We start from the raw sequence: 72,089 nt of genomic DNA on the forward strand, positions 1-72,089 counted from the left end.
ATTTTTATGGATTGCACATGCCTTCTACCTACTATTACACTGAGAAGGACTGCAGAAGAAAATTTGAGGTATAGTACATTTTATGCCTGATTGGGGCACTTCCTGAAAAATATACTGAAAGATGTGTTGTTGTTGCTTTTTAAAAAAAATGGGGGAGGGGAGATGGTGGAGGGGCTTCAGGAGATACAACAGTGAGGTCCAGGGCCTTCATGTAGACCATGCACTCTGACCACATGAAATTAAAAACAGTGCACTTGTTTGCACTGTTATGAAGGGGGACTCTATGAACATAATAAAAGTGAAAAATGTATATGTGTATATGTGGCAGAGAAATCCACTTACACAGACAGACTCCCGCCTCCACAAACAGGCTATAATTCCAAGTGCTGAGAAGCCTCCAAAGGCATTCCCTCATCTGACATAGCGAACACCATTAACATGTAGCACAAACACTGTCAATGTCTTCCCCAAACACTACAGCCCACCACCCGAGTAATGCTTTCATTCGGGAAGGATTTCATCCCAGATTTGATATGTTTCCTCCACCACAGGCAGGCATCCCAGGGTTCCTTCTGTGGAATTTGCATGACACCGCCCACTGCCTTTCCCTTAACCCTTTCCTACAGAGGAATGGAGGAGCAACTGAACAGACTGGAGGGCTTTGGTGGCCTGACTCAACATGGTGGAAGCTGTAGTTCTGCATCAAGGCAGAGCACTGTGACCCTCTTCGATAATGAACCTGGAACACATTTGGCAAGCAAAACCCCCATGACCAGGTTTGGAGGAATTGACCCAGATTTATAGGAGCTGTAGTTCACCTACAACCAGAGAGCACTGTGAACCCAGTCAACAATGGATGTAGACCTAGTTTGCCGTGAATGATGGGACTTGTAGTACCTTTACTCACTTCCAGAGACCACTGCAACCATTACACATTACCAAACTGATATTACCAAACTTCTCAAAACAAACAATGCCTTTTTCAAACAACCCAGGCACCACTGTCCCTAAGCTAGTATGGATATAAAATTCAGTGGTTATTTCCAAGCAGAAGGTATCACATAGTCTTTTATCAGTGACAACCATAGAGGTTCTGCTTCAGATGGAATATCCAAATGAGCTTTTTTCAAAATTATAATAATTGATGTGGTACTGAGCTGGTTCCGTATATCAAAGTTCCATCAAACAACAACAAAAGCCTTTGAGAGATAGATAGTTAGTGATACCTATCAGGAATTCAGCAAGAATTCTGCTTAGTCACTTTTTGCTTGCTGTGCACACATGAATGTGTGCGTCACTGAGTAGAACTAAAGAAAAAGCTTGGTAAGATTATCTAAATCAATTTGATTCATTTCCATAACCTTATTCATAATCTCTTTGCCATTTTTCAAGCCTCGAGGCAAAATTAGTCCTGTATTAGGAATGCATGCCATGAGCACTTCTGCAGAACACAAAGGCCTGATCTTCTCCCAAAGGCACTATTTCAGATTTCTTTAACAGATTGGAAATCAAAGACATTTCAGTAAAGATTTTATTGTTGTTCTGTGCACCTTCAAGCTATTTCCAGTGTATAGTGGATCTAAGGTGAACCTCTCACAAGCAAGTTTTGTTTGGAGAGAGTTTTGCCATTGTTTCTCTCTGACAATGAGAAAGTGTGATTTGCCCAAGTCACCCAAAGGGTTTCCATGGCTGAACAGGGATTGGAACCCTGGTCTCTACAGACCCAATCCAATGTTCAAACCATTACATCTCACTGGCTGTGGATAGTGGATACCTATTCCAAATCAAAACTTAAAAAGTAGTGACATCATGCCAGATAAAACTTCTACCCTTTAAAAAGAAATATGGGGATAGAAACAGAATCTGTTCTTATATGATAAGAATAGAAATTACTGACCCTTTAGCAGCCCAAAACAGTATAGCAAACAGTGAAAAATACTAGGCATTGTACACACTTCAGCTTTTTATCAAAAACAGTCCTGATTAGTCCTACATTTTCCTCCTTTCTCTTCTGCTTTAAAATATACCAGTTTTTGTCTTCTCTCACTTTCTCCTTTGGTCTCCAGCTAACCTCAATCGCTGCAAACCAACTCCACATTGCTAATGTGGTCTACACTCATTTAAGTCAGAAGAAGAGGAGCCATCAGAGACTAAGGACCTCATTAGAAGAGGCTGGTTTCAGCAGCATATGCCAGTTCCTCTCTAGTTTTGTGACAAAGTCCGCAAGCTCCCATTCCTTGATGTTGAACTACTTCTGGTGGGGCTCTGGCTCTTTTAGACTTATGAAGGGAATTGGTTCAATTTCACAGGTCCTCAAGGTTAGTAGAGAAAGAAGCTATCAATAGGCAACATTTGAGAAGTTAGCATAAAAGGTGCTCACAAATGCCACCTTGTTGTTAGCAGCAATTTCAATGTCTGGAGCTGTGTCCTCGGGCTGTTGGTGATCTCTGGTTTTGTGATCTTTGTGCTATTTCTTAGATTCTGGCATTCAACTTTTTGACTTAGGCTTGAACTCTAGACTCTGTCAGAATCGACTTGGATCTTGGAATGGACTATCGGCTTCCCTGGTGTTGTTCCCTACAGTTGGTGCCTCTAGGCTGAATTCTGTAGTTAGGACTTGGACTGGGCTGTTGTAGGTTTTTTCGGGCTATATGGCCATGTTCTAGAGGCATTCTCTCCTGACGTTTCGCCTGCATCTATGGCAAGCATCCTCAGAGGTAGTGAGGTCAGGACTTGGACTGTTGGCTAACCTCCTTTGGAAAAGGGGTCTTGGTTTTATGACAGCCATGCAGGAACAAAGGATCAAAGAATCCCAACAGATGCTCCTGGCTTGTCTGCTCTTCTAACTTAATAACTTGCCATCTTGGCTATACTCTGATGCCGCTTGTTGACATGTATCCTGGTTTTCCTCTGTGAAGTGTTGGAGGGTATAGAATTTTATACATGATTTCAATCCCTGCTTGTACAGATTTGTATCACGAGACATATCTAGGACACAGTCCATTTAAATGTGTTCCATCCAATGCTACACAAGTGGATTTTCTCTTTCCGTATTATACATGCCTCATGTCTCTGGAGGTCTCCACAGCAAATTTGTGGGATTTATAAGGGTGAAGAAAATACTGTTTCAAGAGACCCTATTGATTCATTTCACTTGCATTTGTGTTTTTCCCAAGGTCGCACAGTAGTTTCAAAGGAAGACAGAACAAACCTGCTGGTTGTGGACAAACTATTTGTCTAATATTGTTGTTGTTTATTCGTTCAGTTGCTTCCAACTTTTCGTGACCTCATGGACCAACCCATGCCAGAGCTCCCTGTCAGCCGTGACCACCCCCAGCTCCTTCAGAGTCAAGCCAGTCACTTCAAGGATGCCGTCCATCTATCTTGCCCTTGGTCGGCCCCTCTTTCTTTTTCCTTCCATTTTCCCCAGCATCATTGTCAAATATTACCATTCCCTTTTAATCATTTTACTTCTGTTTTATTTTTTGTAAAAAAAAAAAAAACCCAAGGACTTGAGCATGCTGTCTTCAGAGCAGTATTAAGACAACACTGTTTCTTAAGCAACCATGTTGCTCCAAGAGGTAATTGAAACAAAAGTCTTGGAGGCAGTCTGGAGCAGAACATTCCAGATAGTAGCATGCAAGCCATGGTTATCTGACATAATTAGATTTTGCATCCCGTATGCCTTCTGTACTAATTGGATTAATAGGAGTTGCTCTCACCCAAAAATGCAAAGCATGGGAATTGAGGATCTATGCAGCTGTCTAAGTCACCACACCAGTTCGTCTACTCAAAGGGCAATCTAAAGTGGTTGGTGGAAAGCCTTAGCAGGAAATAAGCTCCACTTCTGAAGCTTCCCATCTCCAAAGAAGTAATTAAGAGATGCTGACATGCCCACTTGACTTGGGGCATCCCTACCCATTAATTTCTGCCTACAGCAAGACCACTTGTGAACAAAGATCTCAGAAAATGAAATACCTTCAGGCTGATAGTTGCTCTTTTTGTTTTAGGGCATTTCTACCCATTACAAAGTGGAATTATTAAAAGTTTTTTTCTCCAGATGACCATTTTGCTCAGTTTCCTTCTTTCAATACAGCTTGCCCAATGTTTGTTGTTTTCTTTATATTTATTAGACTCTCAAGCAAACTTTTGCTTTATGCTACCTTACAATAAGTTGAAATGACACTATGTCATTGATTCTGAAGTTCCTAATCACATCCTAACCTTCCCTTGGTCTTTTATGGTAATCTTTTAATATCTTTTTTCAATATTTTTTTCATCAAGGAGTACTCCATTGTCTATAAGACTGCCTTGGTTATCTCACAATTAATTTATAACCACAAACTTGTAGGAACCATTGTTCCTCGTTATCCTTTCAATAACAGTGACTGTCCCTGAAGTAAAGTGGGGTACATGGAAAAGTAATTTTCTTCTAATATCACTGATATTTTTCTGATCTGGATGCTTTGCATTGCCAGAGCTGTGCTATGAAAATGTTTTCCACATTGTGAACAGGAATCCATGGTAGACCTTGGGAAGCTACTTTTAATGTAACAGTGAAATTAGAAGAACATCCCACTCCTATAACTACCTTTGTTTATAAGTATGTTTCACTTTTACTTTCCAGTTTTTGGCAACCTCTTCACATGGGCCACTGGAATTGCCACGTGTCATGGTGTATCTGGCAACTGCCACTGGGGTGTGTGGGGAACCCATTGCCCCATGCCTTGCATTAATAGCTAGCCTTTAAGCTGATTCCACGGGGGAAGCGTTGACAGCAGGGCTTCCCCCCATTCCTTCTGATGCAACATGGGAAACCTCCTATGTTGCTGCGATGGCAGCATAGGCTGATTCCATGCTAGTTGACCCACATAGCACCACGGGAAGTTCCTTTGCATTGTGAGATAGTAGCCAGTGGGCTCCATGAGTCAACTAGGGCTGAACCAGTGTATGTCACTGAAGTAATTTTTTCTGATGAAAATGGTCCATAGAGAACCATTAAATGCAGACTAGATCTAATGGGCCTTACTTGTTTTGTCAGCAAGCATGCTTTCACTCTCAAAGCAATCTCAAAGCAGACTTGCAGATGAAGGCCACCAGGTACTGGTAGACTGTTGAAGACAACCATATGCTACAAGAGATATATTTCATTATTTGAAAAAGGGCCCTTCCACACAGCCATATAATCCAGCATATCAAGACAGATAATCCATATTTGCTTTAAACTGGGTTATCTGAGTCTACACAGCTGTATGGAAGCGGCCCAAGATCCTCTAAATACATACTCTCTATATTATACAATTTGATGACTAATGTATACCTTCATTATTTGAAAAAAACCTCATGATAAGTACATTCTAATTTGTAACAATATTTTTCCTCGGTGTGCTCTGAGAGATGTACATGCTTTTCTGTTTTGTTTCTGCATGCAGTAAGGGCTATGTTACCTCACAAATCCTTTTTCATTCTGCTTTGGGTAATATAAATATGTTTTTATTATTAAGATATGTCCAAACCTTTGAGGATCCCTCTTCCATTTTAGTCTACCATAATCCTTGCCTGTTCTCATTGTCCAATTACATGTGTTATGGTAATGCTTCCCTGGACTTCAGTAATGTAGAGAAAATCTGTAGCGGAGAAATACTGAAGACTGTTTCTAATGTTGAGCACAGGCGACACTGACAAGAAAACCCTGTGATAGTTTCACCTTATGATCACCATGAGTCAGAAACAACTTAAAGGCAAACAACAACTTTGTAGATGTAGGGGAATGCATAACTCTAAACACACCTTGTTGTTATGTGTCTTCAAGTTGTTCCCAATTTATGGCAACCTTAAGGTCAACCTATTACATGGTTTTCTGGGGCTGAGAGTATATGATTTCCAGACTCTGGTTGAGCATGATTCAAATCCTGGTCTCCAAGGCATAAGCCCTTTTCACACCGCTGAATAAAATCCCATATTATCTGCTTTGAACTGGAATATATGGCAGTGTGGACTCAGATAGCCCAGTTCAAATCAGATTTTCTGGGTTATATGGCTGTGTGGTTGGGTCCATAGCCCAACACTCAAACCACTAAAGCATACTGGTTCTCAGACTTACTTCTGCTAAATAGAATGTAATTTATATCTGAACAAAAATATGTCACACTAGTTCACACATCTTCTACCCATTTTATACAGTGAAATTCATATCTCAACAAACATGAGCACCAAAATACAACCTAATGTTGTTGTACTACTGTGAGTAACTTGCATTGAAGATCTTAGTTGAAATGAACAAATATTACTTTTCATAATATGAAAGAAACAGCAGTGGAAATGTCTAACTAAAATCTGAATGTACAGGTGAACTGCCAAATGAAACTTACCAGGACTAAGGAAGAAAAATGTGAAAAATGAATTACTCCCAAAGCTGGTATGTGTAACTTGTGATCCAACAAGCCAAACAAAGCCTCCAGCAGCAAACTGCAGCTTCTGAGTGCTTCAGCTTAAGTAGTCTCCCTGCCTCAAGCAGGCAACAAAACATTTGATCATACTCCTTGTCGCAATGATGTCCATATAGCATTCAGTTTGCTGAGCCCTATATTGTGCAGGTACATCTGGCAGGCTTTACACAGCATACTTATGCCATATGTTTAGGATGCGGATGCGAATGTATTCTCCACAGGGTACAAAATTGTTTGTACCCTGTGGTTGTACAAAATGGCAGCTGGAGACTCCAGTGTTGATAGAGCAGTGAACTGAGTCTTCTACAATACCCTTCAAGATGATGTCTGTGTTGTAATACTATTTAGTTCAGGTTTGTCTAGCCTGTGGCCCACTGCCCATATGTGGCCCAGAATTGCTATTAATGCAGCCCAACACAAAGTTGTAAACTTATTTAAAACATTAGGAGAATTTTGGTGAATTTTCTTGGTGACCTGATTGCACAGTGCTTAAGTGCAAACTTCATAGATGCCAAGGGAATGGAATGAAATAATAAGAGTATGTTACATCCACAAATATCAGAGTATTATCCATAATTCACATTATAATTGCAATAATTTTGGACAGAAGATTGATTTGACAATTATAAAAGACTTTCCAAACTGGGCAGAGAATTTTTTTTTTGCTCAACTGTGATGGTGGGCGTTACCAAAATTATGTGCAAATCTTTTTTTTAAAAAAAAAATTGCTCATCAGCTATTGTTAGTATTTGTGTGTTGTATTTATGGCCCAAGACAAGTATTCTTTCAATATGGCTCAAGGAAGCTAAAACTTATATATCCTTGATTCGGCATAGGTTCAGCACCCTGAACAACTCCGACAGCATTCAGACTAACATCCAAGGCAGATCAGAGCCATCAGCTGCCACTTTTCATTCATGTTTGTATGCATCAAGCAGAGCTATTTCCTTCCATTTCTCTTCAGTTGCTTTGAAGACAAAATCTGAGAAGGACCGGTCAGGTGGGAATGCAGGAAGGGAGGTTGCTGCCTTTCCTGTTTTTCGGTTTATCCCCTCTTTTGTATCTAGAAACAGATCTTCCAGAAGGTGGAAATTGGTGTTGCTCTGCTCATTTGCCAGTTGCATGAGCAAGTCTAAAAGGAGTGGGTTTTAACATAAAATAATAAAGTTGCAGTCTTAATTCACATTTTCCTCCAATGTGTTTGGGGGACAATATAAACAAACATTAGTCTGGGCGGATCCAGACAGCCTTTTATCCCACAAGCATCCACATTAAAAAATGTGAATGTTTGCAAGAGGCTGTCGACACCCATCCCAGAAAGCACGGGTGTCCAGGACTGACCTGGCAGACCATCTGGGGAGCCTACCTCCTTCCCCCTAAGCTCCCAAACTGCTTTAAAAAGTGAAATAAACTTACCCAGCCTTCGTTAGAGTCTTTCTGGAGCTCTCCCAGCGCATAAAAATGATGCACCAGAAGAGGGGGGGGGGGAGTGATCATTTTTATGCTCCGGGACAGTGAGACACCTTTCAGGGTTTTCCTGGTTTGTGCCAAATTAATTGTGAGTTGGCCAGAACGTTGTCTGGACAGGCCCCTTTCCACAATAAAGGGGCTGTCTGAATGGTTCCTCAATATGAAGATAACTTAAAACACATTCATAGGAATATGCACATTTTTATGCAGGAGGAAAAACAAAATACCTTATAACCTCATATGGTCTGACAGAATGAGAATAGTGATGCAATTCTAATTAAATGCAAAGAAAAGCAAATTGCCAGATTTGTTTAGATCCCTAACTATTAACATGTGTTTTGTATGTCTTTAATACCAGGAGATAAGTAGTGAATTAATTAATGAAGGTACGTATCAGCTCATGCATAGTTTCTAGTGCTATTATTTATTTATTTATTTATTTATTTATTTATTTATTTATTTATTTGTGATATTTGTATATCACCCTTCTTAACCCCCAAGGGACTCAAAGTAGATCACAGTGCCATTGATAAAAACTGTATAAAATATTAAAATTGACCCCCCCCCACTAATAAAACATTAAACATTATTAAACATATCACATATGATCAGACTCAGTAACTTGCCTGATTAATGCCAGTGATAACCCCACATTTAGTCAGTGATCTGATTTATTATAATGCAATTGAATTATCTTCTTGAACTTTCAGGAAGTCAGGACATACTTCAGATAAGAATGATTTAGGCTGAAAGAAATGTATGATGTGACTCACTTAGTAGGCAGCAGAATTTAACAGAAGAAAAAGCAATTTAAAGAGCTGGATTTGGGGAGTGGTCAGAGAAGACTGGACTTGACTTCCCCTCTAGCTCTTCTACCCCAGTCGGTCATTTATCCACCATCCAATTCAGTGGGTCATCATCAGCTACAGAAATGATAGGAAAACATTGCACTGTGGTAACATTTGGTTGGATGCTGACAAGCAGAAAGACTGATAGAGAGAACAGTAAGGTAACACAAAGAGAATAGGATCCAGTGCTGCTTCTTTGCTTATTAAAAACATTTATCTGATATTTATTGTCTGTTGCTCCCAGCAGAAGACATAAACAGCTATGAAGAGCAATATTGATTTGCAGTGAGAGCTAACTGGCTTTGTGGTTTGAGCATTGGACTAGGGCTCTGGAGACCAGGGTTAGAAACCTTGCTCAGCTTTGGAATCCCACTGGATGCCTTTGGCAAGTCATACTCTCTCAGCCTCAGAGAAAACAAAATGCATGGCACAAATAGCCCCTGAGATGGCATTGGAACTTTTCCTCCTCTGTGGAATGATCCTTGGAATCCAGAGATCATTTCAAAATGCATAATTTTGATCCTCAGTTCTTCTCTCGACTAATACATGAGGCCAACACATATGTAAGTATATATAAATCACCTATGACTTCCAAGATAGCAAAAGGTGACTCAAACTTGTGGCTTCTTTGTCCTTGAAATGGAGATGGTGACCTGCGACAGGAAAAATGCTCCATGTGATGAGGTCATAAGATGTTTCTATTCAAATAATCCTGTTTCTTGACACTTTCCAACAGTGATTGGGAGGAGAACCCTTTGAACCCGATACTAATAACTGATAAATTCAATGCAGGAGTTTTATTCTAATATGTAGATACATTTCAATCAACAACTCCTTGGCACCCATGGAGGATTGTCAACAAAATACAGGAGACACACAAAAGTCCCCATATTCCCAAAATTCTGTTGACATTAGGAAGTACATTGATGAAATGTGGACTTTAGCAATCCGATGGAAGTAAGAATTGAACACCCGCAGTCTTATATATTAGTAAATGGCAAATTCCAAAAGACACATCTTTTCCCTTGTTAATTAATTTTTGTAAATTTTTGTAAATTTGGTTCAAATCAGAACTAAAAACATTCTTATCCTATCGTATCCTAGTCAAAAAGGTCCCAGACAATTCCAAAACTAGTGACAACTGAACTTAGGTTGGTATGGAACAACGTCTAAGGATACTGCTCTACTGACCAAACCAGAGTGCAAGCAGATGATCCTAGTACTTATCCTGCCAATTAGAGGGCCGGATATTGGAAATCACAAGACCTGTTGAAGTTCTCTCCCTTGATGCTGATCAGGCAACTTTTAAAGTAAAAGACCTGAGATCAGGTTGTCCATAAAAACAACAAAATAACTCCAGAAAACCAAAAAGATCACATCAATCTGTTGTTTACTATCATTGTATTTGTCATCTACTGCAATGTTTGACAGATAAATATAGAAAAGTGTGTACTATATTTGTAATATGGGTCAGGCCTCATTGTTTAGTTGCAAGAGTGCATGCCCTCTGTAGTAAATGGCATGTCGTAGCAGGCTAAGCAAGTATGTGTTCACATTTCATGTTGTGGGTTCCAACAGAATAATCAGAAAAATAGCACAAGACAGAAAGGGTCTATGGGTTCATCTACAACATAGAATGAATGCAGTTTGACACCATGCTATGGCCCAATGCTATGAAATCATTTAGAGTTACAGTTTAAAAGTATTTAGCCCAATTTTCCAAAGAGTGCTGGTGTCTTACAAAACCACAAATCCCAAGATTGTACAGCACTGAGTCATGGCAGTTAAAATGGTGTCAAACTTCATTCATCCTACAATGCAGATGCACTCAATAGTTGACCTTTTGTAGTACCTGTTTCTGTGTAATGAAGGAGATAAGTTCTCTTTTCCTTATCATTGCTTCTTCCAAACTCCCACCTCTCTGTTGCATTTTCCATCTTAAATGTTGCTTTAGGTTGCCTCTCAGTGTCCCCTCAGACACACAGCGGTACATAATTCCAATGACTGCAAGAACAATACCAGCTCTGAGGATTATCATGCTAATGCAGTTTACTATTATCAAGGGAGAAGCTCTACAAAAACTGCAAATTATAAACTGATTTACAGTAACTGGTACCACTACATTTAGGACAAAGTTGAGAGAAGCCTTCCACAAGGACGGTAAAACATCAAAAAACATCCAGGTGTCCCCTGCACAATGTCCTTGCAGATGGCCAATTCTCTCACACCAGAAGTGACATGCAGTTTCTTACGTCGCTCCTCACATGAAAAAAAGGACAAACTTTACTTGAAAGGAAGCCGATTCATCACCTGCAAAATATTAATGAACATAAATTCTGCTCTCGACCTATAGTGAAGGAAAGCAATTGATCTCAGGTCATTTGGTAAGAAATGGAAGAAAGGATGTAAACAGAACCCAGATCTTCTGGTTTATCACATTCCAGAGCCTCTCCCTCTGGACCACACACTGAGCTTGCTGTCATTACAAGGCTCAGGAAAATAACTTGAGGTCCAAACATCCCTGCATCCACCCATTTGCACAGGCAAATCAAAATACAAACTTGCCGCAACCAAGAGCATGTGTTTCTAGAGCCAAGGAAAAGCATACTGTGGGACATGGATCAAGCATACTCCCTCAACACAACGTCAAAGCTAACATTGGGTCAAAAAGAGCAGTACAGGGGGAAAGGCTGGGTTGCAATATTCTCATATGCAGAATAAAAGAGCACTGAACATTTTTATATTGGCTGGGGATCTGGAAGGGAAGCATTAGCTCTGTTTTCCAGGTCACTGGGTACTTCTTTGGCATCCTTCCCCAACCAGGTAATATTACATTTTGTCCAGACAGAAGGTACACTGCAATATAATCAATTTGCATGATGTACCAGTAACCTGTAAGGAAGAGAAAATTTAAACTGCAGTTTAAACAATGAAAATAATTTTTAAAATTGTAAATAAGGTAGCATGGATCTCAAACCTATGAAAAAAAATGAAACAAGGTGCATCTTTCCACCTTTGGGTTTCTGGGCTTGGTTTTATTTGCATGGATTTCCTTTTTACATGAGCTGATTTTAATGCACTTGTCATGTTTGTTATTTTAAAGCTTTTCTTGCTACTTTTATGTTCAGCTGAGAGAAGTAAGTCAGCCCTCCACATTTGCTAGGGTTAGGGACACAAGATCCCTGTGAAAGTGAAAAAAATCTAAATAAAGAAAATCCAAACAGAGTAGGAGGTATCTGCAGACTCAGAGCTAAATCAAAGTTTCCAGTAGAACAAAAAACTTAAAAACAATGATCACCTATAATGCGCCACATGACTTTGGAGGTGTCTATGGACAATGCCAGCTCTCCGGGAGATGAGCACCACCTCCAAGAGTCGGGCACAACTCAAGGTAGGGTGGGTAACCTGAAACAGTCATCTGCACTGCAGCATTTTTGGTGCATTTCTTAAAAGATTTAGCTCCCCTCACATGAATTGTTTTTGTATGCTTTTGTATTCTAATGATCATCTGATCATTTTTTACAGGTGAAGATTAATCATGCTATTGACATTAGAGACTATTATTTCCTTCTCCTGCATTAGAGATGGAGAAATGTGTTTGTCGATGTCAAAAACAAAATGACGACACATATTCTTGTCTAACCAGATTCCTCCTTGATCCAATTCATGTGGTCTGCTTCCAGCAAGGAAGACTCCATTTTGCTGTTTATTGTAAATCAACATTGCTGGGAGGGGAGTTTCTTCTGAGGGTGTCATTAGCTCTGGTTTTCATGAAGGCTTCTGTATTGTTAGGATATCTAAAAGGCCTCAGGCCTGGGTGTCCATATAATAAAATCAATTATCTGCTATTATTGCCTTTCAGATGATCATTAGAATACAAAAGCATACAAAAACAATTTTATACCCTGTCATCCCACACCCACTTTCCTGGGATTAAATGACATTGCCATAAAGGGATGAAAGGATCTTCCCGTGGGCACTCACAAATTGCCTAAGATGATACCAGACCAGATTGACCGCATGGCACCTAATTTAACTTGTATAATTTATGGCAACTCAGCTATGGTGGTAACTATAATCTTGGGCTTCATCTATGTGGGCTGCTTAAAATGGAGACAATCTGAAGAAGAAATTCTTTGGACTGGCCCTGCAGAGTCCAGCCAGGGCAACATTACTTTGACTCCCATGGACCCTCACCTTACTGTCCATGAGAGTTCCTGACTATCTTGAATGTCTCATGTTAACACCATCAGGGGCTCCCATGCAACCAGGGATCATCCCTTGACTTTTCTTATAGCAGGGCTAAACTGGGGCCCCTTCCACACAACTAAATAATATCCCACATTATCTGCTTTGAACTGGAATATATGGCAGTGTGGACTCAGATAACCCAGTTCAAAGGAGATGCTGAGGGATTTTCTGCCTTGATATTCTGGGTGATATGGCTGTGTGGAAGGGCCCTGGGATAAGCACCAGAACATGAAGAGAGCCAGGAGTGACTACAGATCTAGGACCTCATCACATTGAAGTCCAATTTGCGGGCAACAGCGGGGATTCACCGTGCGGCATGGTGAATCTGGTGAGTAGTGTGGGAACCTGTTGCCCAGCATTGCCCCCTTGCCATCCCACAGGTGGAAGTGTTGCTGCCTGGCTTCCCCTTGTGTTTACTTTGTTATTTCCTATGAAAACACAGAGATCCTCCTGTGTTCTCTGGGAAGTGTCCTAGGACACTTGGAGGACACTGGAAGGATGGATCCCTGCCAGAAGTAGCTGTGTGTCATCTGATGGCATCCAGGAGTCTCCATTCTTCCAGCATCCTCCAAGCATCCTAGGACTCTGACATTATCTAATGTGTTGAGGTCCTGAGTGTGGGCAATTCAACCTATGCCGTGGAACTCTCTGCCCCGGAGTGTGGTGGAGGCTCCTTCTTTGGAAGCTTTTAAATAGAGGCTGAATGGCCATCTGTCAGGGGTGATTTGAATGCAATATTCCTGCTTCTTGGCAGGGGGTTGGACTGGATGGCCCATGAGGTCTCTTCCAACTCTTTGATTCTATGATTCTATGATTCTATGCAGACAACCCTCAAATGGATAGGGTTATCTGCATAGGCCTTTCCAGATTAATTTGACTAACCACTAGGATAATCAAATTTTCATCTAAAGGAATTGAACATGATAATCTTGATATCTGCTAATTTGGGAAAGGAAAATAGGAGGGGGGGGAGATGTTGTTGGACTGATATTCTCAGCAGCCCTAGTTATTGTAGACACTGGGAAGATATTATGGAGGTTCCAGTTCAACAGCCTCTATCAGGCGACATATTTCTCCTTTCTGTTGCCATTTATTCCTATGCTATATATCCCAGCCCATCAGCACTTTTGACTTCTACTTTAAGGAAGAAAAGCATCATTGTTAAACTATTAAAGAAAAAAAATCTTCATTTTTCTAATGATGTGGGGGAAGTTTGTAATTAATTAGTTAGCTAAATGGTTAAACCTTTTTTTATTAAAATTATTTAAAAATCAGTAGATATGGCATGTAATGAAACAAATCGTAAATAGACTAGAATAATAAAGAAATAATGTGATATAATGCTTTTAAATGGATTTTTAAATAGATAACAACAACAACAACAACAACAACAACAACAACTTTATTTATAACCTGCCCTATCTCCCCAAGGGGACTCAGGGTGGTTTCCAAAACATGGCAAACATTCAATGCCATAAAACAATCCAAAATGAACAAATAGCCCCATGATTAAAACATCTATAACAAATTATAACAACTACTCACAAAGTTTTAATAATTAAATAAAACATATAAATCCATTAAACCTACAAAGTAACAAAACTAATAAGTTTGAAAATAATTAAAACTGTTAAAATAACATTTTTATATGATTTATTTGCTGCCAACAAGCCAGAGTAAGGTTCCATGTTCCAGTCAAGGTTGTAAAACATAATATTAATTGGCTATTTTATCAAATTAGTGGTAACAAATATAAATTTAAATGTATTATTTTCAATCATTTAATAAAATTTCTCTCACGATTTCGATTAGCAAACTGACTGAATGTAGATGGGAACACTGTCAGATGGATCAATAACTGTTCAGAAAACCCTGCTCAAAGAATCATCAATGGCTATGCTTTGAACTAGAAAGAAATTGCAAGTGGAATGCCTTGGGGTTTTGCCTTAGGGCCATTACTCCTCAACATCTTTAACAATAACTTAGATGGGATGAAGGGAATCCTTATCAGGTTTGCAGATAACTCCCAAACTGATAGGGGTGGCGAACACATTGGAAGATAGGAATAGGATTCAAAAGAATCTTGATTAACTGGAAAATTGAGCAGAAATTAATGAACCAGAGGTAAATGCATAATTCTACATTTAGACCACACAAAAAAACCCCAAATATAGGTAAAGGAATTGGGTACTTACTTCAGCGTGACAGCATGAAAAACAAACCTTTTGATTATTGTTGATCATAAATTAAACATAAGGCAGTGGCGTGAAAATGCCACAAAGAAGGTGAATGCTATTTTTTCATGCTTTGATAGAAATATATTTTCCAAGTTGATGGAAGCAATATCACATTATATTCTTAACTGTTCAGGCTGTATATGGAGTACAGTGATCAGTTCTGAATGCCTCATTTTAAGAAGGATAATAATATAGGTAAATTGGAGTAGATTCAGAAATGGGCAATGAGGACAAGAAGAGATATGGAGAACTAAAGAAATGAGGAAAGGTTGAAAGAGCTGAATCTTTTTTTTTCCTTCAGAAAGAGGCTGGGAAGCTTTAGCTGGAGGTCCTGGATTAAACAGGGGGTTGGACTTGATGATCCATGAGGCCCCGTCCAGCTCTATGATTCTATGGATATGACAAAGAGAAACCTCACTCATGGCCATAATAGGCGATGTGATGTGTCCTTGAGACCTTATTGTTATGTAAGGATTAAAATGATTAAGTATTTATTAAAATTATCAACAGGTTATGAATAACAAATTAATGATATGCTAATTATGTCTAGGCCGTGGTCCTGGTAATGGAAAGACCTTACTGAGACTCATAACTAAATAGTGTGACACTACTTTTGTATGATTTAAAATCTGCAAATTGATAAATATGCAAAATAGAAAAGATTGTTCCTTAAATATAAAATACGACTCTTTTCGTCCTTCAACATAAAGATCTCAAAGTGCATCTCACAATGGTTGAGATGTTTCTTACACAAAGTATAAATCAGGAGTTAGAACCACGGGGCCCTCTATGTGTTGCTTGACTGCAGCTTCCATCATTTGTTACCATTTGCTGTGCTGTGCTAGGGCCTGCAATTCAACATTTGGTGAACTGCACGTTTTCCCTCCCTGACCAGGATGAAGTCTCTCTTCATTTCCACTTTCGTCCTCTGACCCTTTCTCTTTAATGCCTATTTTCAAAACTCCTATTTTTTAAAAAAAGAAAATTATGTTGGAAATGATTGCAAGCATGATTAATCACAGCAAGAAAATAAATTATTGGACTTTTTTCAAATGTACTTATCCAACATTTACTTATGTTTCCACCTGCCTTCCAAAGAGCTGTGGGGTCACATATCAATTGGTTGTCTTTGGCGTTTCCATTCATGGCAGAATCTCAACATTTTTGGCTTTCATTTCAAAGGCAAGCATTTGTTTTTACTGGTGTGTAGAAAAGATTGAAAACAAAGATGTGGCTTGTTTTAGCACTTCTAGACATGTCTTTCTTGACCATTTCCAGTGTATCTTTTTCACTTTTTGTTCTTGGGTTTGAATAGATATTCAGCAGGGATATTTTTAAAGACTTTTTTTGTTTCTATTTTGAGCTGTTCCAGAGACTTGTACACAAACCTATAGGCTAAAAGTGCAAAGACAGTACGAAACATTAGGAAAAACTTCTCAACTGTAAGAGCTATCCAACAGTAGAACAGATTGCCTCAGAACATTATTATTATTATTATTATTATTATTATTATTATTATTATTATTTATACCCTGCCACCATCTCCCTGAATGGACTTGGGGCAACTCACAAAAAGCACACCTAGTGCCATGACAAACAGAATACATTTGCATAAACAATATACGTTTGTATAAAAACAACATGCATTTACGTAAAACAGCATGGTAATATAACCCTAGCAAGCTATAGATAAAAATAGTTCCTATGAAGATCTCGGTCAGGAAATCCAACAGTGTCTACCACCAATGCTGAATCAGTTGTACAAAGAAACTTGAGACACATTGCTTTTTTCATGCTGGGTGATGACCATATTTGTTGGACTTTACAAGACCCCAAATAGCATCCAGCCTGTCCTAATAAATCTCCACATTGTAGATGGAGATGAGTCATTTTGGTACACAAGAGTTGTTTGTCCAAAGAAACTTATATGCTATTACTGACCAAGAAACCCAGATAAGCTTTCAAGGCAAGGTGTGGCCTGGCAGGTTGGTGGAATTTCAGTAACAGGAGTGCCTCAGTGTTTACTCTTTTATGGTCAATTACAAGCCTTCAGTGACATTTTTTCTACAGGCAGCAACCATGTTGTAGGTTTGGTTTTACAAGCCTGTTCATTTTTAGCACTTTGAATGTTCATATCTAATTATTTAATTTTTATTTGACACTTTTTTCTTTGCTTTTCTCTGTTTCAATCTTTCTCTTCTTCCACTTTTTTTTAAAAAAATAAAGCCATACAAAAACAATACACAATGCAGGTGTGCAAAGGACCTTAAGATTTTGCACATGCCAGATGGTTGCACCTACCCAGATAATGCTGCCAGATACATTTCTTTTTGCAGCGAAGCATAGAAAACTTTGAGTTGTCTTGTGCTTACTAGATTCTTTATAAAGCTCTGCATGCATAAGGTATGCCTCAGTGTTTGCTTTACTACATTGCCTTGTTTGCTTCCATCCCCACCCCAAAAGCCCTTGTGTGCCAGAAAGAAACACAGCTACTACTCTTTAGTTAAGCATATCCTCATGTGCAAGAATGAACAACTTTGGCTGTTGCCTTACTTCTGCAGGAAAAAATGAACATTCCCCTGCAATATTCTCCATATGTTTAAATGTCCTGAATCGTGGAGAAATTTATCTCAAATTAAAACAAAAAAAGGGTTTGGGAGTGCAAAAATGAATTAGTAGTCAGTGGAGACAATAGATTTCATGCATATAAAAAGTATTTGTGTATGTACAAGAAACCCAGTATCTGTACTGAAAACAAATTTCCTCCCACACAAAAATGTATTGTTCTCCACAGAATAACTGCAAAATTCTCCCTGCACTGTTATCCTATCAAAGAAGTCTTGCAACTCTTGAGAAATCTGTTTTTGATTGGGGAACTTTTTTCTGTTCCTTCTGTTCTTAAGTACCAATTCACCTTATCAAAGTTACCTTTTTTGGATGATAACTCTCAGAATTCCCAGACAATCTCATTAGAAGGGGGATACTGGGGATTATAGTTGAAAACCTGGCTATATGTATGAGCACTCCATACATTTGGGAAAAGATAAGCTTTACAAAAGGTATCCAAGAAGCTCAGTGTCTGTGATGTCTTATCACAGGAAGTATTGTTTTAACTTCTTGCAGGAGGCAGGGCTGCCAAGGGTCAAATCTGTGGGCTTCAAGGTTGTCCGGTAATTGCTCAACTACACAACTGTTACCATGGCATCCAGAAAAACAGAGAACAACTTTGTTTCAGATAACGTACTTGACCGGAGACATCTCAGGGCAAATTCCTGTCTCTGAGAAATTCCTTTTCTCTACCTGACTAACATCACAGTACAATCGTGCTGTAAAGGTAGTAAAGCAAACACTGAGGCAAGCTCTGCATGCATAAGGTATGCCTCAGATTGCCTTTTTCTAAAGCTCGTATAGTGTGACTTGTTCAAGGTTAACTAGTGGGTTACCATGACTGAGTAGTTATTCAAATCCTGGTCTCCAGAGTCGTAGTACAAGTTCAATGCCCAAATCACTACACCACACTGGGTTTATGATGATTTCATTGGTTGTACTACTAGCTGTCGAAAGATTGGAAAACAAACTCACACAACACATGACTTTAACCCATTTGTTAGTCCAAACTTGAGTAAACCCATTGAACAAACTGTTGAATGAAGAATAAACAAGAATGTAGATCCCATTGATTCTACTCTATTTGAGACTAAGTATCCAGATCCAGGGGTACTTCCAGACAGTACCAAAATCCATGTCAAAGTGGGTTTTAAAAACCTGCTTTAGTGTGGATTCCCATCCTCACTCCCCCCAAAAACCCAGGCTTTCCCGGGGGGGAGCCCCCCAAATTTACCCCTAAAAATAAAGTAAAACTTAGCTGGCCACCATAAATTTGTTCCTCATGCCCTCCTGGCATGTCAGCAGATGGGGGAGAGGGCAAGGAAGAAAATCCCCCCTTCCCCAGTTTCCTGGCATGTCATGTCCTTACAAAGAGAAATGTTATAGCAGACAGGTAAGTTTTATCTTATTTTTAGGTGTAAATAGGAAAAAGCATGGCTCAAAAATTCAAAAGTTGGCAGTTGCTTTGAGTCTCTTTCAGGAGAGATAGGCATTGAACATTTGCCCTTTTTGTGTGTAAATCGCCCTGATTCCATTCGGGGAGATAGGGCAGTCTAAAAATAAAGCATTATATCATTTATAGATAAAACAGAGTATAAATGAATATAATGAATAATGAATAATGAATACATGCATGGCAATTGTCTTGAAACTTGTTCTATCATGGCCCCCCCATGGAGGTTACTTGTACGGTTGGTGGGGCCAGTGGTCTTGATGGGTCAAATTTCTGTTCAGCCTTGAACTGATAAAACAACGTAATCAGAAGTTTTCTTTCATCTAAAACATATGAAAGAGTTTTGTGAGATATCCAGGATATTTACTAAAATTTCAGAGCAGGAAAGTGTGTGGCAGGTACATTTCTGCCCTCTTAGTATATCAGGAGAAAAAGAAAACTGCTGCAGCCTCTCCTAGCTTGTCTGTTCTTCATTAATACGTTTTGCCATATTGCCAACACTCTACCATTGATTGGCCCCATATACCATGAGTTTCATCCACGAAATATTAGTGGATATGAGATGGCCCTCTGTATGTGTACAGAGAGAGGGGGGATTTCCAGAAGAGAACTGATAGGAGAGATAAAGACCAGCATTATCTCACTGCAAGTTATCTTATGTCCTACCCAAGTCATTAGCATTATAATGAAAGTCCCATATTTTCCTGATAACACATGCTTCTACCATAGTTATTTAACTGTGGCAGGTGATTATTAGGATCTTTATTTGCTTTTACTGGATTTTAAAAGGGCGCAGATTGAGATCTCCAATGCTTTTGCTCTCATAAGGATCCTCTGTTTAAAAATATAGCACACAAAATAGCATGTGTTAGTATTCTTATTTATAATGTGCAAATGGGGGGGGGGGTGGAATATCCCTCTGGGGATACTGAAAGCTCTGACAGGAAAAGAATCTTTGACTTTGAGTAGCTTGTCTAATGCTTTTGCTAATCTGAATCAAATACAAAGAATACCATTGTTCAACTTGGTTATGCCTGTCAACCAATGCTATTAGAGCTGGGAAAGCATTGCTATTGGAACCCCAGGTTCAAATTCTTTACAATGTAAGGGATAAAAAGAATGGTAAAAATATTCAAAAAATGATCAAAAGTGTGTCCTAAAGGTTGGAAAATCATGTCGAGGAGAAACCTGGACTGATAAGAATTTTTACAGTTTGGTATATATTCTAGGGAAAAACCACACAATTGCTCTCCTTTTTTGCATTCCTTTTTTAAAAATGAAAATTGTTTGCTGCATTCCTTAATGATATAGTCCATAATCTTATCATTTTTGTTTTATTTCCATCTTTTATATGAAGAGCACTAACATGAACTTTGCAAGGTAGATGAATCTGTCTTTTGGGGGTGACGGGAAAGAAAAACAGCAAATGGCAAGTCATTTGTGTGTGATGGCTGAGGGCCCTTCCAGAGAGTCATATAACCCAGAATATCAAGGCAGGAAAACCCACAATATCTACTTTGAATGGGATCATCTTAGTACAGTACACACTGTCATATATTCCAGTTCAAAGCAGATATTGTGGGATTTCCTGCCTTGATATTCTGGGTTATATGGCTGTGTGGAAGGACCCTGAGATTCAGTGTCCTTCCACCACATTCCTGCACTCTTTTCTCTCTTCCTTCTTCCTGAATCTTTTTTTAATACACCTGCTTTTTATTTGTTTTTTTTCTTCCTTTCCAAGAATTGGGGGAAAATGCCTTTTTGAATGCCAAAGCTCCAAAAGCCCCCAACCATCACGCTAATATTCAAAACAAGGTTTTCCAAACTCTGCACTATTCTTTTTTGTGTGCTCTCCATGGAAACCTGAAAGGTATGTGGTTGACTGATACCTTTTCTTAATTTAGCCAATATGTGCAAATGGAGAAATAAAAGGAGGGAAGGCTCTTAAATGCTCCAGGTGAGAGATGCCCAATTCAAAACTACAGAGGAAGAGTACAAGGTGCAGGGAGTGGAGCTGATAATATTCCCTTGTCTGTTTTTCTTTGCCGCTCCAGGCTCAGCAGGTTGAAGGCAAGTGGGAGGGCTGTTAGACACACCCATGTCCTTCCAGGCAGTAAAACGATCCTTTCGCTGCCCCCAACTCTTTCTAACGGATAAAAGGAGAGGAAGTGCCAGCTCGGAGGTTCAGAGGGACTCTTCTCTCTTTCATTCTACTGAAAGCCTCCCTTGCCATTTTTTTTAAAAGATCTCACTGCTTTTCTCTATAACTTTCTGAATATCCCAGCCTTGATCCTAAACTAGCCATGTCACAATTAAGTTACAGTTCTCGCTCATCTGCTGGGCCTGGTGGGTTTAGCCAGGTTCGAGTCAGCAGTGTATCTTCAACCCGTGGAGTTGGAGGGGGCAGCAGTTTTAGGAAACCAGGAGGCTTCGGCAGCAGCAGCCTCTACAACATGGGCTCTAGCAAGAGGATTTCCATGGGAGGTGGTGTTGGTGGTGGAGCCGGCTCCTTCAGTGTCCGGTCCTCATACGGATATGGTGGAGGCCTTGGAAGTGCCTACGGTGGAGGGTATGGTGGTCCGCTCCCATCACCAGGGATCCAAGAGGTTACCATCAATACGCAGCTCTTGTCCCCTCTCAACCTGGCAATTGACCCTACTATCCAGAGAGTACGCAAGGAGGAGAAGGAGCAGATCAAGACCCTCAACAACAAATTTGCATCCTTCATTGACAAGGTAGGATGTGCCACCTATTAACATCTTTAACATGAGTTTTTTTCCCTCTTTACTGGTCTCCACTTACACACATACAATTGCTATGAAGTTAGAGAGACATGGGGTGGGGGTAGGGGGAGACAGTGGTCTTTGCAGATCTTTCTTCTGAGGTTTTATATGAGTCAGCAGCTTTCCATTTCTGAATCCACCAACTCAAAGTTAGAACGCAGTGACTAAACCAAGCTGGCTATTTCCTGGTTACTTACCTCATTTATTGTGGGTATTGTGAGCATTTGCAGGTTCAGTACTTTTAAAAATTCAACTTTTGGATCAGTTTTACTTTTGGAGAAATGGAAGCTGTTTTCTTTCACATTACCAAAATGGTGTTCAGAGTCACAGGTGTATATATGTGTGTGCACACATGTTTGTGGCTGTGTTTTTGAAAATGGTACAGAATTACAGTAAGTTGTAATTTCTGAGCCCACATCTCTAAAAACAAGAAAGCCAAGGAAACAGATTTTGTAACATTAACATTTTTGTTCAACCCACTGTTTGGGCAAGGTTCCTGCTATAAAATCAATCAACTGTAATAGCACTTGTTTCACGTATTAATTCATCAGTTAATACAGCAACATTATGGCGCACAATGCCTTACAAGGTAAAAGGATACAGGTTCATAACCTAAGGCGATATAATCTGTTAAACCTGCTTCCTCTCCCTGAGTCATCTGTTTAAGTGTCTAAGATTACTATCCTATGCACATTTAACCCTATGCATATGCATATAACAAGCATGCATATAACTTGAGAGAGGGATACTTGAGAATAAGCCTATTTTTAAAAACTCATTTGTGTGTCACCTGCTATACCCTATTAAAGTTAGTCTGCATCTGCACTGAATAATGAATGTAATTTGACACCACTAACTGCAATAACTAAATGCAATAGAATTTGGGGATTTGTAGTTTGGTGAGGTACCATTGCATTGCACTATGGCAATTAAAGTGATTCTGAACTACATTAATTCTACAGTGCAGATGCACCTTTAGCGGGACATACTTCCAAGCAGACATACCTAGAATTGCATTGTCAGATATCCAGAGGTATCTCCCTTATAGTTCTGTATTATCACATAAGCATACTTGGCTCCTTCTACACTGCCATATAAAATGCAGATTATCTACTTTGAACTGGATTAAATGGCAGTGTAGATTTATATAATCCAGTTCAAATCAGATATTGTGGATTTTCTGCTTTGATAATCTGGATTATATGGCAGTGTAGAAGGGGTCTTTACTAGCCTTCTCCATGGTTTGATGTAATTAGATTTATCTGTACTTTCTCTATGATGTGCTAGGTTTCATAATAGTCCTCTGTGAGCATCTGAATTCAATATATATTCTCTAAAATGCTATACTCCAGCAAATCATTAACCATTCACATTCCCACTCATCTAATGAGGTCAATAGGCCACTAGTTTGGACAATGAGAGATCTGCTGAGGGGTGGGGTGTGCATGGCCATGGTCAGCCAGGAAGTTAGCTAGATGCTCTATGCTATTATCTTCCCACCTAACTCACTTCTTTATGGTGTTATGTGGTGGGTAGATGGGACACTGTCAATTTGAATGTAAGTCATCTTGACAATTTAGGATGTTAGTTAGGATGTTAGGATGTTACTCAGCTCAAATTTCTATCGATAGCAAAGGCCAAAAATTGTGCAAACATGAGCCTCAGCTCCCTACTACACAGCTGTATAAAATCCACAGTATCTGCTTTGAACTGGATTATATGACAGTTTACATTAGGGCCCCTTCCACCCAGTTGTAAAAGATCAACATTGAACTGGATTATATGGCAGTATGGATTCAGATACCCCAGTTTTAAGCAGATACTGTGGATTATCTGCCTTGATAGTCTGTGGAAGGGCCCTAAACTAATCCAGTTCCAATCAGATAATGTGGATTTTCTGCTTTGATAACCTGGATTATCTGAAGTGTAGACGGGGCCTCAATTTGAACTTGAGGACATTTCACAATTAGTTCTCTTTTTTGGGGCCCTTCCACACAGCCATATAACCCAGACTCTCAAGACAGATAATCCACAATATCTGCTTTGAAGTGGAATATCTGAATCCATATATTCCAGTTCAATGTGGATTTTATAAAGCTTGTGTGCAAGGGCTCTTGGAGACTCCAATTCCAGAATGTGACTTTCATGTGGACAAGATGATTCTGGAAAATATAATCCAAAATAAGTAATGTTTTCAAGCTCTGTCCTTATCCATTTGACAAATGAAAAACTTTTATAAAATCTAGTTTCTTTTTTGCATAATTTATTTAACCAGAAGGTTCCAGTTTGGCCTTTTCCCCTCTTCTGAGCAGTCAGTCTCCCTTCCTCCCACACCTTCATCTGACCAACATTCCTCAAGTGATTTATTATCATCCATCTAGCTAAGGGCCATACAGGCTCCTATTTTTCTCTTGCTTTTGTGGCATTTTAAGTCCTTGCCAGAAGAATGACAAACGTTTTGATATTCTGCCTGTGGCATCTTTCCAGGTCCGGTTCCTTGAGCAGCAAAACAAGATGCTGGAGACCAAATGGAGCCTCATGCAGGAGCAGAAGACCACAAGGAGCAACATGGTACCTCTCTTTGAGGGCTACATCAATAACCTGAGGAGACAGCTTGATGGCCTGATGAATGACAAGGGACGTCTGGAGGGGGAGCTGAGGAACATGCAGGATCTGGTTGAGGATTTCAAGAGCAAGTAATGTATCTTTGTAACAGTTTTGATGAGTGCCTGGGAGGCTCAAACAGCACCTCAAATTCTCCTTTAAGAGAAATATACACATAAAACAATTAAGTCTTTTGAACATCAACCCCATTAATGTTAAGGAAGCTGGGTGCATCTACAGTGCAGAATTGCTGCAGCTTGACATCAGCTTAATTTTCTTGGCTCAATGCTATGGAATCATAGGAATTGTAGTTTGGTGAGGTGCCAACACTCTTTTGCAGAGAATGCTGAAGATCTTATCAGATTACAACTCCAATGGATTCCTGAATAAGAGTACTGAAAATTACCAAGGCACAGTATCAGCTTACAAACAGGGGGCCTATGTTTTGCACAAACATTTGTGAAATTTTCACAAAACGTCCACTGACTGAGACAAAGTCATAAAAATTCATCAACCTTCTCATAAAATAGATTCAGTACTTATTCTGTGAAATGCTACACTTGTGAAAAGACTCTGTGGCACAATTCACTCACATTCCCACCCAACCACATCCAGTTCTCATAAGTGGGGGAATCTCCCACCCCATATCTTTCATCCCTGCATGCAAGAACAAAATAAATGGTGATTGCTGTCCTTGCTTGGCTTCACCCTTAGATTATTTGCATGATATGGAGGTATGATGGTTTGATCCCTCTTCCAGAACAGCATGGGGTAGCTTAGGCTGGATCTGCACTTTCATATAATCCAGTTTCAGAATGTAGATTAACTTCTTAATATGTGCCCCCTTCTACTCTGCCATATAAAATCCAGATTATCTGATTTGAATTGGATTATATGGAAGTGTGGACTCATATAATCCAGTTCAAAGCAGATAATGTGGATTATCTGATTTTATAAACTGGATTATATAGTGGTGTAGAAAGGTCATGAGTCTACACTACCATATAATCCAGTTCAATGCATTCAATCTGCATTCAGAAACTGGATTATATGGCAGTGTAGTTGGGACTTTAGCGTGGTAAATGAGGAACTCTACTGAAGGTTTTGGAGGATGATAGTAGACTTAAAATTCACAAATGCAACTATAATCTTACTTCAGGAGTGTTTTCTGCTGAGTGATTTTTCAAGGGTCTGGGGAGATTCATATAGTGTATACTGTCACAATATATGAATATCCCTATGTTGAACTCTTACCTGTTCCCATGAACATCTAAAGTCTGTCTGCATGCATGGCAGGGATCATTCAGAATAATGCATTGGATGGACTACTTTTATTCAATATTTTGGTAAGAAATCCCAAGAAAAGTAGTCTGTGCTGATGTGAAGTTATTGTAGCACCAGATTAAGAGAGAGGAATAAAGGGGCAAGGTTTTAGAAAAGAGGAAATGCTCTTATTGAACTATTACTAGACCATGGATGATGTCAATTTGTCATCTATGTGTGCTTGATTCCATCTTTAATTATTTCAAGGAGTTCTGAGCAGTGAACAAAGAGTAACATATCTATACAAACCCCCTTGGTTTGTCCTTTCAACAATCCTACAAGGCAGGGTTGTTGAAAGGGAAAAAAGTTGGCACAAAATCATCTTTTTGTAGCCTAATGAAGATCTGAACAAAAACCACCTCAGTTCAAATCCCATGCATTGTCAACTGAGCACTAATTGGAAACATTCCTATTTAGTGTAGAACTCCCAGAATCTCCAGCTGACATGACTAGGGGGAACTAGTATTCTGGAAGCTGCTGTTTAAAAAGAAGGAGTGTTCCCGATCTCTGCTGCTACTACCTCACCCCACTGATTCCAGATACCTTGAACTTGGGCTTGCAATTTTACATCTGTGTCATATAAAGCCATTGGTAATTATCCTTTTACTGCACACCCATATGTCGTTTTAATGTGTGCACTCAAAAAGGAAAGTTTACACATGCAGACCTCGACAACTGAGATCAGTTTCTTTGTGCAATCTGTTTAAAGAAATTGCATTCAGTCAGTGAAAGGTTATTATTTCCCTCTTTTTTCTTGGCAAAGGATTACTAAGGGTTACAGGATGGCAGTGGTGGAGAAATTAAACACTGTATCCATTGACAGCAGTGCATTAAACAAAGGACCCACCTGCTGTTATGAAAAAGAGCTCTATGGAGACAAGGGGAGGAAAGGTTGGCAGTTGCTCTGGATTAAGAGTTCCTTCTGCCTCCTGGGGGGAGTCCAACACGGGCCCGCTCTTCACTCATTCCCCTCCCCGCCACACCTGTAATTGTTTTAAAAAAATATAGCAGTTGGCTGGCAGGCAGGAACGAAAAGCAAACAACCTTGATAAACCCTCGGGGTGGGTCTCTATAGAGGAGAAAAGTCAATAACTAGTAATCCTTTTCCAGGTGCAGCCACAGTATTATAGCTGGTGTGACTTAGAGTGAATGGAAGTGGGGGGAATGTTGGGAAAGGCTTTGTTAATCGTTTTAATAAAAGTCCCACAACTTTCTAATCAAAGAGGCCTTTTATGTGTTACTAAATACACCTCTTTGTAGCACATTGAAACTACTCCTTCTTTGCTATCACCTTCTCAGAAAAACCTGGGATTAGGTTTGTGAGCATTCTCACCAAATGACTGTGTGTCCTATAACTCTATGGACTAAGCCTTACTCACATCATCACTATCATCATCATTTTATGTAGACCAGACATGTGGAAGGGCTCAGGCAGCCAAGGGCTGAACATAGCTGGGTCAAGCCTTAAGTATATCAAAACCATATAGGGTAGGGGGATCTGGAGTAGTAAAGCAAAAATAATAACTTCCCCAAACCCTACCTATATGTGAAGCAACAATCTCTGTATCAAGAGGATGCTGTTCTAGTGTGCAAGTGGCTCTCTGAATGAAGTAGCTATAAAGTGTGTTGTTTGCACTGTGTCCCAGGTCCTTTCCACACAACTGAATAAAATTCCACATTGTCTGCTTTGAACTGGGGTATATGGCAGTGTGGACTCAGATAACCCAGTTCAAAGCAGATATTATGGGATTTTCTGCCTTGATATTCTGTGATATATGGCTGTGTGGAAGGGCCCTCAGTCTAAGCTATGCTGTAGTTGTTAAGAGGTGACAATAAAACATCACACTGGAAATATTTGTAGGCCTTTCAGCATGAGAAACAAATGTGCATTTTTCAGATGCAACTTTCAGTTTGGATTTGGTCAGCATTTCTCCAGTCTGCAAAACATGAATGTGAAAGGCAGCAAAGGGGACCGATTTCCCTATTGTTAACGATGAATGAAAATTTCATTTGAGTTGGATTTTGATCACAATCAGCAAAAACTCTCAACAATTTATGTGAGGATATGTGTAACTGACTGGTATGATCAGTATAATGCAGGCTTCAGATCCTGGAATCTAGAATAGATAGAATAGCCTCCACTTCCTGCTCCTACAATTATAGGTTGAGTCTTCCTTATCAGGAAATCCAAAATCTGAAATACTCCAAAACATAACACTTTTATGCCACCAGCCAGTCATGTCCTCTTTTGTGGAAAGGGAGCTGATCACACATCCAGCATTCACTGAATTTTTTCTTCAGAAGCCTTATCGAGGGAACAAAAAGGAAGGGGGTGGGGTTATACAAGGCCCAGTAAATGGGCATGAAGGAAAAACTGCCCTGGAAGTGGACTGTATTGTGATCCCCTTGACTTCATCCTGTGTGCAGTCCAAACAAAATGAAACAGTCTTTTGGGGGGACAAGGTGAAGGAGTTTCCATTTCTTCCTGATTACTTTGCTAAAAGGATAGAAAGTTTGCTGACAATGTAGGAGGCATTTGGGATATGGGCTATTTATAAACCTTGAGTGAACGGGATTGCAGAAACTGGGGGACACACCCGTGTGTCCTGTCCCCCCCCCCCCCTGCCCAATCAGATTTCTGGTAGAATTAGAGCAGGGGCTCCTTATGGGAAAACCCAGTGAACACTTGATGTGTGAGTAGCCCTCCTTTCCTACTATCCATGCACAAATAAATATTCCAAAATCATAAGTATAAAATAAAATCCAAAATCTGAAAGGCATTGGCTCCCAAGCATTTTGGGTGAGGACTACTACTACCAGTAGTGTAGTAGTAGTAGTAGTAGTATTTGCTGCTTCTGGTACTTTCACCATTTAAAAAAAACCCAGAAGTATAATCATAAAATGCCTGTCTCACCTCTCAATGAATGAAGTGGGGCAAAGTCCATAAAAAGAACTTGTGTCAGTGGCATAGAGGAACCTTGGTTTCCAGGGTGTGGCACTGGCCACAGCCTTTTGAACACTTCTTTTCTTTAACCTCCTCCTCTCCCTCCCTGCTAACGTCCTTTTAGCAGGATGAGAGAAAAGCAGGAACAACCTAGCAAACACGGTTTGGGCAGCAGCAAAGCAAGAGATTGCTCTGTATTTTGTCTTTCGAGTTTATGCAACAGTATTTGTATTGGTAAATATTGAAACTGAACTCCACTACAGCCCCCAGGCCTGTAGACTTAAGATTGTTGCCTAACCAGTTAACCAGAGTAAGAATTAAGTAAGAGCTGGTGAGAGGTGAGGAGAAAGAATACTTTCTTCTTTTTATATGAAACAATATCACATTCTTAGTACTTTTCTATTTGTGAACTTTACATCTGATCTTTGGATCCTTTTGAGCAACTGGAGTTGCCTAATTAGTTGCCTTCCATTTTGCCTGCAGTAAGCTTGTCTATGTTTTTTGTTTCACTAATTAGGGTTACTACACATGGTAACATTAGTTCTGCAGCTATTTTATCTCAAAAAGGTAGGTAGGTAGGCAGGCAAGTGTTATCCAGGAAACCAGTGTATATCTCTTTCATTACATTAGAGCTCCTGGTGCGCAGTGGGTTAAACCCCTGTGCCGGCAGGACTGAAGACTGACAGGTCGCAGGTTCGAATCCGGGGAGAGGCGGATGAGCTCCCTCTATCAGCTCCAGCTCCTCGTGTGGGGATATGAGAGAAGCCTCCCACAAGGATGATAAAACATCCAATGATCCAGGCGTCCAATGGGCAACATCCTTGCAGATGGCCAATTCTCTCACACCAGAAACAACTTGCAATTTCTCAGGTCGCTCCTGACACAACCCAAAAAAAATTACAGTAGAGTTTTCCAACATTTCACATACTATTCTTACTAGCCTTAAAAAGAGAAAATTATATTGCTTGGTCTTGGTTTATAGGTTTATTTTGCTATGAATTGAAAAACAGTTTGCAAAAAAACAGTATCTGATATCATATTTCTGCCCCCCCCCCCAAAAAAAAATCTACAGTAGTTGCTTAGAAATCATTATTGTATGTGGGAGGCTCATCTGCAAGTTTGAAATCGTCTCCCAAATGAAGAAAATATCTGCTTCATTCCTGTTTGACAAGGTTGCTTAACATGGGCAAACAAAACATTTTACGATCCATCATCTAGAGAAATACATTTCATAACCTTTGCTGTCAGTATCAACCAATGCCAATAGCTAGCTCAGAATTAAGACATAGATTAAGACCTCTTCTGCACTGCCATATAATTCAGATTCTAAAATCAGATAATTTGCATTATCTACTTTGAACTGGAATATGTGTGTCCACACTGCCATATAATGCAGTTCAAAATAGATCATCTGGCTTTTATATGACAGTGTAGAAGGGGCCTCAGAATTAAAAATGAGGACCCATCTAACTGCATTACATGGTCAGTGTAGACCCATATAAAACAATTCAATGCAGTTAAATAACATTATATGAGCCTGCACTTATATATGTGTATATATATGAAACACTGACAACTCCAATGATGTTATAGGCCACATCTACACTAGCATATAATGCAGTTTCATGTAGACTCATACATGGTCAGAGTAGACTCATACATCAGACTGCAATACAAACCATATATATGGCTTGTATTGCAATCTGATGTATCAAACCTGCCCTAAAAACCCCCTTATATGTATTATCCTTAGCCAATGGCCATTTCAGCTGAGAATGATGTAGGCCAATGTACCTGGAGTATCCCAAGCTGAGGAACATTGTTTTATGCTCTTACCTGGAAAGAGCTCCCTTTGAACTCAATGGGATATAATTCAGCATGTGCTTGTACTGACAGCTTTTAAAAGCTGTAGTCACTGCTTTATTATTCTTAGACTCCAAATCTTAAGAACCTAAGAACAAGAATTATTTTTAAAGGTACAGTATTTTTATTTTTAAAAAGTTGGGATATGTGAATATGGGAGGAGTTCTTTTGTATTGAACGCAGAGGAGAATCCCACCATTCATATTATTGAACTCTTAAGGAATAAATTTTCACTCCAAGCTTGTATGTTGTTACTTTTTGGCTTGTTCTGCCAGTAAACTTAAACCATCTATTTCATTCTGCCTTCCCAACAGGTATGAAGATGAAATCAACAAGCGCACAACTGCAGAGAATGACTTTGTTGTGCTCAAAAAGGTGGGCGAAAAGCACTGTTTTCTTTCAGCCAATTTATTCACACAATCCCTGGCAATTTACTATGTGCAGGGATTTTCTTCCATACCCACCCACATTATAAAGTGGTACAATCCTCAAGAGCTGGAAAGAACATTTTCCTTGTGCAGCCAGGAGCCTTTTCTTCCCATATTTACATACCAAACAGACAAGGAAGAAAAGAAGGATAAAAGACACAAAGAAAGGACAGGTGGTTTCCTAAGGTCAAAGAGGTCAATAGTAACACGGGGATGGACAAAGGACATTCCATCAAGGTTAGGAAACCCTGTGGCCCATTAAATGTTGAGAACCTATTTCTCCCGGTCCCTTTTTGCTAGACAGGCAGCAGGGACTGATTTCCAAAGTGGATAAACAGGTTCCTAGATGGCTCTTATACTCAGGAAGCTATGGTACTGTTTGTCTGCCAACCCCCGAAGTAAAGACTCACAAATAAAGACACAACAACCAAGTCAATGGGTTCAAATTGGGCAACTTTTATTTAACGTTACCTATTTAAGTGCTTAACCTAACTCAAAGGGGTGTCGGGAACTGGTATAACAAACCCAGGTAGAATCACTACCCAATTTTAAGACAACAATTTTCGGGCGAAGCACCTGGGTTTCCTGGTAATAACCCCGGACCACCAAGCAAGGGAAATGAGTGAGGAGTCTCTTCTAAAGATCTTGCAGCCTGACTCCTCTCATTTCACGGCCATTTGACTTCACTTCACCTTTTAACTAAACAGTAGGTGAGTGTTTAATTTAATGGCCTATCACCCCTTAAGGGGGTGCCTTAGGTGCACACCGACTAAAGGATTTCCCTAACTATTTTACGCTAGCCTATTTAGCGATAGTCCACCATTCTATCTAGCCCCTAAACAGTATAGGGTAGGCAAAAAACCCTCCCCTTGAAACAAGAAGGGAAAAAATTCCTACCCGGTTCCATAGGCAACCTAAATTATACTGTTGATGGGCGGGAGTGGTGGGCAGCTTCCAGGCTCAGAATGAGCCTGGGTGGGGGCTGGCTTGTACAAACAGGCCATGCCCCCTAGTCCTCTGGAAGGTTCCATTGGAACCCATCCCTGCCTCGTGGGAGGCAGACAAATCATTTTCTCTCTCCCCATTTCACGGGGAGAGGAAATTTATTTAATTTAATGTATTGTGCATCCCTGATCCTACCCTGCAAACAGGAGAGGAACTTAATCTTTCTCCTTCCATCCCCAACTTTATTTTTTCTCTCATCCCATATTTGGGTAACACCCACAGTTGCATCACTATGGTTGGCACCAGTCAGTGTAGTAAATCAGCCCCCCCCCCCCCAAGTATGAACCTTCTCCTGTATCAAGCCATACCAAAAAGTCTAGCTAAAATATCAGATAATCTGACAGAAATGTGACTATAAAATGCTTCTTGGCAGGGATTTGGACTGGATGGCCCCACGAGATCTCTTCCAACTCTGATTCTATGATTCTTTGGACAGCTCCAGACAGGCCTTTATCCCAGAACCATCCATGTTTAAAAAAACGCGGATGTTCTAGGGGGGGCTGTCTACACACACCCCAGAAAGCACACACTTTCTGAGGTGGGTGTCCAGATGCTCTTGTGGGACTGATGTAATTCAATTCACTAGTACAATTTAATATTGCTAATAGGTGGCAATGGCATAATCCAATGGTTAACCATCAACCAGACTAGTCCCATTGATGCAATGGGGGGAAATGATGAGTCAATACTTAGGTCAGTTCCTTTAATTCATTGGGGACCAACCACTAGTCTTAAGCCAATTACGTTTATTGTGAATATGATGAATTGTTAGAACATGAAGGTTGTGTTTTTCATCAGGCCCCATAGTGGCAGCTGTCAACTTATTCCTGACCATTCCTGTCGAAATTTCATTTAGCTTTCTTGTGACATTTTCTCTTTTAGGATGTTGATGCTTCCTACATGAACAAAGTGGAACTGGAGTCCAAGGTGGATGGGCTCACTGATGAGATTAACTTTATGAGAGAACTCTATGAAGCAGTAAGTAAAACTCTCCATGCCAGAATCTCTCTTTTATGATACAAACAGAGGCCCTGAATCAGATTAAGTGAGTTTGTACTTGGATCATTCCTATTGTAACTGTAGTCTAATTTGGGTTCTGATTCATAGTGTTCATTGAACATTCTTTAATTAATCCTTTGGTTTGATACACAAGTGTGTCATTTGCAGGGGGCTGCAGGATTAAGATATAAAGGTTTTTGTGAGAAGCACCAATTTGTACCAGTTTGATGGAAGAGCAGAATATGTTCCACTGGAAGATCCAATTCCCCTTTTATAAGTTATTTGAAACCTGGAAAGTCACTAAATACAAATGAGGATGGGTTTCTCTGCTTATTTCTCCACTATGACGATGAAACTGTTGAAGATATTATAAAATTATAATCAAACAGTTTACTTTTCACTATGCTTACATCCCTTTGACTCATAGACTCCAGGCTGTTTGCCAAACTCAACCTTGACTTTGTCTCTAGCCAGCTAAGAGTTTGTTGCAAAGAAGCCACTAAGCCTTTGTTAAACGTATCCAGTTGGTTTCATGTGATTTTATATGTAATAGGTAAGAATCGTAAGGAGCTTAGCAAAGATGCTGTTTTAATATTGATTTCCTTGTGATGGGATGAACGCAGTACTGGCCCATTGCAGCAAGAAGTGAAGGAATGAAAACTTCTTCACTACCTCTGAGGATACTTGCCATAGATGCAGGTGAAACGTCAGGAGAGAATGCCTCTAGAACATGGCCATATAGCCCCTCCCCCCCAAAAAAAGCCTACAACAACCCAGTGATTCCGGTTATGAAAGCCTTCAACCATACAAAGAAAACTTCCATGCCTGTATCAATTTCTTGCAAAAACGTCTGGCAAGTTTCAGTGGGACATTTCTCCCCATTATTGTCTGTATATGATTAATCACATTCAGAAGAAAAGACAATGAGAGGTAGGAAAGAAATGAGTTGGATTTGCCTTTTTTGTGCAGCAGGGGTAGACCAAGTGGAACCCTCCATGTGCTGTTGGATTGTAAGCCCCATGAGCCCTACTTAGCATAGCCAATAGTGAGTAATGTTAGGAATTGCAATCCAGCACCTGGAAAGATGCATGATTCCCACCCCTATTTTAAGGGGCACCCTGCTAACACAATGTGATACATCATGTATTATTTGCAAGGTCTGTGGTACATTTGAGGGAAGCACATATGGATATGTATCCATTTCCAAAGTATGATCTTATACTTCTTTTTTGTTAAGTTCCATAAACATGTTCTAGTCATGGCAAAAATTCGTACAAAAATATGTAAATTAGAAAATAAATATAAAAATCTGTTTTTTTGGGGGGGGTGTGCATAAACGGAGCAGGAGAAGTTGAGTTTCATTCCACAAATTGGCATAAATGTCGAAAGAATAAGACTAGGATGTGGGTATATATCCAAAGATATAGGTTGCCTGGTCTGTAACAGAATGGATTAATTCCTGGCTTTGGGGCAGAATCTGTCGGGTTCTATTCACTCCTAACAATATCATTCCACTCATTTCCATTTCCAGTAAATTCACTAAGGTGTAACCTATATAAAAAAGAAAGTAGTATTGACTCTTGGTGGAGATAGCAGTTCAGCTTTTTAAAAAGGCAGGGCAATCTTCCCTCCCAAGTAGAGAGTGTTAGTTCAGGATAAATAATTCTTTGGCATTTAGCCAGAAGGAAGGAAGGAAGGAAGGAAGGAAGGAAGGAGACATAACTTCTGGATTTATGCTGAGCGCTTGTCCCAGAGAACAGAATTCCCTCTATCCAATTCAGGCTAAAATAACATCTGTTATTCACTCGCCCCTTTTCCAATATCATGTTCTCATTTACATCAAAGCTCTTACCAAGGAGATGGTTGGTAGAGAGTTTCTTGCTCTTTACTCTCTACTTTTATTATACCTTCTTAGACCCTATTGGGAGGTAGGGCAGGAGCTGTGTGCTTGTACCTTTAGTGTCATGGACCATATCCAATGTGGGAGGAAGAATATGGAATAAAGTTCTTCCCTGTACTTGTAGATTCCTCATCTGAGTTTCAGGAAAAAAACATTAGGTGAACAGGTGTACACACAGGTGTACACACATGATTATAGAAAAGACTGGCCCATGACAGTTTGCTTCCTGAGTCAAAGAATGAGGTGGTGCCCTCTTCATGCTTCCTGTTCTATGTACTAAAGCCTATTTGACTGCCAGTTGAAACAGATTTCTGCACTGATGATAGGAGCGAGGTCTCCTTTGCAACCTAAGTTTCCAGATGAACTTATGACACAGAGTAGGTAGTATATGCATTTATTTAATTTTCCAGGAACTGCGTGAACTGCATAACCAAATCTCCGATACTTCTGTTGTCCTTCAAATGGACAACAACCGAAACCTTGACCTGGATAGCATCATTGCTGAAGTCAAAGCTCAATACGAGGATATTGCTAACAAGAGCAGAGCGGAGGCTGAGGCTTTCTATCAAACCAAGGTGAGTTGTGCTGGAAAAGTGAGAAAAACTAGCTCAGTATATTACTTGTGTGCCTTGATGATGATTGGGTGGCACAATTACACCCCCAAACATTTCAGGTTTGCACATTTTCCTATTTCTGTGTTTTAGTTAAAAACAATGTTACCTACAAATGAATCTCCAAGGATGATTGCAACCTTATCCTTTGTTGTCTCTGATAGAGTCCTATAAAGCTTGTAGCTCTTCGATGTACCCTGAGTAGAAAACATGTTAGGGTTGTCATCAGTCCAAGCATTCACCCTTCTTCCTCTATTGCTTTATTGGGTGATCCTTATTGTACGCAGTCCTCCAGGAGTCTTGAAACAGTAAACAAAGAGATCAACACAAACATATATAATAAGTTAGACGGCACTGTGGCAACCTTGCTGACACTAGGTTTTTGTATCATAACCTCATACTTGTCTACTCATACTTTCAGCAAATATCCATTACACTTTCATGTACTGTATGCCCACCTCTCGACACCTCTCATCTTGTACTTACTCACATGTGTACTATTTTGCTCAGCTAGTAACACACACTGCATCTTACACCTAAGTGACTCTGTACAATTCCCTCCAATCCTAAGAATAGGAAATAAGTACCAAAATTCTATGATTGGAGCAGGAAGGAGGGATTTCACTTTAGAATGGTGGGATAGGAAATACTGTTCTCTGAATATGTGGATAGCTGGCCACTCCTATTGGCTTCAAGTGGGTGTGAACCCACTTGAGGAATAACCACAAGGCTTATGGCAAGTCTTCAATCTCTTAAGACTCCTCATGCCATCTTTTTTTCTCCTGAACAAATCAAACACATACTCCCTTTCCAGGAGCAGTGATTTGCCATTTTAATGATGCTTTGATTCTCAAAGCCAGAGGTGGACTTATAGTCATTTCTACAATATTTTGTAGTTTTTGGCATTCACTGCAGTCCTCAAAGGAGCCCAGAGATTGAAAATGGCAATTGAGTCTATCAAGCTTACCCTACTTGATACTGGGAATTACAGGAACAGGGGCAAAAACATGAAGTAACCATTTATGAAACAAACTAACACATTTTTTGGTTAGTTCATTTCCCAAGCTCTTTCAGATGTCATTTAAATCCTATCTTTCCAAGCAATGGTTGAAACAGTCTGTTTCTTAAAAGAAACATTTTATCTCACAGTTCAGTAAGACTATTGCCATCTCAAATCACTCTCCAACACAACTGAAGGTCCACCTGCACTTCCATTTGTAGCCACTTTAACTTTCATAACTTAATGCTATGCAGTCATGGGAGCCTTAGTTTTACAAAGTCTTTAGCTTCTCTGTCAAAAAGTGCTGGTACCTCATCAAATCACAGATCCCAGGATTCTATAGCATTGAACCATGGCAATCAAAGTGGCATTAAATTGCATTGATTCTACAGTATAGAGGCAACCTAAGACCCCATCTACACTACCATATTGTGCATTTTGAAACTGAATTATATAGTCAGTGTGAACTAATATAATGCCATTTAACTGGACTGAACTGCATTATATGAATCTACACTGACCATCCAATGTAATTTCAAACTGCATTATATGGTAGTGTAGATGGGACCTAAGAAACCAGCAAGGAGCTAATGCAGATGAACTGTTTATTATGCATTAGTGCCTCATGTTTCCCATCTTTTATTCCAATACATCCAGAGCCATGTACATGGCTCCACTCCACTTTAACTTCACAACATCCTGTGAAGTGAGTCTGGCAGATAGCAGATTAGACCCTAGGACCACTCATTGGTCTGATTGCTCTTGACAGTTGCACTGAATCAATGGAATCTCTGTGTGTGGGTTCAAGAATCAGTTCATAGAATCTACTCTAGTTGGATTTAACCTCAGCTTATGTCTGAAAGCTCACTTCTTATTTTCTATCAAGTCACTGAATGGTTGCTACTCACATCTTTGAGGAAAAAGCATGACTGGCTACCATTCATTCTTCTAATGGAAAGGAGAGCATGGTTGGTATTCACAGCAGAGGAGAAGTAGTAAAATGCTGAATGGAGTAAAAAACCTGCATGTTATTTTAGGGATATGGTCTTGATTTTGGAGGGAGGAGTTTGTGAGAGGAAATGATAGGAAGGTGTATTATGTCTGATATCAAGTACAAGGTTCCTCCAAACCATTCAACTCTTAGATCTTCAACAATATTCTCTAAGCAAGAATACAAAGGAGGCAAATGATGTGTGGAAAGAAAAAGCCCATAACCCTTGTACTGCAAGAGTTTGCCTTCCTCAATTCTTCTGACATTTAATCACTTTAGTATACTCAGGAATTGAAGTTTTGTGTCTTTTGTAGGAAATACTTTTTTGCATTCTCTTATTTCAATTCTTATCTTCAGTATGAGGCCCTGCAACTCACTGCTGGGAAGCATGGGGATGACCTGAGGTCCACCAAGACTGAGATTTCAGAGCTTAACCGTACAATCCAGAGGCTGCAGGCTGAGATTGAAAATGTGAAAAATCAGGTAAGAAAGCAGAAGGAACTCAAACATATATTTTAAAATGGAATACATATTCTGAATTCACAAATTATAAATAGGATTGTGGAGGATTTTGTTAAAACACATTTTGGTGAACATTTATAAGATGTGCACTTCCTGAATTTAAATAGGAACTAAAATGCTGGCAGTTTCCTATCTCTGTGGAATAACCTTTGGTTTAGACAATACTCATATCGAAATATACAATTTTTGTCTCCAATTCTTCTCTTTACTAATGCATGAGGTTGACTTATACACAAGTATGTATGGTAATCAGTAAAAAGAATTTAGAGATGTGATCCAAAGATCTACCACTTTATATTTGTTTTAACCCTCTCAAATTATTATGCTGATGCCATGACAATTTCCCCCAGGAAGTTTTCCCCTCCAAGGTCTGTCTGTCCTCTTGCAAGTGTTGTCAAAAAGAAAAGAAAAGAAAAGAAAAGAAAAGAAAAGAAAAGAAAAGAAAAGAAAAGAAGTAATTCTGTTGATTGATGGCTGCCCGCAAGGACTGGATATTTCATGATGAATGAACTAGGGAGCTTTCACAAAAGCAGAAAGATAAGCCATTGTGAATCACTCCCCATCATGTTTGTTTGCCTTCAAGGCAGGGTGGCTTCAGCAAACATCCACATGGAAGCAATGCAAACAGTGTATCAGTGATTAAAGTATGGGAGCCTTGAAACCCAGGTGTCCAGCAATACACCCTTCCTCTCTGGTGTTTGCATGGCACCCTTGGCATTGCGCCACATGAGAGTATAGAACTGATAATAAGCAATGGTAATGCAAGAACTGCATTAGTCATTGACATCTGTGCCAAATAACTAATAATCTTTGACTCTTGTGATCATTTATTGGCCATAAGCTGTTGCAGACTCAGCAAAGATAGGGTACAAAGGACAAATGAGTTTAAGACTGTCTTTAAAAAAACACTTGTAATGTATTGGTCCCTCATTATTGGAAGCTGTCTTGTACTAAGTCATATCATTGATCTAACTGGGCATAGCAACATAATCTCAGGATGAGAGGTCTCCACCCTGAGCTAGTACCTCTTGCCTACAGATGCCAGAGTGTGGATTTGTGGACGTTTTACATCCAAAGCAAGAGTACTGCCACTCAGATATGTTCCCTCCTCTGATTCAGGAAGCTACCTTTCACTGAGTGATATGATTGGTTCACAGTATTGTCTATTTAGAAGTAAAGATCATGTCTCTTTCTAGCCCAAAATCCAACAGCCCAAGATACCTAACCATTGGTGAGGGATCCTTGCAAGGTGTACAATGGTCTCGTAAAATCTGAAAGGCTGTGTGGTCCCCAACTTTGGCCCAGTCTCTCTGGCTAGAGGCTCCTTAGGACCTCAGGTGGACACTTTCTCTAGTCTTTTAACCTGAGAGTCTTTCAAATGAAGATGCAAAGGACTGAAACTTTGACTTTCTAAATGCAGTTTCTCCCACCAAGACATCACCTTCGCCTTCCTTTAAAAGAGAAACCATCTAATTTTTGTCTGGTTGGGGCTGGGAGGTGAAGAGGATACAGCTCTGTTGTGACTTCTACAGAGAGATTGACTAATTCCTAGCATGTGCACATGTTGATGCTAAAGCTCCCCTAGGACCAAATTCAGTTACTACTCTTAATTAGAATACAGTGATTGAATCAATGACATTTACATGAATGTTGATTTACCAATAAATTCATTTGGCCTTCTTCAGTTGGGATTTATAATTGGATTTATACCTTTGGTACCTTATACATAGAAAATGTGAAAAAAGTGGTAGACAGCCTTCCTCTCTGATGTGCTACTTTTCTATTTTCAGGGAGGCTATTTTTAAAAAAGATGATACCTCTCCTATTTAGAATTAGGTGTCACAGTGCATTATACAGTCTTTACATTACACATCCTGGTGCAGACCTGGAGCCCTTGTGGTTTAAATCAGTTGTTCTAATTTAGCAATATTGGCTCACCAAAAGTGCATTCAGCTTAGCATGGAGTCAATTGTAGTAACGATACAGTCTTCCTTCATATTTATCAAAGGCCTCATAACAAAGAGCTCATGATCTTGGTGAAATCATTTCTGTGCACCATATCAGATTGTATGGAGGTTATCACAGGACTGATTTTTTTCATCATTTGAAGAAGGTCTCATGACTGATAGAAAAATAGATTGCAGAGTTCTACCCAGATGCATGCATTTTCTATGTGACCTTTTCTGCACACTTCCCCACTGTCCAACTCACGAGGACAGAAAAAGAATAGGGTGAACATTTGAATGATCCTATGTCTTGTTTTCTTAGCGTGGCAAACTGGAAACAGCCATTGCTGAGGCAGAGGAACGTGGAGAGCTGGCTGTCAAAGATGCCAGGGCCAAACTACAAGAGCTGGAGAATGCCCTCAATAAGGCAAAGCAAGAGATGGCCCGCCAACTGCGAGAGTACCAGGAGCTCATGAATGTCAAGATGTCTCTAGATATTGAGATTGCCACCTACAGGAAGCTGCTGGAAGGAGAAGAGAGCCGGTTAGTGTCAGGATGCAATGCTTCAAGCATTATACCCATTTAACAACATTGCAACATTTATTAACTAGTTGGCTTGCTGATTGGTTTGGTAATGAATCAGTTAGTCCAGTGCACCAATATTTATATCTTGATTAAATGTCTACTTCCCAATTAATCCAAAATATCTATATCTGTTTAATGTAAATGTGGACACACACAGGTAAAGACACCTGCACATATCCAATTGCTTGCTCCAACAAGAACAAACCTATTGGATCAATTGCCCAATGGCAAATGTATTAAATCCAATTGATTCAATTGATCTACTCTTGTTGGATATAAATCACAGGTCCAAGTATAGTAATCTCACCTTCACCTTTTCAAATATATACTCTCACTATATTGCTGCAAGTAAAGTAGTGAATGATTTCTTAACATAGACTTTATGCAGAGGAAGCATTTCTTTGCACATACAACTCTGATTTCTACCCATATGAAGATTTAACCAATCACTTATATGTTAAATTGACTGAGATGTCTTTAATCAGGAGGCAACCAATTGATATTGGCGTTAGTAATAGGAGTTGGAAAGCTGTAATAATCATAGCCAAGTAGCTCTATCCTTCTTTTAAATACTCCCCCCCCCCCCATTTTGGCACCATCCCTTCACATTTATAGATGTGACCTAATTTGATGGTAAAAGATAACAGTAACATTATATACATTATTATGAAAATTGCACAACATAACTTTCCCTCATTGCTATTTCCATATACACTCAAAATGAAGGTCTTTCATCCAGTGCAATTGGCAAGATTCTCAGTAGGGCATGAGCACTGGTTTCTCCTTTCTTAAACATTAAGTGCTACCTATGGGACAAACCTGGGGTAAGGGCGGACCCTTACCACTCCAATTACACTAACAGCAAATAACAGACATTTGATATGTTTGACAACTGTCCTCCTTAAATCAAACCAAAACAATTACCCCAGTTTGGCTCATATGACCTTTTGTCATGAAATGCTTCCTTCATTCCCAGATAGTGTGCTAAAATTCTGGATTTATTTGTAATAGCCTGTGGGTGGGTGTATGAGAAAGATAACAGTCATCATTTGCACAAAAGCCCAATTCATCCCCATGTATAAACATCACATTTTAAAAAAAGCAATTATCAGGTTTCATTTCACCAGTAAAAATTGCTTCCTTCAGCCCTTTCTGGAGGTTTCACCCATGTGTTATCAAGGAAACATGTATGTTAGCTGTTTTACTGTCACATTTTTCTGTCACATTTAGAGACCACAATCTAGCATATATTTTATTACATTGAATACATTGCCAATTGAAGTTCTAGACTTAGAAATGTCCAAGCAACTCATTTCCGTAGGACAGTTTTACTACTGAAATGGAGCTCTATGGGCTACTGAATATCAGAGATAGCAAACTGATGGACTAAATGAACGCATAGCACGATCTGGCTTGATGTTTCTTGGTATCTTCTAGAGCTTGAATAGGTGCATTAAATATTAGCAACTACCAAATGGAACACAGATGTGCCCTCTGAATATTTCATATCATACACAGTTTCTTTTGTATTTCTGTTAGTATCCTTTGGGCATGATTCGAAAGGTGAGAACAAATCCCCATTTAGCTTAATCATTTCCTCTCTCCACAGGTTGGCTGGTGATGGAGCTGGTTCTGTGAGCATGAGTAAGTTTCCTTTGTATTACTTAACTTCCCTTGAGTTCTACTGTAAATATCAGAGAACACATTGAAACCCAACATATAAGCTACTGAAAGGTAGGGTGTGTCTGGAAGAGTGAAGTCATATCTCTGGATATCCATGGATGGATGGATAGATAGAAGAGAGGAAAAGAAGAGTGGGGGGGGGGGGATGATCATGGATTCCAAGGATATTTAAGTTTTAAATTTTTGAGATCATTCTGTGTTTCAGCCAGTGTTCCAGAGAGTAAATTTTGCCACACTCAAGAATTGTCAATTCCTAGAATAAAAACTATGTTTTAATTTGATTTCATCCAGAAGCTAGGCATTGGTAACAACATTTACAAATAAAAGAAGCTTAAAACCAACAGCAACCAAACAACCAATTAAACTAAAATGGGAATGACGTAACTGTTGCTTTCTAGATATAATGGACCAAATAATAATAATAATAATAATAATAATAATAATAATAATAATAGCAGCTTATATTAAATATACGAAATCCAGCAATATATATCTTGTTTGCTGTGGCATACTGTGTTTTTTGTGTCAGTAAAAAAAAAGCTTTATTCTCATATCCCGCCACCATGATCCCAAAGGGACATGGGGCGGTTTACACATGGCATGAAAGTGCCTAAAACAGAACATAAAATAAAACACAATATAAAATACAATTCAATAAAACACTAAGCATATAAAACAACAATATAAAACCCAATTAAAACATCAATCAGACCCTGTCAGCATGGCTGGTAATAAGGAATGATAGCAATCATAGTTCAGCCAACTCAAGAAAGATTATGTCCTCCCCATTTTTTATTAAACATACCCTGTGTGCTCTGAACCAGACACCTAAATGCAGACAAAAAATGGTAGTTTTACAATAATAATAATAATAATAATCATCATCATCATCATCATCATCATCATACATTTCTAACCCGCACTGCTCTCCCCGAAGGGACTCAGGGCGGCTAGCACTCTGGGCAGCTAGGTTAAATCTAGCACAGGTTTAGAGTAGGCAGCCATTATCGCAGCCTTGCAAAGGTGTCCATTACATATTTTGTTGTGATTGACACCAATGGTATATGATCCATTATAATTAGGCTGCCCACAGTTACTTTGGCTGCAGCTTCTCCCTAGGCAATAGTGGTGGACCACACTGGGTGATACCATCAAAGGGGTGACACCCAAAGTCTGCCTTTAAAAATAATTGAAGTGTTTCAACAGAAATTTATGATTGTTTATAAAAAAAATAAACCCGTGGTTATAACCACAGAAGCATTTTTCATAAGCCCAACTTACAGGTAAATTATATCAATATAACTATAAAGCTAAAACTCTGTGCTAATGTACTCTTTTAACCTTATAATTATGCACATGTGCTCTAGTCTGAGCAGGCATGTAGCCAGGGGGGGGGGCTCGGGGGGCTTCAGCCCCCCCCAAAATTCTCATGGTGGTTCGCAAAAAGGCCTTACTGGTGCATTATTTAAACTTATGTTTATTAATATCATGATTTGATCACCATTCTCAATATATCCCATATGTATGGGGGTATTGGGGTAATGATACAAAAGGTTTGCTAAGCTAGACCCTCTTTCACTCAGACTCAGCCCCCCCCGAAACTCAGCCCCCCCCCCCCCCCCGAAACCCCCTCTGAAAATTTTTTAGCCCCCCCCGAAACGAAATCCTGGCTACGGGCCTGAGTCTGAGCTGTCATTATGACCCAGTTACAATGACTCTTAGTTTAGTCTGCAAGTGCTACAAACACACACTCTTCTTTTCATTGCTGCTGGTCTTTATGGTCACTGATTTTTGTCATTACATTCAGATATATATTACAAATTATGATTTATGAGTAACAAAAATATTACTAAGGATTCTGTATGGTCTGGTACAGGAAAAGATCCATGGGACAGAGACCATGAGTCACCACAATGGGTGACAACAACCTATAGATTAATTTATTTGCAGTATTTCTAGTCCGCCTTTCTCAGCCCTAAGGCGACTCAAGGCACGTGGAACTTTCTTGGAGTAGTCATTGAATCGATCCTAGCTAATTAGGCATCCTGCCATGAATGGGGATACAGTAGTGGTCTGAAACATAAAAAAATGTTTCTGAAGACAACATAATGATGTCTCTGAGGACAAGTGAAGTCAATTGCATTTTTGAACAAAGCCAATTTTTTCTTATGTCTCATGTAAACACATAATTTTCTTCTGTCTGGCAGCTGTCCTCAACACCACTGGTAGTTCTGCATATGGCAGTGGAGGTGGCGGCTATGGCTATGGAATTGGCCTTGGGAGTGGAATGGGCAGTCGAAACATCGGCTTCTCCTCTGGTGGTGGCCAGGGCAACATTAAAACGTCATACACCATGTCCTCAAGCACAAGCCAGCGAAGTGTCAGAAACTAAGCTCCAGACAGCCAAGGGCATCAAAGCCTGAAACAAAGAAGATACCAGTCTCCCCCATACTATGATATCTACCCACATCAATAGCAGAAAATGAAAGAAAATACTAGGAAATAAAGGGTGTTTTGTTGTCCCCCAACTACCAAATTGCATTCACAGTCCAGCAACAAAGCTTGAAATGTCAGTGCTATATTCTGTGTGAACACAGCTCGAGAAGCCTAAATTTTGGTGCTGATTCCATTCAGATCAAGGGGAGCCCTACGGTTGGTTTCACTGACCAAAGGGCTATCCTGGATAGTGAAATTCAAAGTCAGTGTTCCCTCATCCTTTGCTTTTGAGATGTCTTAGACTACAATTCCCATTTTCCACAGCACCGTAGAGGTTGTGAACATTGACTGGTGGGCATTGTAGTCTGACCTATCTGGAAAGCACCAAATTGCAAAAACCTGTTCTAAAATATCCAGGTAAATTTCATACTGTGTATTTTTGATGCAGAAATAGCCTCTCCTTTATCTCATTTTCTCCTTTCTTTGTCTCATGAGCCATCTCATTTTCCCTGGAAGAAAAACAAATGTAGACAATAATAAAACTGGAGTTTTCCTCTCTCCAAAAATACATATTCTGTTTTGCAGTGTTTTACTTCCCATTCCACTTTGTAATCAGACAAGGACATATGAATCAGACCAGTCTATCTAGCCTAGTATTCTGTTCCCACAGTGTTCAACCAGATATATAATTGGGAGACCTATTTGGAATGGAATTGTTTCCTCCGTCTTTCAATTCCCAAAAACTGCTACATGAAGGCGCTTCAGACACTGAATGTGACATATGCATCTCTATAAGCATGCAAAAATTATACAGTTCTTGCATCATTGCACACTGCTGTCTTCGTATTAAAGGATGTTTTTGAACTTTAGAAAAAACATCAGAAGTACTCCTTTAAGGCTGCCAGTGGGGAAGAGGTGAGCAATCCATTAACCATCAGTTTATGAGAGCTGGAGCTTTGATGTCATCAAGAAAACAATACGAAGACCTATTTTTTGAAATCACCAAGACTCTAATTCACATAGCAGCTTTCAGTCATATTTCCATAGAGACAGAAGCCTTTGGATATCTGAGGTAGTGATTAGTTTTCTTTTCACAGCTACAGTTTGAGTATTCTTTAACCAGAAATAAAAATCCCAAATGTTTCAAAACTTGAAATTATCTAAATGAGCGGCTGAAACCATGACACCTTTGAGTGTACACAGATTATTTCATGCACATTTATTTAAATAGAAATGTATAAATATAGCCTCTGGCTATGTGTAGAAGGTATATTTGAAATATGAAATAATTTTCAAGATATCACATTATGTACATATATGCAAATACATGTATAGAATTTTTTAAAAATCCAAAAACTTTCTGATCCCAAGTATTTGGATAAGAGATATTCAATCAGTGCTCAAAAAAATATCCGTGTAGGCCCACCACTCCAATATATCACTCCAATGCCAGTGATACAGCTTAATGGTGTAACATTAGAAAATGTTGATCATTTCCGCTACCTTGGCAGCCACCTCTCCACCAAAGTCAACATCGACACCGAAATACAACACTGCCTGAGCTCTGCAAGCGCAGCATTTTTCCGAATGAAGCAGAGAGTGTTTGAGGACCGGGACATCCGTAGGGATACCAAGGTGCTTGTTTATAAAGCTATTGTCCTCCCAACCCTGCTATATGCCTGTGAGACGTAGACTGTCTACAGACGTCACATGCAACTCCTGGAACGATTCCATCAGCGCTGCCTCCGGAAAATCCTGCAAATCTCTTGAGAAGACAAGCAGACAAACGTCAGCGTGCTGGAAGAAGCAAAGACCACCAGCATTGAAGCGATGGTCCTCCGCCACCAACTCCGCTGGACTGGCCATGTTGTCCAGATGCCTGACCACTGTCTCCCAAAGCAGTTGCTCTACTCCGAACTCAAGAACGGAAAACGGAATGTTGGAGGACAGGAAAAGAGATTTAAAGATGGGCTCAAAGCCAACCTTAAAAACTCTGGCATAGACACTGAGAACTGGGAAGCCCTGGCCCTTGACCACTCCAGCTGGAGGTCAGCTGTGACCAGCAGTGCTGCAGAATTTGAGGAGGCACGAGTGGAGGGTGAAAAAGAGAAACGTGCCAAGAGGAAGGCGCGTCAAGCCAACCCTGGCTGAGACCGCCTTCCACCTGGAAACCAATGCCCTCACTGCGGAAGAAGATGCAGAGCAAGAATAGGGCTCCACAGCCACATACGGACTCACAAGAATATTGGAAGACAATCATCCTCGGAAAGCGAGGGATCGCCTAAGTAAGTAAAGTACTTTCAAGGCCATAAATGTTGCTTTCTAAGTTGGAGTGTGGCACCACCCAGCTTCTTTTAGCATAAGAACAGGAAAAAAACAATAAAAGAGAGTCACAGCTACCTCCTTCCTTCCCTCTATATAAAAATAATTGGTACAGGAATCAGCAAGAAAAAAAGTCAAAGGGCTGGAGAGGAGTCAGTTTCAGTAATTATTTATCTATTTATGACATTTCTATCCCGCTCTTCTCACCCCGAAGGGGGCTCAGGGTGGCTTACATAATTGGAATTATTCCAAGCCCCAACAGCAATAACAATTTGAAGCAATTAAACCACAATTTAAAACAACGTATGTAAACAATTAGACGACTATTGTACAAAGATCCAAAGTCAGATAGTCAAATAATCATATCATCAATCCAGGGTCAATTTCAACTGAATTGCAGTCACAATCAAAAGCTGATAAAGATATTACCTTTTCTCATAAAACTATAAATCCCAGCATTCCATAGCATTGATCCATGGCAGTTATTGCAGTGTCAAACTGTTGTAATTCTGCAATGTGTATACAGCAAGCCTGAAAAAATGTTTCAGTACTCATTACAAAATTAGGGGGCACTTTTAAAGTGTTTCTAAAATATTGTAAGTGTCCATTTTATCACTATAATGAAAGTAACAAATTATTTGCTATTATTTCATTAAGTAATTGCACAAGGAGGGCTTACGGGGCTTATTTCTCACTCATTTTTAGAGCTATTGAAGTGAAACTTGCTACAATGGTAGAACATATCTACCACTGCTAGCCTCCCCTGCCCCTCCCCCAAAAAATCAGACCATTTAACTCATCTATTGATCTTTTTTTAAAAAAAAGTATAAGAGATATGCCTTTGATTTTCTCTACAATTACATCACATAACTAGGGCACTATTCCTCCCAAGTTTCAGAAAGATTAGCAAATCTCCTGATTTTTGGGGAATTTTTCAATATTTCTAAAAAAAAACCTTTTTAGCTGCTATGGCTGGCTAGAATGTGCTTTGGCAATGCACACAGATAGCATGGCAGTAACCCTAGAAGATGTGGCAAAAAAGACTTGTGCCTGACTGAAACATCTACTTGGGTGCTCTTTGGTTCAATGCAAACAGATAGTATGGCAGTAGCACAAGAAAATGTAATAAAAAGGCTTGTGCCTGACTGAAACAACTTCCTGTATTTTTTTTTTTGGCTCAATGCACACAGATAGCAGAGAAGTAGCACTAGAAAATATCACAAAAGGCTTGTATCTGATTGAAACAATTTGTGTGACGAGTGTTGGCTACCAATGTACAAAAATAGGTCAGTAGTGCACTCAGTAACCCTCAAAGATTTTCTAAAATTCAGCTAAAAGACAAAATTGTCATAAGGCAAAAGGCACCCACCCAGCCCAAAAAAGAATAAGCAAAGCATAGCAAGTGCCTTCCAGTGCCTAGTGCACAGCGTGCAAAGCTTTCTCTGGTGCGGACTTGAGTCGGCCTCAGCTAAAGAAGCTAAAACTTAGAAAGCTAGTCTCCTTCCTTCTCCCTCTCTCCAGCGTGGTGGCCGCTTGCCTGCTTATAATACTACCCTGCTTGCCTGCAAAGCTAAAGTGAACCCGGCACAGAGCTCTTTAAACTTTCCCTGCCCAATCACAAATGGAGGCTGTGGCATGGCCATTGGGAATTTAAAGAACAATGGCCATGGCACTACCTCCTCCCCCCCCCCCCGCCTAGTCCTGATTGGCTGAGAGGCATGGCAATCAGTTTGGCTTCACTTCCCAGTAGTGCTTGGTTGCTCTGTGAAATAAAAGTGCATCACAGAGAGTTACAACATTTATGTAACTTACAAAAAAATACCAGGTGAAAGATTAAATTCTTACATTTTTTAACATGTGCGACGTCCGCCTGTTGGATATTGTGTCATATGTACAAATCTAATGAATTAGATCCAACTTAGGACAGGCAATCAAATTGCATAGCCCTAGTATACAGCCTGAAACTGCTTGAAAGAATTCCTGGTTTACATTCTCAATTACTTTAAAGATGACAGGAGTCCTGAAACATTTTAAGCTGATGATCGGTTCACAGTCCTCCAGACTGTTGGGGGGGGGGGGGGGGAGGACTATCATTTGAAAAAACATGAATGAATTCTTATGCACAACACACATATCTTATTTGTAGTTTAAACATGAAAGAACAATACAATACAATATTTAAATTGAAGAACAATTTTAACCAACATAAACTTACCAGTATTTCAATGGGAAGTGTTGGCGTGCTGATGAGATAGTCAAGTTAATTAGGATTGTTGTTGTTGGCTTGCGGGCCTTAGTTTAGGAACCCCTGCTTTAGGAATTTACTCTTTTTATAGTAGTCATTGCAAGAGCCCTGCAAAGTAGGAGAGAAAAAGAAGGGCTGTTTCTTCAGAAGGGAAAATGATAACACAAACAAATCTTGGCTTACTAATAGCCACCTAGTTAATCTGAGTCTGGCAGAAGATTTTTGCCAAACAGTCTCCCTTCCCTATTCACAGTCTTAACCATAGTTGAAACATCAGGCCTCTAGCTCAAACTTACCAAGATACAAAAAACTAATAAGCTGTGAAATGTTTAGTAATATCTGTGGGGAAACATTTGTTTGCCAAGTTGGAAGGCAGTTACTAGTAATAAAAATATCAGTCTATTTTCCTTCACTGACAGAGGCTGGGGAACATCAGCTATTAGAAGTTCTGACCCTGTTACATGAGAACGTCTTTTTCTGCAGGTTCTTACATGCAAACATGACTTCACCATCCTCAACTGATGTGGTTTTTCATGTCCCAGGATGCACAAGCATTCCAGATCCAATAATGATATAATTCCTAGTTTTAAAACAAGTGGGAAAGCTGTGATTGGCAAAAGAGAGCAGGGCTGTCATCTTGTTTCTCCTTATCCACCCTGCCCTGATCCTCCATAATGTAGACATTAAATGGCCAGTGGGAAGCACTCCCCTGAAAAAAATAGATGAATTCTATCCAACTATGACATCAAGACCACAAACATCCTTTGATCATATGGCAACATCCATGGAACAATACAACTGACAGGAATGAATAGCCCAGGGTCTAAAGTCAATGCTTCAAACAGTAATTCCTTTGAACTAGCATTCAAATTGACAACTGCATTACTCTGCTTTGCCATTAAAAGGCATAAAGGAATCCCATAGCACCTTTAAGACGAATGGAGAAGATATTTCTAGCATAAGCTTTTGCAGACACAGCCTGTTTCCCCAGAGCACCTCCCTTCTTGCATTACTGCTGTGATCCAATTCAGAGTACAACATTGTTATATATTTTCATGTGTATTCATGTATGTACAGGAAGAACCACCCATCAACCTTCTATATTCCATTTAGTTTGACCCAAGACTGTATGATATAGCTGTACTTCATGTTCAGAGTTTTGGAAAAGTTACTTTTTTGAACAGAGTCTGCATGCCCAGAATCTTAGTTATTGTCTAAAGAAGTAACTTTTTAAGCTTCCTTTTCATACCATCTATGAAAACTAGAAATCTTTTATTGCTGAGTTTGCTAATACAGCAACTGTCTCCAGTAGTAGGCAGTTATCAAGTATGAAAGACCTCTAAAGAAAGTCATCAACATGTAGGGGAAACATAGAACCAGATCAATGGGGCCACTTCTAGTACTTTTCATCTATATCACAAGCAGGGAGAAATCACAACAATTTATTGTGTCTCTTCCCCAATTTACTGTGAGGATTGCATCTAAGCTCAGAGGGAAGAGTGGCAGGTTATAATCAGCCTCTGCCAAACTTTTGAAGTATATTGCAAATCTCCAAGGTCTCTCCCTCTCCTTGTCTCTCATGTGATTGCTGGAATACCAAGACTGTGTGTGGGATTTTGCTGTGAGATCTTCATAATTGTTAGATAAGCCTACTTAGTTATCTACTTGGCATCGAGCCTCTGCCATTACTTGTTTCTTCTACATTCCCACCAAGAAAGCTAGTAAAGTGTGAAGTTAAAGGAGAACAAGAAATCCCCCAGGAAAAAAGAAAAGGGAAAAAGAAAAACCACTGCCTCAACCAAATACCTCCCCTCCCTCAACCAGTCTCATTCCCAGGGTTGATGATTAGAAGTCTTTTTTTACAAAGTTGCATACAACTACTTCATTAGATGAGCACAGCAGTTGCTTATCCACCAGTTAGACAGGCAGTTATTGTTCAAATTGCCTCCTAAAGAATACTGGGATTTGAAGAGTAGTGAGGTCCATGACCTCTTTGACTGAGCATTTTAAAGACCCCTCCTTAAACTACAAACTCCCAACTTCTGCAGGAGGCAGGCACAAGATTGCAAGTGGAATTCACACTCCTTACCTACCCATTAAGCTCTAGATGTCCCTGGCTTTATGATTTGATGGAATACTGACAAATGATGTCCTTAGATCAGGGATGGAGACCGTGGTTCCTTGATCTGCTAGGGTTCCCCAATAGGCCATTAGAAGTTCCATGAGAGATCGTGATTTTAAAAATCCTTTTTTTCGGACTGTGATATAATAATTCTCATGAAAGGGTTCCCTGAGAGCTGAAAATTATTTCAAAGGTTCCTACATGGAAAAAAGATTGAGAAAAGCTGCATTCAGCTAAGTCAAAGCATTGATTCTTTTAGCCCCATATTGCTAATATTCTGAACAAAGCTCTTTCCTAATTCTACACAGTCAGATGCAAAGGAGGAGAGGGCTACATCTCAAATTGTTGTATAGCAAAAGGATTGCAGCAGATGTAGGTAGTATGACATAAATGAGCTACAACTCCTATTCTTCCATATATCTTTTTAAGACATAGCAGAGTCGTGGGCAACATGTGGCCTGCAGGCCATATGGTCTTCTGAGGACATATTTGTGGGGTCAACCCTATCCACAAACAATTATGCTGAATTCAGAAGCAATGAAACACCTTCAATTTGCATATGTTGTCTGATTTTAAACATATTTATCCCAAACCAGCAGCCTGATTTGCTTCCAAATGTCAGTGTAGTTGGGAGCACATGGCTATTTCAAGGAATAACTGGCCCCCGGATCCCACTGAAGTTGCTTAACTTTGTTGTTACTCACAGATAGGCAAACATGTTATTTTCAAGGCCATTTTTGTGTCTCCCAGGGGTTAAAAATCCTCAAAAATATGCCCAGATGTATCTACGGTAATGAAGGACATTTTGATCACATTTGGCATACCCTCCCCTCCCAGCTCAGAGCTCAAAATGTTATCAGCATTTTCCTAATAATTTCATTTGTTCCAAAATACTTCCAAAGGGCCCAGAGAAATCTCAAAACATAGTGAAAATTCCCCTCAAGATCCTAGGGGGTATTTAGGAGATTTGGGGGGGGGGGTTCAGGAATGGCTGCTGTGAAGGATGAGGTTTTGGGGAGCTGCTGTGAAGGATGAGGTTTTGGGGAGCTAATGTGCCCCCTAGCTTTTCAGCTACCCAGAAATCTTGTAGCTGGAGCTCTTGGCTCTTCTCCATTTGCACTTCCCTAAACTGGAGTCTTGATGGATTTTCTTACATGCAAAAGTATCCTGTTCCATCCACATATATTTCTGCTAAGATTATACTTTGATGTAGATTTTTTTACCTGTTCATGCCACCAGGATCTCTATTTGCCTACAGAATGTGTGTGCCCTGCCATCCAACCATTTCACTCTAGACATAAGCCACTAGAGGTCACACACTTCCACTTTTCAGGCTTTTCAACCCAATTCAAGTGTTCAGTTACTTGTCTGTATGTTTCTTGATATTCTTAACTAGAGGTTGCATGCTGTCCTGTGATCCAGTTCCAGCAATGTGGGTGGCTGTAATGGCGCTGTTGGTAGCTGGGAATCTGATATTTCATCTCCATGCTTTGATTGGCAATATGTTTCCCAAGCAAGTTGTTCAGGAGCTAACTCCTGAAGACAGAAACTGTGTGTGATATATAGCAATGAAAATCAGTATTTAGTTCAAATCTCTATCTCTTTTTCATTCCAAATGCTCTAATCTTAGGGTGAGTCAGCATGAACATGAAAAAGTAGTCTCACTTTGACTTCAGTACTGTCCTCATGCTGTGTGCTGACCTCCTGTTAGCATCTTGGGGTTTCTTGTCATAAAGCCCTTCCACACAGCCATATAACTCAGAAGATCAAGGCAAAAAATCCCACAATGTCTGCTTTGAACTGGGTTATCTGAGTTCACATTGACATTAAGCCCAGTTCAAAACATCAAATGTGGGATTTTATTCAGCTGTTTGGAAGGGGCCTTAGTCCAACTTTGTCCTACTTTAGGCAAAGTTGGGTTAAAACAAGAAAGACATTGGGCGAGGAAGGAGATGGCTCATCCCCATGTCTCTTCTGCCACTTCCTACTAGCTGTGGAACTCTGTGGAAATGGCTAGCCAGTATGAAGACATCTGTGGCCCCATCTACACTGACCATTTAATGCAGTTTAAATCTAGCTTCAAAATGCAGCCTCCAGACAGCAAACTACCACAGAAGTTGATGAAAGAAAGCTCATTATTGCTGTAATCGTCATCTGGGCCTCAAATTGGTCACAGGATTTTAACGTAATTATCTGTATAGCAAAACTGCTTTCTTCAATACAATTTTGAAAATGCATTAAATGGTTAACATAGATGACCCTTGCGATGTCGCTCTGCCCCCTCCTTCCTGATCATGTGGACATCCCATTATGACATCACAGACATTATAGACAAAAGGAAACTGCTGCAGCCTCTCCTAGCTAATAATTTTTGCCATCTTGACAATAGTGATGTTGCTTGGCCACACATGTCCATTTTCATCTGTGAAATGTCAAAGGGTATGATGCATACCTATATGTATATATGTGTGTGGTCCTTAACTTGCCACCTTGCACTTCATGTGGTCCTCAAATTGCTTTGCCCTTGTTTTATAAGGAACATCCCATCCCTGCCTTACTTTGGCAGAAAGGATAATGATAAAACTGGAATCTTTTGTTCTGTTTTGTTTGCTTAGTGCAGTGGATTTATTAGGATTAGCAAATTAACAAACAGGATGGAAAATATAAGGCAAGCAGAAATTTATTGCATACAAAAGTGTTGAAGTATGAAATGAAATCAGCTGGAGTCTGAGTATCAAAATGGCATGTTTTCCACATATTCCCATGCACAGAGGTAAATTCCATTTTGTTCAAGGGGTCTAATTTCAAATTTTCACAGGATTACAGCCTCAAGTTGCCCATTACATGGATTGATGAAAAACCCATTATTCTTGCCCCTTAATGCCAATTCAAATATTATGAAAGGAATATATTAATGTTCAGTTGTAATGGAATTTCTAACTGTTTGGGATTAAAGGTTTTATTTACAACTATTCTGAATGAGCAACAAGCTCATTCACTATATTTGCTTTTCACACTGTTGTATTGGCTGACAAGAATGCTTTTGAATGTCTTAAACAACAGAACGACAGAAATTACAAATGACTTTCAGTATCCATTGTTGGTGTAGTTGAAGTCAATGGAGATAAGTCAATCTACTACAATGCCTAAGGAGTAGTATTTGACTGCAGCAAGTAGCAAGTAAACTTGAGATTTCATATCGTTAGGCAAATGAATGATGGGACAGAGGGATCAACTTAGTATTCTGGACACATCTCTGATTGACAATAAAGCAAATCCCAAAGTGCTAAGGTTTAAGTTTGTTTGCTCATCAGCAAATCCACTGTTTCAAGGAAATATTGCTCTTAGTAGACAGCATTATTCAGTTACTGCCTTTCCACAGTGGCAGATTCCTAGTATCTTTGCCCATAGGGTCCAACAGATGTTACACATTTGATGTTAGAGAACTTTCCACTTTCACAGCTGAACCCCCTTGGAAGAGAACATGGGTCTCCACATGGTGAGCAAGTGTTCATACAGTGAGCAGCAAAAGGTGGCATAGCATCTGTGCACCCCTCTCTGCTTGGACCACAGGTTGTCACAATTCTTTTGTTGGGTCCACATAACACATGGGGTCCACAAGGAGGCCGTGGGTCCGAGATACCTACAACTGCTCCCTGGCTCCTTCGTACAGCTGCAAAGGCAGGAAAAGTGATGGAGGGAAAATAAACATATGACAATTAAGTCCTGCCTGCCCTGGATACAAATTTTAACTCAGAGCGTTTGTCTACACTAGCAAAAACCTTGGGTCACTCATAATGAAAACCTGGATATCTTCAGGACACACACTTATTTTGGTGAGGACCCTGTTTTGTTTTTTTTAAAAAAACCATTTTTGTTCTGCTTTGGGCATTGTAGGGGATACTCCAGAGTTTGCTGGAAATTCGAGAGTGGGTTTAGGGCAGTCTGGACAGTTAAGAGAAAGAATGCTGGTGTCCAGACTAAACACCAACATCATCACCCTTTCTCTGCTCTCATTTCTTTCTCTGTGTCAATGCCATCACCACTCCTAGCTGGTCATGGACTTCCATGTGAGTTCTTGACCATTACAGACATCTCTACTGGCTTCAGACAAGAGTGTCTCTATGACCCAAAGGAAGGAAGGGGAGCCCCCTCATTCTTCCTGGTTGTGCAGTCTCACCATTCTGACCCTAGCAGTGCCACTCTTGCAACCAGCCAATATTTCTAGTTATGCAGGTGCCCGGCTCTGATATCAACAGAAGCACCTGTGATATCCAGGAACTGGTATGTATTTTCATGGTTGGTTAGGCATAGCAGTGGAAACATGGAAGAGATGAGATGTGTGATGCCTTGGCAGAGCAGGTATACTGCCCAGAGTCAGGTTGGGCACAAAACAAATGAGACATTGGGATAGCCAAGGGTCAGATTTGGAGTGACGAAAACAACTTTCTTCTCATTTGCATAAAAGCCTCCACATTAATGTGACTTTATTTCATGTCTCAGTTGAGCCTTCTCTTACAGTCCTTAGTCACCTTCATTTCCTGCCTCCAGAGCTCTGGCCCTCAGCCTTTGGATCTCACAAAATTCCTCTTCTCCCAGCTTGGGCCTCTTCTACACTGCTATATAATCCAGATTTTCAAATCACACAATCCACATTATCTGATTTGAACTGGATTATATGAGTCTACACTGCCATATCATCCAGGTCACAGCAGATAATTTGGATTTTATATGGCAGTGTAGAAGGGGCTTTGGCTCCTGGTCCCCCCCCCCCCCAATGGCCTATTCAACAGTGTTACAGTCACTAGGTTATACACAGTTCTGTAAGTAATAATAAACAATGGGCAGAGAAGGGTAGAAGGTCACCAAGATACTTACAGATGTTCACAGCACAGTCTCCATCACCCATCCTAATGAGAAAGAAGTGAAAAGCAGGTTACTAAACATATTTGCTTACTTTTATATCCTTCGCTTGCATAAAAATAATCAAACTGGTCTATAACAAGCTCACAAAATATTAGAATCAACCAAAATTATTAAAACATTTATTCAGAACCCCATGAAACAACAATGAAACAGATGAAAGAGGCTAAAGTAAAAAATGTGTGTCTTGACACCATTTATCTGGTTAAACGGGGGAGCTTGCATGCAGTGAATGTGGGGCTATTTTTGGATCTCAAGATCATTCCAATATGTTGTAGGTTAAGGTTATGGCTACAATTAGCAGAAAAGTTAACTTTAACCAGATTCATTGTAATCAACACAAAACTCAGGTTCAACCGCTATTCCAGTTTGGTTCTGTACATGAAAAGGCAGATACGATTTTGTCCTTTCCCTCAGAGATTGTCTTCTGCCAGGAATAAAAGTGATGATTGAAAAGGTCTCAAGTGGTGTCTGTAACACCTGACAAGTGTGATTCATTTGGCAGACTATGCTAATTAACCCAAGGATCCTCACCTTAGTTCCTCTCCATCCAGCAGCTTCCTGTATGTAGTGATCTCTATATCCAAGCCCATCTTCATGTTCATTAGATCCTGATACTCCCGTAGTTGGCAAGCCATATCCTGCTTAGCCTTATGTAGGGCATCTTCCAGCTCAACTAGCTTGCACCTGGCATCTTTCACAGCAGTGCCCCCACGTTCCTCGGCAGCAGCCACCTCTTCTTCTAGCTTGGCACGCTGTGAATGAAAGGTGCAAGATCTTAACAGACAACACATGAACTGAACTTAGTTCATCTTCTTACCTGAGCATTGGGTAGTGTTTGCAATGTTTTCTCTGTTTCAGTTCAGTTCAGATTCCAATTAAAAGAAAGGAGATTCCAACAGAACATCAAGAAAATGTTTCTGATGGTACAAGTTGTTTGCCTGCTTATGAAAATGTTGGGACTTTCCATTGGAGATTTTTAAACAGAGGGTGAATATGCACTTCTTAGGGATACTACTTAGTGGCTAATATCTGTAATGAAAGGAGATTGGACAAAATGGCCTTTCAGGTCCCTTTTAGCAATTATAATTCTGATTCCTTTTAATACAGTGGTTCTCAACCGGTGGGTCCCCAAGTGTTTTGGCCTACAACTCCCAGAAATCCCAGCCAGTGTACCAGCTGTTAGATTTCTGGGAGTTGAAGACCAAAACATCTGGGGACCCACAGGTTGAGAGCCACTGCTTTGATAGGAATTCTTGCTTTTCTTGCTGTAAACTTTATAAGTCACACATGCCTTTCAGAGTATTTTCTGAACTGAGAGTTGTCAAGGAAGTTCTTCTTATATCTTCCCATGCAAACATCCCTACATATACTTTCTTGCCATTATCTTCAAATGAAAATTGTTTTCAAATACATCTGTTCAGCATCAAGAACAATACATGTGGACATAGCTGTTTTAGAAAATAAATGAGAGATTAAAATGTACTAAAGTTGTGAACCAGCATTGTCATGGCATTGTGGAATATAGAAGGCCTGTGCCAGTTATTTATTTCAAAGACAGAAGTCAACTGGTTTCTTTATTACATGCAATAGCCATAATTGTTCCAATATACAATTTCAATACATTATGACAACTTTACAACCATAGTCCCAAGGGCAATTATGTTCCTTCTCACCTGGGCTTTGACATTTGAAACTTCTGACTCCAACCTGTGAACAGCTCTTGTTATCTCACTAAGTTCTTCTTTGACATGACGTAGGTTGTCACAGTGTTTGGCAGCAGTAGTTTTCAACTCCTGATACTGAAGCACAAGAGAAAATAACAGCTGGGAAATGCTAGAGACTGTGTGAATAATTCTTCTGCTCCCTATCAAAGCTCCCATGCAGCTATAGCTATCAGAATAGAGACAGTATCCAGCCTCCACCAACAAAAGTTACAAGAAATGATTAACAACTCTCCAGGCTATTTTATTGGGCATCAATTGCACATGAGATTAGGAAATCCCTTCTGCTGTGGTGGTCTGCTCAGAGCATGCATTATTAGAGCATGGCTGAAGCAATGAGAGATGCTAAAGCCCCTTCGAACTGTCCTTACATCCCAGGATCTGATCTTAGGTTATCTGATTTGAACCGGATTTTATGAATCTCCACTGCCAGATAACCTGGGATAATCAAATAATCTAGGATCAGATCCTGGGATATAGAGCAGTGTAAAATGGGCATTAGTAAAAGGTACAGATTTTCCCCTGACATTAAGTCCAGTCGTGTCTGACTCTGGGGTGTGGTTCTCATCTCCATTTCTAAGCCGAAGAGCCGGCATTGTCCGTAGACACCTCCAAGGTCATGTGGCTGGCATGACTGCATGGAGCACCATTACCTTCCCTTCAGAGCTATACCTATTGATCTACTCACATTTGCATGTTTTTGTTTTGCTAGGTTGGCAGAAGGTGGGGCTGACAGCAGAAGCACACACCGCTCCCCGGATTCGAACCTGTGACCTTTTGGTCAACAAGCTCAGCAGCTCAGTGCTTTAACCCACTGCGCCACTGGGGGCTCCCAAAAGGGGCCTTAGTTAAGTATAATTATCTTAGTATACTTAGTACATTGGTATATTTTAGTAAATAATTCATTTAGAGTAATGCCAATGTTTAAAGGTTAGAGCATCACCCAATACAGACACTCCAAGCTTCACTTCTACTCTGAAAATCTCTTCTACTGGGGTGGACAAAATGTGGCCTTGCATGTGGGTCCCCAAAGCTGTTTGTCTAGTCCCTAATCTACTGACTACCTTTTTCTTGAACAAATAAGGGTGAATTGAGACTTCTGGGAGTCTCTAGAAGCAGGCATGTAGCGGGGGGGGGGGGGGGGCTTGAGGGGCTTCAGCCCTCCCCTCCCCAAATTCTCATGGTGGTTCGCGAAAAAGGCCTTACTGGTGCATTATTTAAACTGTTATGTTTATTCATATCATGATCTGATCACCATACTCAATATATCCCATATGCATGGGGGTATTGGGGTAATGATACAAAAGGTTTGCTAGAGTAGACCCTCTTTCACTCAGACTCAGCCCCCCCGAAACTCAGCCCCCCCGAAAAAATCTCACCCCCCCCCCCTCCCTGGAATCAAAATCCTGGCTACGGGCCTGTCTAGACGTAGCATTTCTCAATTTTAAAAAATCCCATTGTCCCAAAATACTTGGGGCAGAATATCAAGCCTCTCAGATTTCTGGCTACCTACTGAAAAAGCCTTTAAAAAACTTAACCACCCAGCATTTCCCTGCTACTAGAAAATTGCTCCTGCCCCGCCCACTTCTTCCTGGTGCATCATTTCTTTGTGCCACGAGAGGGCCAGCAGCAGGGAAATGCCAGCCGAGTAAGTTATTTTCTCTTTTTAAGGCTTTTCTGAAGAGTTCTTTTTGTCTGAGTACCCTGCCGGAAGATCTAGCAGTGCATCTGGAAACACCCTTTCCTCATAAAAGCATGACCTTTCTGGGGCCTTTGTGAACTCTAATGTGAGCACAATCACGTTTTTTAAACCTGTGTGGATGCAAATTAAAGTCCTGGGTGGAACTGCCCTTACTTAAACAAGTAAGCAAGGAGAGGGGCTGGACGGATTGCCAAATACCCACCCATGGCAATTTGCTATGAACATGAGTGGGTATGGTCATCATCCCCTTCCCCCATCCCCGTTTAGTCCTTAAAAATAGAGACAAAACTTTCATATAGAGACATGACACTTGCCTTAGTTTCCTGGGGAATGGAAATGAAACTATGGAGCTTTGGAGGGGGGGGGGGATCACCCCATCCTATCTCCAAAGCTCTGCAGTTTCATTTTCAAGCCTTGGGAAGTAAGATAAACCTTTTGCCTCCATACAAAGGCTTATCTTACTTACTTCCACAAGGCTTAGGGAGCATCCTACGACACTTTTTCACCAATGATGTATGGGCATGTTGCCCATCCCATGATGTCACTTGACTTTCAGCAGAGGCCCTGCCCACAACTGGAATGAAAGCATCGTACAACACTTCTGCCCTATCACAGGAGCCTGTTTGTGTTGTGTTGGCTCCAATGGAGCCAGCACAGATCCTCACCACTCAGGGAACAAGTGGAAGGGTTGACTCTGGCTTTGTTTGCTGCTTCCCATCAACAAAGGACTCTGCTCCCACCACAGTGCCCCCTTGAGTTCTACTCAAAGTGCCCACCCTTTTCTTGAAGTTTGCAATGTGACATGTCAGTCATCTCCCTTTACCCACTTTTCCAACATACTGGCACCGCTATATTTTAAACATGGGACCTACCTGACAACGGCACCATGCTTCAGCCTCAGCCCGGCTCCTTGAGGAGATTTCTTCAAATTGACGCCGATATAGCTCCATAACACAGTCCATATTCAGACCTCGGCTGTTGTCCATCTGTACTGTGACACAGGTGTCTGAGATACAAGACTGAAGCTCATGGATTTCCTACAAGACAAATTGGACAGAAGCAGGGAGTCACTGTTAGTGGTATGGATGTCTATTTTCATTAATACAAAAATGACTTGAGGTTTGATCTCTCGGCTTTCTGAGAAAATAGAAAATACATTTGATCTCTCTCCCATTCCCCTGCCCATATATAAATAATAAATAAATACATTTTATTGATTAGCCCTTAGGCTATATCACCCATACTAAACCAAACAACAAAGCTTTATATGACTTAATAAAACTCTATGTAGTAAGTTAAGTAAGACACTTATAATAATACAGTAAATAAGAGTTATAAAACTTAATATATACATCATAGTTCCTACCCCTCTGCCCATATATGATGTTCAATCAATGGGAAATTGGGTTGTTCTTGATAGACTTTGAAACTTTGGCTTTCAACCTCACATTCTGGGTAATTTTTCTCAAACATGTGGCAGCTTATCAGGTGAAGTGTTGTGGGAATCCATTTGTGCCAAAGACCCACCAAGCATTCTTGATTTCTATTTTTCTTCAAATATGTCCTAAGGTGGTGGGAATTTGACCCATAAAGTTCTTGACTGAAAAAGATTTAAAGCTCAACTTGGTTTAGACCATGGGTTCCCAGACTTGGTTCCCCAGATGGGTTTGCACTATAGATAGCATTGCCAACAGGAAAGGATTTGGAGAATTGTAACCCAAATACTATAGGGAGTATCTAAACTTGAAAATCACTAGCCTAGATAATACTTTATTCCTTCCTCTTATTCTCTTCTGGTGGATTTATAATCCCTAGGAATTCATAGCTATGGTTCTTTCATTCTCAGGTGCAAGGATTTAAAAAAAATCAAGTGTTTTCTCACCATTGAGAATGTTTTAAAAGCATGTTTAAAATATTTATTATTTTTCTGGGATTATTTTGTGTGAAAATCAATGTTTTGTGCAAAATTCACTTTTTTTGCTATATGCACAGAAATCACATATCATTTTACCCTTGTATTGCAATGCCAGATTTTGCAGCAGCTGAAAACTTTCCAATGAGGTGTATTTCCTGCTCTATTTTGTATAGTCTTACTAGTCAATTGTATTTTATCCCACTGTCCTTCCTGAAAGCTCAAGATGGAATATGTGACCTAGTATTATACTATGCCATGTGGTCCTTTTTGCTTCATTGGGGAAAGTTAATTTTTGCCCTATCTGAGATTTTCCAGATATATTTTTACTAATGTCTCATTATGCTTTATCACTCAGCATAGTACCTGGGAAGGGAAGAATAGTCTATAAGCTAATTCACCCATACTTTCTATGCTATAGGTGTGGTCAGGTGATATTTTCTGAGTAGGAGATCCATAGTATTTTCATTGGTTTTAGTTGGCTAGACTGTGAGTTCAGTGCCGGAAGTAGCACCACCTCACTCTTATGGCCAATAGCATGGGAGGGATACCTATCATACAAAAACCTATTCAAATGTTCTCTAAGCCACTCATGGATCTTTCTTCTTCAGCCAAAGTACCCATCTCAATTCTTTCTAAGCTTCTATAATCCTTTTTCAGAATGCACATTTTAGGCCATAGCATTCCCAGCACCCATAAGGAAAACATCTTACCTGATAAAAAGTGGGTTTGTAAAAGAAAAGGTCTTTTATCAAAGCCTGCACTTTAGCTTCCTTTTCTGATTTGTCCATGAAAACACAATCCACTTCCTGTAGGAATATAGAATTTAAAGGGGAAAATGTTGAACAACTTTAGGAAGAAATTTTAATGTTTGCCATTATCACTAGTCAAGGCTTGGGGAGTTTAAAAACACCAAAAATACAGCAAGGTACAGAAACATAAATGGCTTTTCAGAAATGTTTTTTGCCACTTGCCTTTTTAATGGACACATACTCATTCTCAGTACATGTTCGTTTGTGGCACTCCTCTTCAAACCTGGTGAGGGAAGTTAAACATTTTATTAACATTTTCACATTTTATTGTGGTGCTCATGAAATCACCCATTTTTCCTGAGTTTAGTATCAGTCTACTCTAGAATATAATCTGTAAACTGTTAATGTATTAAACATCATTTCTGTTTCAATAAATTACTTCCTCTTGCAGAGAGCTTGATGCTAACAACTATGCCAGCAACTTTCTCTTGGAATAAAGGTGAGATGTAAATTTAATAACTAAAGTAAGTAATTATATAGACAAAACAGGACTTCTTAGGTATTTCACATCAAAGGATTATTTGCTAGTGTTTTATAGAGGATAGTCTTCACTTTGAAGAGCTCTCTTAGTAGACCAGTGGTTCTGAACCTCTGGGTCCCCAGGTGTTTTGGCCTACAACTCCCAGAAATCCCAGCCAGTTTACCGGCTGTTAGGATTTCCAGAAGTTGAAGGCCAAAATGTCTAGGGACCCACTGAAGTAGACAGTGTCATGCTTGGGAGTGCTCTCCATTGGAAGGGCTGCCTCATCCAAGACCTGAGTCCCGTTTCTAGTATCAGATTAGATTCCCTAAAACCATGGAGCCCATTGAAGTGTTAACCAACTACTAATCTTGCATTTACTCAATGGGTCTACTCTAGTTGAGGCTAAACTACATTTAGGCTGAAGTCTGGTTTAAAGATGGAGATCAAAATTCAGAAGAGAGACCAATTGCCCATCAACATTTAGCATCTTGACATCATTTAGCATCTTGACATCATTAGTAGACTAAGCAGCCAAAAACATAAGTCATTATGTACGAGGGGTATTTTTTAAGTAAGGTCCGTTTGAACATAAGTACACAATGAAAGTTTATTTCAAAAAAGTAAATTTATTTTCAGAAAGTACATACTTCACTCTATTTTTTGACATAGTTGCCAAGTTTGTTCAAACACTTATCATACCTCTGAACCAATTTTAAAATACCCTCTTCATAAAAACTTGCCACTTGCTCCGATAACCAAGAGTTCACTGTAATTAAAGAAGGGCGACCAGAGTGGTCCTCATCGTGGACGTTGTCACGGCCATCTTTGAACTGTCGTACCCACTTACGCACTTTGCTTTCACTCATAACAGTATCATCGTACACTTCACAAATCTGTTGATGAATTTCTGCAGCAGGCAGGTTCCTTGCTGACAAAAACCATATCACTGAGCAAACCTCACATGCGGAGGATGAGTTGATAGTCTTAAACATTTTTAAAGCACAGAACAGAACCGTACAGGTTAGCTACAGAGCGGAAACTGAGCACAGTTGTTTCCGAGGCATGCTGGTACACGACGCACGTGCTCGTTGCAGTATGCGTGCGAACTATTAGTGTCTACAACAAAACGGACCTTACTTAAAAAATACCCCTCGTACTTGCCACTATGATGAGATACACTGAGTTTTCTATTTAAATTGTAGTAATTGTTTCCAAATGTATATCTAAATATCTGAATTGGCATGTATGTATTTTCTTCTAATCCATGTGCTTCTTTACCCTCCTTTTGCAATGCTTAGGATGCCACCTGACATGCATACAAGGGAAGTGTTTATTACTTTGATAATCTCCTTGAAAAGATTATCTATAATCAGCTCAATATTCATCAGGCTCTGAACTTCCTAAACTTCATAAGCTTCACCCTGCTTGGATAGCAATGCTTGTAATAAGCTATATTTCATAGAAGAGGCAGAGTTCACAATTACTTTTTTTGGGCTTTGGCTTTCAAAATTCCATGGATGCTTTAAGATATGATTTAAAAATACCATTTTTTGAGAAGAGATATTCTCTCTTGTACATTCTTTCATCCATGCATGCCAGAGCCATAACAATGGATGGCAGGAATGGTTGGAGGCAAACCGCCCAATTTAGTAAATGCTGCTTATTAACTGGGCATTGTGGGCTTTGGAAGGCTTCATCTCATCCTCCAATTCTTTTGATCCTGTGCAAGCATTAAAACCAGGAAGTTTATTAAATACCTAGTGAGCCGCCATCCATGAGTGATGCCTGTATTGGGTGATTACATCTGTCTAGTGCTGTGCATTCAAAATGTCATTTTGATCACAGGCTGTGATGATAAATCACACTCACTTTTTTTTGTTGACTTCCAGAGCCCCTCTCCAGTTTTTCATTTCTGCCTGCAGCTGTGCTCTCTCACATTCCATGCACTCCTGTTCTTTCTTCAGGCTGGCTATATACTCCTTAAATATGGGCTCCATGTTGCTTTTGCAGCACTTCCTCTCTCGCAGGAAATCCCACTTTGTCTTCAACATCAAATTTTGCTGCTCCAAAAATTGGACCTGTCACCCAAAGCATGGATAGCATAGATATTCTGGTTAGAACTAGATGTCAGGTCACTAATCAGAGAGCTGTTTTATAGATAGAGTCAGAACTTTACAAACCAGAATACGCTAAGATGGTTCACTAGAAAACACAGAGACAATGCAGACATTGCTAGAGGCCTTTTCCCCCCAGTTCTATTTCACATAACAGAGTAATTTATGCAACTGACTGATTCAGGAATCCATTTTAAAATTTAGTCATCTAGCCTTGGGTTTAGAACATTTCTATATGCCTCTAACTTACTTTGTCAATGAAAGAAGCAAACTTGCTGTTGAGACTCTGTAATTCCTTCTTCTCTTGGCATTTTGTCGCTTGGGCTGTGGCATCAATCCCCAGGTTGAGCGGTTCCAGCAAATCCTGATTGCATGTTACCCTGGTGATGTTTGGAGAGCAAGGCATACACATTCCAGAATGCCCATAACCACAGCCATATCCAGCACCACAACAACCATATCCACTCTTGTAGCCATATCCACACCTTGGAGGTGGACAGTTCCCAACAGCAATTCTGGGACTGCAAGATCCAATGCCTCCCAGACTTCTGGTACTGAAGCAACCTGCTCCTCCACAACTGATCCCAGCGATTCGGGATGAGCAGGAATCACTGATCCGAGATGCATTCCCTGGGTGTTGTAGTACAGCTGAACAAGAGCTAAAATTTCTAGGGCCACAGGCAGGGATTGAATGGCAAGACATAGTTGGTGGAAGAAAAGGAGGTGCAAGAAGGGGAAAGCACAGCTGCAGAGTGGAAAGTGCAAAGATGTTGTGGTTCCTTATGGAAAAGATATGTCCTTTATAACTGTTTGGGCCATCTGGGTTTGGCTGGCATAAAAATAGGAGTACAAGTGATGTCCCAGAATTTATTAGCTTGGGAAATTGAAGGGAACTACAACCTGGGATGCTATACGCGCACCACCCCACCCCATGGCTGCTCACCTGGCACATGAAAAGGTTTCAGGGATTTCACAAAGTTATTGTTTACTGCATTTGCAATGCCATATTAAAGAGTTTATTCCACTCTCCCCCTTTTTTTTCACACAGAGGGAACAAGACTTATAATTAACACAAAGATGTATCAAGAAGTGAGGATTTGCATCACCTGTGTTTTCTGATTGTGCTGACAACTGGCTATATGGCCTTTCTATGTTTCAGTTTATAGGCCAATTAGTGAGGCTACTCATACACTCCCATTTCTTGGTGTCCTTCATTCCTCCTCTCTCCCCCTCTTTCTATCGCAAAAATTGCCAAGGGAAATGCTTCCTCAAGCTCTTGTTCTTGAATTTCTCCATAGGAATCTATCTAAGACAACCTAACTATGGTACAATCCATACCCATTGAAGATTGGTTCTTGGACTTATTGCAGAAATTAGAAACCTGTGGTTTAACAGATAATAGCATCCTTGAAATGAATGACTTCTGGTGCAAGCAACCAGAGTATCATGTTGGAGGACTCAGAAAATACCTAGAGAGAACACCTCTCTAGTATTCCTAGCTTTACCAGCATAATGCTATACTCAGGTTTTGGTTATGCATGCTATAAAATTGCACTGGAGGACCTAGATAATGCTTAGAGTCAACACTGATTTTGGACACAGATAAGTGAAATTGTGGGTATCAGTCCTGCAGATGTGGGGGTTGTTTTGTGTATAGGTAAGGTATGAGTGACTGGTCAAGAAAAGCTTTACTCAAATTCCCTAATATTCGCTTATTGAGTAAGGGGCTGCATAACTTCATTCAATGACATCTTCATTAAATGAATGAATGAGAGTTGGATAAGGGTAAAACTATGCAGTCCCACATTCTATCACCACCTTATTCTTTGTCCACAACTCCTGAAATTCCTTGGCCAGCATGGCCCAGTGAAAGACACTGTTTTGATACAAACCATTACATCAGATTCTCCTGGAACTGAGGGGACTACTTTGCCTTTCATCTCAGGCAGCAAAACATCTCCCCAAGGCTATCAGAAATCGGAAAACTCTCAAAAGCAGGACCTGGGCACAGCTCTACTTTCCTCAATTCATGTCCTCTTGGTGGTTTTAATGTAGGGAAGCTCCTAGATCTGCATGTGAATTTCAAGAAAGAGGCAAATATGAGCTTATAACAAGAAGATGGAACATAACTTTATATTACTGTTGTGCAGCACCTTCTTGTTAGTGAATTGCTCCACTGCACAGCTGTGTGGCAATGAAATGCACAATGATACATGCACACATGTGCACCCATGTATATCCATGCACAATGCACACCACTGATAAGTATGCATATACCATGCATATCCATGTGCAAAAGCAAAACAGGTATACCTTTGCTTCTGCTGTCTTGAACTGAATATTATCCTTTTGAGTAAGATGAAAGAATCCAACTTGTTCCTCAGGGGAATGATTGTAATGCCCCCGTTCATTTTTTCCATTGTACAGAAAAGAATAATAAAACTGCATCTCTTTGAAATCCTCATATGCAGCAACAACTCTGATATTTAGGAGTTAGGAAGCAAGTTACTAATCATAACCTTAATTAATACATGTTGCAAAGTGAATTGCATCACATAATGTTTTGCAATTACAATCACACAGTTTTATGGCATTACTTTATCTCACCTCACCACAGTTGCAATTGCACCATGCCAGTGTGATCATAAAATCTCCATAGTCTATAATTTTATTTCTAGAACAGTCTATGAAATTGGATTTTCAGAGCATATCTATCTCAAAATGTATGTTCAGTAAACATGTTCTGGCCTAAATATTGATAGTAAAGGGCAACATTGCACCCTAAGTTACACTATCAACATGATAACACTGACCTCAATGCATTCCTTTTCTATCATACTTTATCTAAAACGGAGAGGTATTTGTGATATTGCAAGTAGCATTGGGAAAATATATTCTCTAGAACATCTTTTTTTTCCTTACAAGGGAACAGCCAGGGAATCTAGGAGGATTACTGCATCCCTTAGTCAGATTTATGGACCTCTTCACACTTACCTCAGGCATGCTCCGTTTCACAATTGGTGGAGGGTCAAAGGGGATGAGGTCTGCCGAGTGTCATGTGATTGTGCTTGGCAGGCCCCATCCCCAAAGTGCTGCAAAGGGGCAATTTGCCCCAATGTGATGAGGTGGTATATGTGACAAAATTACCTCACTTTTCCTTGTAGGTGGCCCAGCTCTTCAACACACAAGATATAACGTCTGGATGAGTTCTGATGTTAAACAACCATATTTACTCAAGTATAATACACCATTGATGTGCACCTCAATTTTAAAGGTATGTATTGGGGAAAAAGATTTGTTGCCAAATGTAGTGTGCAGCTTCTCCTTGCCTGCCAGCAATTCTGTGGCCCACCTCAAAATGGCCAACAGGCAAAGGGAAGCTGTGTCCCTCCATCAGGTTGGGACTGGTGAGTTTGGGTGATGGACAGGAGGCAGCTTCCAAACTAAGGTCTTATTCAAGAGGCCTTCAATACTGAGGCAACGGTTTTGAAGGCCTTGTGAATGAGGCCATTTGAGAGGCCATGCTCTCCATCCAGCTTAGGCTGGTGAGTTCAGCAGTCTCAACTTGATGGAGGAGCACAGAAGGGTTTACACATGTGATTCTAGCAAGCTATCAAATCTAATGTGAACAACAATTTTGGCTATGCAATTTTGCCAAAAAGAGATAAGCATTAGATCCAAGTGAATATTGTACTTCCATAGAAATAACTCACCACACAAATTCCCCTTTTTTCCATTTGTGAATATTGTTTCTGTCCCTAGCAGCACACAGCTGATGTGATCACAGTTCTCCCCACTTTGGTGAGAACATTGCATTTCCGTTTAAATCTAATTACCAGTAGTAATATTTCTAAATGTCTTATCTTTTAGGGAAAGTTAGGTACAGTGTCACCTGTTGTTTTTTTTTTAACAGCAAATGCATCCAATGTTTTGCCCTGTCACACAGATGCTTTTGTATGTAAGTTTCAAGCTTGTCTTCACTTGTATAGAAGACAGAATGTGCATCCACTTGTGAAATATTGATCCTATTTGTTGCTGTATACTTTCAAGTTGTTCTTAGACATACCCACCACAGGATTTTCCTGGCAAGATTTGTTATAGTGAGGATCTTAGTGCTGTGGAAAACTTCCACATCTCATAATCAGTACCAAAGCCCTCTTCTGTCACTGAGTAAATAGACAGAATCAGTTAGCCAAAACTAGTGGGAAACAAGTGCCAGGACGTTTCAACAAACAGGGAAGTTTTAAGGCAGAAATAGACCTCTCAAGAACCAGTATGTAAGCTATCACTATTGTAATTGAAAATCTATGTGTGTGTGTGTGCACATGTGTGTGTGTGTGTGTGTGTGTCGATGGAAGGAGCCATTTGTCTCCATTTTGGGGAGGGATATGTGGTTCTTCAGCTGTTACAAGGATAGCCTGTCAATGAAAATGTACCTCTACCATATTGAACAGAGAACATCAATGCTGTGGATTGAATATGGAGACTAATGTCATCCCAGATTTGGTTATGACATGGTTTATTTTAGTGAATGGAAACCAGTATTATAAATATTTGGTGTGGTGCCTTGAGAACTGAACTAATCATGTTGGCTCAGAAAAAAACTTGTGTTGTGCATGAGTTTATGGGAATAGATAGAAAATCTCCATCTATTATAATCTCTTCTCCTTTGTGTCCCATCACTTGATGCTGAAGCCCTCAGAAAATGGATATTCTAGTTGAAGCCAACTCTGAGATCTTCCACAGATTGAGGGATGCTTGGCAATGCTTGGGAAATCAAACTTACCATGGTAAATTGGTTACTAGGGGTTTAGCCAATATCTAATCACTGTTCCAGTTTAGTGGGATTCAGCTGATTTGGCAGCTGACTCTCTGGAAATGAGGTGGGCAGGGGCAGACAGAGAGCAGGAGGAGGCCAATTTTTGACTGTATCAACTGCATTCGGCTGCCATGAGAGAAAAGCAGCCATGAATGAGTTTGTTCTCTCAACCCCCACCCAACCCCTTTAGCCTTGCCAGAGTCAATCAAGAAAGAAAGAAAGAAAGAAAGAAAGCATATCGTTTTTCAAAGCTGGCATCTGTTTAGTGCTTAGGATAGGGATCTTTTTTAAGAATTCTCCTTTCTTCTGCATTAAATATTCTTAGTTAAATATCTTTCAGTCCTTTTTTATTTTACTAGTAATTTCACTAGCGAAGGACTGAAAGGTATTAAACTAAGGCTCTTCCACACAGCCCTATATCCCAGAATATCAGTGTAGAAAATCCCACAATATCTTCTTTGAATTGGGTATTTGAGTCCACACTCAGATAATGTGGGATTTTCTGTCTTGATATTCTGCGATATAGGGCTGCATGGAAGGCCCTAAGTTCCTTCCTCCCTTTCACCTCTTTGACTCTCAGTCTCTGCTATACCCTTCCCAGCCCTACTTTCTGGCTTGTGTGTACTGTACCAGTCTAGCAGCAATCCAACACCCTGCCCCCCGCCCCAGCCCAACTTGTTAGTCCCCATCTTTGAATCTCTGTTTCCTTTTTAAAAATCCTAAAAATATGTGGATAATCCAAATGTTCTGAAACTTAGTGGGCTTTCAGTGGTAAGTGTGTCCTCCAAGTGTAGCCATTTTCATCCCAATAGCCATAAATGAGAGAAAGCAGAGCCTCTCCATTTCCCCCATTGAAACCAATGGCTGGATCTTCCAAAGTGAAAATAGAGCTTCTGGCTGCCAGATCCAAGAAATAGCATTTCTCCCCTCCCAATTTCAGAAACTTCCTGAAAAACAGAACAGAAGCCCAGCCGAAAATGGGACTGAAACGGGATGGGTTTTCCCGAATTGCACACCCCTACTGTTTCCACTATAATGTGTGCTGGTTAGGCCTTCTCTGATGCTATGGAAGCTTCATTTTATGGAGGATACTGAAAATTAGAGCATGCTCCGAGAAGGGCAACAAGCATAAGTATGGAGAACAATACAGAATCATAGAGCTGTAAGAGACCACATGGACTACAAGTTGAAGGATGTAGACACTTTTAATTTGGTGAAGAGAAGACTAAGGGATGACATGAATACATTCTTAAAATACCTCAAGGATGCCAAAATAGAAGAAGAAGGATTTGTTCTCTGCTGTCCCAGAGGATAGGACCAGGAATGCATCTACACCATAGAATTAATGCACTGACGTGTCTCAGTGCTATGTAATCCTGGTATTCATAGTTTGATGAAGTGCCAGCCCTCTTTAGCAGAGGTTAAAAACCTTGTAAAACTGTAACTTCTGTAATTCCAAAACAATGAGCCATGACAGATAAAGTGATGTCACAGTGCATTAATTCTACAGTGTACTGTAGATGCATTTGGTTTTAATGGTTTGAAAAAAGAGGAGAGTAAATCTCAACTGACTGTTAGAAGGAACCTCTTGACAGTAAGACTGGCTCGGCAGAGGAACCATTTACCTAGAGTGGTGATGGGGTCTCTTTATCTGGATGTCTTCAGAAAGAGATATAAAAGCTCTACACAGGGTAGGATCTTGGACTCAATGTCCCATGAGGCCCCTTCCAACTCTATATTCAATGCTTGGGGTGGGGGGGGAGAAGTGTGGAATGGAATTTTAGATCATACAGTATTCTCATTTGCTATTCTTTACTAACTAACATGCAAAAGGCAGAGTTGTTTTCTTGAAATGCAAGTTGTCAGATTCATAAGTCGCCACCTAGCTTCTGTATCCATTCACCACAAAAGACTTCTTTCTTCATTTGCTTTTGTGGCAGGTAAAACTGTCTAATTCCTTTCTGTCTATCACAGAGCCTGCTTTGTCTCTTTT

At 40.0% G+C, this 72,089-nt stretch overlaps 2 protein-coding genes across 2 annotated transcripts; one reads left to right on the forward strand and one right to left on the reverse strand.

Moving 5' to 3' along the window:
• Positions 1-21,443: 21,443 nt before the first annotated feature.
• On the forward strand, positions 21,444-45,508 carry LOC132768390 (keratin, type II cytoskeletal cochleal-like). Its single transcript, XM_060764208.2, has 9 exons — positions 21,444-22,050; positions 24,586-24,794; positions 31,147-31,207; positions 33,148-33,243; positions 35,575-35,739; positions 38,124-38,249; positions 40,557-40,777; positions 42,429-42,463; positions 44,710-45,508. Exons 1-9 carry the CDS (start codon positions 21,619-21,621, stop codon positions 44,892-44,894), a joined length of 1,530 nt encoding a protein of 509 aa, XP_060620191.2. The 5' UTR covers positions 21,444-21,618; the 3' UTR covers positions 44,895-45,508.
• Positions 45,509-57,080: 11,572 nt separating this feature from the next.
• On the reverse strand, positions 57,081-65,683 carry LOC132768389 (keratin, type II cuticular Hb5-like). Its single transcript, XM_060764207.2, has 7 exons — positions 65,528-65,683; positions 65,033-65,241; positions 62,863-62,923; positions 62,602-62,697; positions 60,849-61,013; positions 58,227-58,352; positions 57,081-57,305 (listed from the first exon to the last, which is right to left on the reverse strand). Exons 1-7 carry the CDS (start codon positions 65,681-65,683, stop codon positions 57,081-57,083), a joined length of 1,038 nt encoding a protein of 345 aa, XP_060620190.2.
• Positions 65,684-72,089: the final 6,406 nt, after the last annotated feature.

The sequence above is a fragment of the Anolis sagrei genome, chromosome 2, assembly GCF_037176765.1.
Source record: "Anolis sagrei isolate rAnoSag1 chromosome 2, rAnoSag1.mat, whole genome shotgun sequence".
Lineage (NCBI taxonomy): Eukaryota > Metazoa > Chordata > Lepidosauria > Squamata > Dactyloidae > Anolis > Anolis sagrei.

Excerpts from the sequence above, each read along its gene's own strand:
- LOC132768389 (XM_060764207.2), bottom strand. The coding sequence starts at position 65,683 with ATGCCTTGCTCTCCAAACATCACCAGGGTAACATGCAATCAGGATTTG. Across the intron at positions 62,698-62,862 it reads AGTATGTGTCCATTAAAAAG|GAAGTGGATTGTGTTTTCAT; the intron begins GCAAGTGGCAAA and ends ATATTCCTACAG. Across the intron at positions 57,306-58,226 it reads TTTCAAATGTCAAAGCCCAG|CGTGCCAAGCTAGAAGAAGA; the intron begins GTGAGAAGGAAC and ends TTTCATTCACAG.
- LOC132768390 (XM_060764208.2), top strand. The coding sequence starts at position 21,619 with ATGTCACAATTAAGTTACAGTTCTCGCTCATCTGCTGGGCCTGGTGGG. Across the intron at positions 24,795-31,146 it reads GTTGAGGATTTCAAGAGCAA|GTATGAAGATGAAATCAACA; the intron begins GTAATGTATCTT and ends CCTTCCCAACAG. Across the intron at positions 42,464-44,709 it reads AGCTGGTTCTGTGAGCATGA|CTGTCCTCAACACCACTGGT; the intron begins GTAAGTTTCCTT and ends TCTGTCTGGCAG.